We start from the raw sequence: 61,275 nt of genomic DNA on the forward strand, positions 1-61,275 counted from the left end.
TGAGAAATCACTTATCAAGCTTTTGAAATGTTCTCAATTCAAAAGCTTGTAGCTTGATTTAGTATGACAATATGATACAACTAATTTGAATATTTATCAAGTACCGCTTACAGAACCACAACCATAATTGAAAGATATTATTCAAATTTAAAGGGTTACTTCAGCGATTAGCATATGGCTTTGTATCAGTAGAAACCCTGGAGAATATTCAAATTATTGTGCTTTCCCCCCTCATATCTCCCTGAGACGAGAGATTTATGCATTTTATTTCTGGAAAAATTCCTCCTATGATGCAAAATGACGATTTTTGCATCAAGGAGGAATGTTTGGCCAAAGGCTAAAGACTACAGCCAGCAGAGGGAGCCATTTCCGCATGTTTTGAATCCGGCATTGGGGGATGGGAGATTACACTCAGCTTGCAGACAGGATCATTTAAACGGAGCTATGGTGAGCAATGTAAGTCTTTTAACTTCTCAAATACATTTCTATGAAAGTTAAGCTTGCAAAGGCATGAACTGAAACGCGCTAGACTGAACTCGCGTTGTGAATGTATGCCGCGAGTGTAGTCGCCATTACCTCAGCTCTCATCACGAGAGCTCATCAGCTCATTTATCTGACTCCTGCAGTTAGTCCTCAGTGCTGTGATACTCGCGCGGCCACTCACTCATTATATTGAACACACACGTTCAGTTTTTAATTGTAGTGTCTTCTCTAACTCAGTCACAGTAATCAAGTTGGTGGCGTTGGGAATGGCACAGGGCAGCAAAGCATTCTGGGAATTGTAGTCTTTCATCCCCATGGGACAAAATTACATTTTCTGTTTTTTCTCAGTCTAGAAGACACCAAATTCAAAAATAATTTCACATTTCTACTGCATTGATGACCCAGTTTAAATACAGATTCATCTCCCCAGCGCTGAAGTAACCTTTTCATAAAAAGTAGGCCCTTATAAGGCAACAAAAGAGGGCCAAAAAGATATTTGCCATTCAGATAAAGGACAAATTGTTGCAACAACCCTTTTGAACATTCTTAGATGTGCATGGTGTGTGACATCTAAGAATGTTGAGGGGGGAATTAAGATATTATATGATGAGGAAAGATTAATGGATATTTATAAGCAATGTAAGAACATTTTCAGTCTGAACTGTGAACATTTGTGCCAAAATAACGAACAAAAGTACTAAAAGAGAAAAGTGATTAGTGAACAAACACTTAAATTACACATGAGGGAGTTTTATAATTATATGTTTCTACTTCTAATCAAGTTTTAGAGTTTTGTTAGTAGTAAAAAGGAAGAAATGATACAATATAGTCACATTAAAGCAACGCTCTCCCACATATTTTGCTATTGTAACTGCGCTTATTTCCGTCGTTGGTATAAGTTGCAGTGGGTGGTTATAGACAAGAAATGTACAGTTTTTTACCATCTTGCTGATAACGTTTCTTTAGTCCTTCGGCAACCCTGCAGTCAGAACCACTGTAGGCGATCCACCCTTACATTAGCAGTCGTTCTAGTTTCCAGTCTGGTTATGTGTTTAAGTTGATACAGATTTATACTTCTGTTGACATGTAAAACTGTGACTAGTTCATTCTTCATACAGCTGATCAACACATTGGCCCTCATTTATCAATCTTGCGTAGAAACGGGCGTATATGTTGGTGTAAGATTATGCTTACACTCCTCTCACCGCCTGATTTATGAAGCTGTGCGCACCTCTGCAATCCAGGTGTACGCAATACTTGCCCTTGATAAATGCGGCGGCTGAAAACGATCGTCATTAGAATAACACACCCCTATATATTCAAGTCTCCGCCTCCCCCACGCCCTCATTTTACACCATGGACAAACAGAAGACGGCAAAGAAGCGAAACTTCTCCGACGTGGAGATCGGGCGCGCTCAATCATCTCACTAGTCCACTAGTCAGGGCACTGATTAGGACATAAGTCAATGGGCCGACTCCCTGATCAGTGCCCTGACTACTGAACTAGTGAGATGATTGAGATGCGCCCATCAAGACCATCACCAGGGAAGTGGAAAAAAACAAAATTGTTTTATTTGGGAGTTTAAAGAGTGGGACTAAGGCCACCCACAAAAACAAAATGTGGACCTAAATTATGAGTAGGCCTACTGTTAATAGTGTGGAGGTTGAGAAGCGCACTCCAGCAGTTTAAATAGCTGTTTGGGATTGGGTGTACGCAAGGTGCACGCTGGAAATTTGGTGTACGCACTTTTGATAAATGAGGGCCGTTGAGTCTAATTCTGACGCTGGCTTCTTTACTCCTCTCACAGTCACTGGACATTATTTAGGAATTCAGGCCTCTAAGGTGATTTAATACTGCACCAATAATCAGCACATATTCAGTCTCTCAAACATGCGGCAGGGTTGCCAACTTTTATGTTCAGGTTGGAGTGAGAGGTTTTGTTTTTTTTTGGAGGGGGGGGGGGGGGGGGTCTATTTCGAACTTAATTTAGAATCAATTCATATGTAGTAGTTTACTGTACATAATAAGGAAAAATTGTTTGTCTTAGCACTATTTTAAACATTTCATGGGTCAAATGAAATGTGCTCGCATTCATTAATATTCACTTGTGTGTGCTTATATAAGTATCACTATTCATTAAAAATAGTAGGATACTAAATCCTAATATGATGCATAAGTTATCAACGTTTTAAAATTTCACATTTAAAGAAATCTAGTGTTTGATCATATCTAAATATTTATTGAAATGGAAGATTGTTTTTGAGCAACTAGATTAGATATATGTAGATTTATTAAAGAGCCATAAAGCACCTACAGGGTAATGGCATTACAAATTAACATTATTATTTAATAAGCAACAAAATGACTCTGATTTACCTCTTTGAATTGGAATTCTCTATTTTAACCTTAATTACTACACTAATTGAAATATAAATAATAAAAATATTAGAAGAAATATATTTTAAATGGTCATTAATTGACAATAATTATTGCACAAATAGTATTTTAGTAGACTACCAAAAGATCTCTCCGCTTTTCAACGCCTCTGGCTTTAACATTAGCGCCAAAATACTATTGTTTGAATTTCGCATTAAAACTTAATAATAATAACAAAAAAAGATATAGGCCTAGCTTTGTTTAATATAAATAGCAGGTTTGCTAATTTGGCGTGAGATTAAGTTGGGCAGCGTGAGAGCGTGACACCTTTCTGTTAAATTCATTACACACTGATGACATATAAAAACAGTTCTCTCATTCATGAATGCTCATGTGGTACTGAAGGACTTTCTTATATCTAAAACCTTTCCCACAGTGACCACATGTAAACGGCTTCTCTCCGGTGTGAACGCTCATGTGGCTGTTAAGGTTTCTTTTTTGGTTAAAACTCTTTCCACACTGTTGGCAGGTGTAAGGCTTCTCTACAGTGTGAACTCTCACATGCTTGATAAGGTTTCCTTTTTGGTTAAAACTTTTTCCACACTGTTGGCAGGTGAACGGCTTCTCTCCAGTGTGAACTCGTATGTGGTTTTCAAAGTGTTGTTTTAGACTGAAACTCTTTCCACACTGAGGACATATGTAGGGTTTCTCTCCAGTGTGAACTCTCATGTGTCTGCTAAAGCTTAGTTTTTGAGTGAAACTCTTTCCACACTGTTGGCAGTTGTAAGGCTTCTCTCCAGTGTGAACTCTCATGTGCCTGTTAAGGTTTTCTTTTTGGTTGAAACTCTCTCCACACTGTTGGCAGGTGAACGGCTTATATGTCATACCTAAAACCTTTCCCACAGTGTGAATTCTCATGTGCTTGATAAGGTTTCCTTTTTGTTTAAAACTTTTTCCACACTGTTGGCAGGTGAACGGCTTTTCTCCAGTGTGAACTCGTATGTGGTTTTCAAAGTGTTGTTTTTGATTGAAACTCTTTCCACACTGAGGACATGTGTAGGGTTTCTCCCCAGTGTGAACTCTCATGTGTCTGTTAAGGCTTAGTTTTTGAGTGAAACTCTCTCCACACTGTTGGCAGGTGTAAGGCTTCTCTCCAGTGTGAACTATCATGTGCTTGATAAGGTTTCCTTTTTGGTTGAAACTCTTTCCACACTGAGGACATGTGTAGGGTTTCTCCCCAGTGTGAACTCTCATGTGTCTGTTAAGGCTTAGTTTTTGAGTGAAACTCTTTCCACACTGTTGGCAGTTGTAAGGTTTCTCTCCAGTGTGAACTCTCACGTGCTTGATAAGGTTTCCTTTTTGAGTAAAACTCTTTCCACACTGTCGGCAGGTAAACGGCTTCTCTCCAGTGTGAATCCTTATGTGGTTTTCAAAGTGTTGTTTTAGAATGAAGCTCTTTCCACACTGAGGGCACATGTGGAGTTTCTCTCCAGTGTGAACTCTCATGTGTCTCTTAAGCTTTCCTTTTCGGTTGAAACTTTTTCCACATTGTTGGCAGGTGAAATTACTTGTAGTTCCTTTATTTTTAGCCTTTTTTCGTGACACAGTCTTTTCGGCCAGTGAGCAACTAAAAGGTTTTTCCCTTGTTATGAAATAATTATTCTTAAATTGATATTTCTCTTTCATTTCATTCTGTTCTCCACTCTCCTCTTTCAGGATCGTCAGGTCTAAGGTGAAAAGAGACAAATGCAAATTAACTCCAGTTTAATGGCACAACAAAACATTTAGACATACAAAGTATCAAAACCAACATACAACTAGGTCCTATTCCCATGGGTATCACCACAGGAGGGAAAAGGGGACAGTGTGGAGGGCCCACATTTTCATCTCCCCCCTGAACTTTAGCCTATGTCTCATGAGCTAGCACACGTTTTCTGAAGATGATTATGGAGCTGAACTGAAAATCTAACACATTTATTTTCTTATAGTCCTCAATGCCGTTCATAGATAGACAATAAAAACAAAGGAACACATTCGTCCAACTCAGACCATGTCTCGATGCAGTATTTCCTAAGCATTGCTTTTAAGAAAATCAGCCCCCTGATCAGTCTGCCCATACGGACATGTAATATATATGTCATATGTCCCTATATCCCTATATCGCAAGTGACAGTCATATATGCTAAATATAAGACAATATATTGCTATCACATATATACACATTTCTTGATATAAGTTCATAACATATAAATTGTCCATATTGAATGAGTATATTGACATATATTAAAACTATGCATATGGTTATTGTTTATATAATATTGTGTTATGACTATATATGCCACCAATATGTTTAATTTATTTATGCCAATTTATTTAAACAACATACATACAAACATTTGACATGCTTATGGTTTCCTTATTTGAACAGCTTTAAAGGGGTGATGAATGGAGAAATCAACTTTCCCTTGAGCTTTTGATATATTACCATGACCTTTTATATAAGAATATCCTCGAAGTTTCAGAGCTGAAAACTTCCTTGTTAGTCAAAGAAAAGCTTTTATGAACACCAGGCCCAGAAAAAGGTCTTGTGCTTCATTCTTACATCATCGCACTACGAAACACCACCTCTAAAGAACGTCTAATCCAGTAGCCTCACCCACCGACTCATGGAGGGCTTGTGCTAGCTGGTCAACAACAATAAACATGCCGAGGAAGATAGCAAGATATTGCGCTATTCCTGGTTGTGAAAGAACAGTTGCTGCATACGCATTTAGGAATGAGGGGTTGAACTTTATTTTTAATGAAGTTCCAGCTCACGTGGGGAAGACATGTTCACTTAATTTCACTGTGGAATCATTTGTAAACAAATCTCCAGTCAATGCTGGATTCCGGCAGGAATGGTGCAACACACTTACGTGAGTAAAACGTGTTTTTATATGTAATAGTACTGCATTGTTATGGATCATGTTTTCGCGATACCAAAATTATGACTTCGATATGATACCATGCTAAAATACACTACTAAAGCGATACCACGGTAAAAAAAACACACACACACACACACAAAAACAGATAATATGAATAATATGACGACAGAACATATTCATTGTTTCATTTTTTTTAACTAAAAATTCACTTGGCCAGGAATTCCCTCCCTGGTTTTGACCATTCCCTCCTGTTATTGCTATAATAACTACATGCCAGTGTGAACATCCTTACAGAGATCACATTATCAATCATGTTATCATTCACTAACCTTTCACATCTCAACAGGTTGGGATGACCAAAATCTTATTTCATTATACAAGTAATTTAATATTTTTTAAATGTAATTATAATATACATTTTTAATTGTCTTTCTTTTTAAAAATAAGCACAAAAAAAATGCAAATTACAAACAATATAACAAAAACAGTGCTTTATTTTTTCAGCTTCATTAGGTCTATTTAACAGTAGCAAGTCAAGAAAGAAATTAAATAATCAAATATAAAACTGCTTACTTAGTCTTCACTCTATAATTTAACAATAAACTGATTCTTAATACATATATTTTAGTTATTTAGCCAAGAAAGGGGATAGTTTTCTATTTTTCATTGGTGTTTGATTAACATATACACACAGAATATTAGGTCTGGCTTTAAGACCTGGACGGATCTAATTACCTCAGCTGTATACGCTCACTAAAGACATATCCGACTGTGTTTACCTGAATACTCGCCAGACCGTGCATTTTTACATATGTTTGACCATTCAAACCCAAACAATAATCCGCAAAATAACTGAATGGCGATCGCATGTTGTCAGAAGGGCGTGTGCGCGCGCTTCAGGTCAGAGTCTGGCAGCGCATCCCGAGCCACGCTTTTTCTCCTCATGCGCGCATATTTCTGTTGCTTTCTTTGTCATGCGCTGTGCGTATATATTTATCTCTTCTACTTCCAGTGTTTAGTGAACGGCTGAAGCAGAGCTCACACACACGTCCTGACACAAATCGACGCAAATTAAGAAATACAGCTCATATTAGCACTGTCCTCCTTAAAGTACCGGTACTAATAAAAATCCATATCGTACCGTTTGTAATAGCAAGGTATCGCAATACTTTTCTAGTACCGGTATATCGTGCAACACTAGTTATAGATTGTTTTGCTAATGTGTACGTATATAACAGAATAAACCTTTAGCACGCTGGACTCAGACACGTATGGGCCATCGCTCGCAAAGCCCGGCAGGCCGATCAATCTTATAATGTTCCGTTCTTGATCTGTGCTGTTGTCTCTCTCGGCTTGACATTTGAAGGGTGGTGTGCGCACGTGTGTGCGCGTTTGTGTCTTATATCGACCGATCGTGCGGGCTATGTGTAATATAAAAATAATAGTCCAATCAATCGCAGGTGGATGAGAAATAAATCATTGTGTTTGTTTGCTAAAGACGTTTACGAGCCCTATGATAAAGAAAATCATTCAGGTTGTTGCTTTCAAAACAATCTCTCCTCCTCCTCGTGAACTGACAGGGGAGCTTAAGCTCATTAAATATGCAAATCTTCTCCAATCCTAGCCATGGGCGTTTACTTCCAAGTCTCCAGTGCGGCACGCCCCTTAAGAACCCAGCGTTTGGAGAGAACCTCAAAACCAGTGTAGAAAATAGCCTATTACTTATTAGTTATGATGTTTTTGAATGTAACAACCACACAAGCTTCATTAGTTGACCTCAGACAACAGTATAAAAATAAATTTTAAAAAAGCCAGTTCATGACACCTTTAACAAGTCTATCTCTATTTGTGTTTTGCGGTTGAATGTTGAATATTATTTGTTCTTTATCTTTGAATGCAAGGATGGTCATTGGGTCCTGAGCTCAAATGTATCTTGTAGTTTGCCTCTCTAAGTTGTTCCTAGGGAGACTGTTACAATATATTTCATTTTAATTGTAAAATATATGCTAAGACTATATAAAAACATATTATGGACATACATGTTATATGTATACAAGCAATATGCTGTGCATATATTTGTAATTTGTATAATGAGCATTTAAACAAAGAAATATATGCCATGTATATTGATAATTATATACACTATGTGACATATAAACACAGTATTATACATATATAAGCATACATTTATATGAGCTAGTTTTATATGTCAATATACGAAATTGTTTCATTTTCTAATAGGTTTTATATATGGGCAGATGTACATATATGTTTTCACTTTCTATGTGGATATATTTCATATTTGTATATTTCATATGTGTACATTAGTGTTGCATGATATATGAACGAACGTATACAGCTGAGGTAATTAGATCTGTGCAAGTCTTAAGCCAGACCGATCTAATTTATTAGTTAATTTATAGATTGAAGACGAAGCAGTTTTATATTTGATTATTTAATTTCTTTCTTGCTACTGTTAAATAGACCTAATGTAGCTGAAAAATAAAGCACTGTTTTTGTCATATAGTTTGTCATTTGCATTATTGCTTATTTTTAAAAACAAAGATACAATTAAAAATCTTTATTATAAAATAGAAAAAAATAGTAAAGTACTCGTATCATGAAATAAGATTTGATCATCCCATTAAAAGGTTAGTGAATGATAACATGATTGATGTTGTGATCTCTGTAAGGATGTTTACACTGGCATGCAGTTATTATTTGGCTCGATTTAGTATCAGCATCGAGGTATTTTAGTCTGGTATCCAAGTCATAATTGTGGTGACAACACTAGTGTACATATATTACATTTCCGTATGGGTGGACAATTCTCAGCTGACCAAAAGTGGTAAAGAACTTTGCTAAAGCTTTAACAACTTCTCAGGATGTGATTTTACGGAGTGGAATTGCTTCTGGGTGTCTGGTAGCTGTGCACATAAAACTGTGTCAATTAAAACTATTACCAAATAGTGTCATGAATTAATGAGACTTGACTAGAACTTGACACTGGACTATCTTTCACCAAAAATTAGACATTGTTAAGTGCGGGTTTGTCAGCCAATTTGAAGCAGTTTACAAGTGAAACGTCATTCTTTTGAGCTTCAACAAGTGTTTCACGAGTTATCGTCAATCTGATCTGCACACAAGAAAGAGTCAAATAAAGATGCATTACTATCTCTCCTTGAGCATGTGAGCACGCAAGCAGTAAACGCATTTGGATATTTTCAGTGCTTTGCTCTGTGGACAGGGAGTCAGCTACTTCTAACATAGGTATCACTATCTCTTCAGCCAAACTGTTACCTAAAATGACAGGTACACCTTTCACCAGTAAAACACGACATACTCCTACCTTCACAAAACCAGACACAAAGTCTGTCCGCTGATGAATACAGTGAACTGGGACTCTCATGACCTCAATGCTGAAACTCTGTACAAGTCTACCGATATTTCATCTGAAAAAGGCAAAACATCTGCACACACAAAAGACTGGACAGCACCCGTGTCCCTTAACACCTGAAACTCTACCTGATCTTCCTCCTTACCTAAAAGCGATACATATCCTTTAAAAAGAAATGGTAGGTAGACACTGTTGACTTTATCTTTAGTCAGTTCAAAATGCAGACTCTGATTAACCGCATTCACAAACTCAATCTGCTGTTTCAGGGACAAACACTCTGCTATAACATGTCCTTTCTTACAGCAGTACAAACATTCTCGCATTTCTTTGGGCTTTTCACAACTTAGTTTGGGCTGCTGAACCTGCCAGCGCCATCAAAGAACTCTTTTCAACACTTGCTGAGTGAAAAACATTTCAGTGCATGAATCTGTTCGCTAACACCGCTGTCTAAGATAATATCGTTACTTTTTGTTCATTTAAGCACAGAGTCATCCTCTCTGGAAGACGCTTTTAATCTTAAAGTAACACTGAGTGATGTAAAATTCCCCACTTTGCTAGATGTACACAATCTATCCAAAATGAGGAGACCCTCCCCCTCCCCCCTCATACAAAAATTGTTCAGGAATGATTTGAGGAGCACAACGAGTTTGAGGTGTTGACTTAGCCTCCAAACTCACCAGATCTCAAACCAAGCTTCTGTGGGATGTGCTGAACAAACAAGTCCAATCCATGGAGGCCCCACCTCAAAACTTACAGGACTTAAAGGATCTGCTGCAATCATCTTGGTGCCAGATACCACAGCACACCTTCAGGGGTTTAGTGGAGTCCATCCATGCCTCAACGGGTCAGGGCTGAGCAGTGCAGCAAAAGCGGGACTAATGCAATATTAGTCATAATTCAGCTTTGAGAATGAAACCAACCTGTTTGTTCCTCAGTTTCTTCATCTTTCACTCTCAGTGTTTCTTCAATCTTCATGTCTTCAATCTCCTCTTTAATAAACACCATCTTTTTTAATAGTGTGTCACGTGGATCTCAGTCAGTTCTCTAGAAGTTTTTCTGTGTGTTTGTCCTGTTAAAGATGAGAATAATTAATAGGAGAAGAAAATCCACACTAAATCTCTCCTAGTTCAGTGTTCAGTAAATTTCTCCTAGTTCAGTTTTTTATTATATTGAACTTTCAAAATGACAGAATTCAACAGGAATTTTCCCGACACAGTCTCACATTTTGTAAGTATAAATTGAAACATTACAATTAATTTCAAATCATTTTTAAAAATGTTTTAAATTACTCATATTTTACATTTTTTTAAAATTACTAAACAGTTTAGTTTGATGAGTATAATATTTTCATAATAACAAAAACAACTCGATAATATATATTTATCTTTTGATGCAGTTTTGATATTGACAAAACACTCTTTTGGTTATCTAATTTCCACAGGCCTTTGATGCTGTGTTTGAATTTTAAACATAGCTCCTCTTACTCCTTTTTTATTTGGAATAATATGCATATGCATCTCTCTCTCTCTCTCTCTCTCTCTCTCTCTCTCTCTCTCTCTCTCTCACACACACACACACACACACACACACACACACACACACACACACACACACACACACTTTAGACATTGGATTGAGTCTAATATATTATTAGTTGGTCAGTTGTTGAATTCTGATGGTCAGCTTTTGAGTATTACTGAACAGTCTTAAGTGTTACATTTCTGTTAAAGAATATTGTATTGTCATAAATTGTATTTCTGCCAAAATTGTATAAATTATACAAGATAGTTGATGGACATAAATTACGTGATTACACAAAAAACACTTAAACTAACACAACAAAATAAAATTCTTTAAACTTTTATTCTTCAAAATAAAAAATTTTACAGACCCTTAATATATTGCAATTGTAACAGTTGAGCTATTTAATTATTTGCAGAAACTGAGATTTGAGATCTACTCACACAAAGCTGATAAATGTTAGATAAACCAATGCAATGTTACAATTAATAATACATCATTCATTAGTCGTTTTAAACGCTTAAAACACAAACTTTTCTCCAGGCAAATCACAGATTCAGGAGCGCGGCGCGGCCTTATGACGTCACACTTGGATACCAAAATAAAAGTCCCATTCACACTGCTGAGTCTAAAATCACAGAAGTGCATAGAAATATACACAGTTCACATTGAGGGTACAAATAAATAAACAAATAAAGCAATAACACAATTAATTTATTTCTTTTTATATTTAATTTTATAAACATTTGAACAGTTATTTGATTTTTCCATTATTTATTCATCATTTTATGTTTTATATTGTTATATTACTTTTATTTTCTATTATTAAATCTTAGGATCTTGTCATCGCACATGACATGCAGGGAAAAAATAGTAGGCTAACTCGTTTTATTCATTTTAGTTTTTATCACAAATTATTCATTAGTTCCCTGGATTTATTGTGCGCACAATTCATTCCCTCGATTTTCTACAAACAAATTATTAAATTGTTTGTACAGATTAACAAGTCGAGGGAATGAAGTAGAAAATTGTCCGCACGATTTAGCAAATTGAGGTAACTCACGGGACGATGTTGTGAAGCAGTGATTTTCTATTGTTTTTCCATTGGTAAAGGAACACTTGTGGGAATTGTACTGGTCAGACCAAGTGTAACATCTAGATGCAATGGTGTATGGTATTAGTAGAAAATACATGATATTCATATACAAATCATATAAAGTTTTTATACTAAATCATATGCTAGTCAAATTAAAGTCATATAGCATTTATTTACATTTTATGTCATTTGTTTATATGCTTTTCATACAGATTTTTTTTTTTAAATAGTGAAATTGTGTGTTAGCGTTTATATAGCATACATATAAACTACAATGATCATACATGACTTCAGTCAATATTACAACATCTCTGCATATACTAACCATATATGATTTCAATCAATGACACACAAATTTGTGATGGAAACACTTTTATTTCAAAACAAAATGAAATACTCAAATTATACTCCACATGAGTAATTTACAATTCCAACTTGATAGCAAACTGAACTTTGCTCAGGAAAAAAAAAAACAACAACAACAAAATACACTGAACACACTGTAATGGCCATCAATCAAAGATTGATTAACAGATTAGTGCACCCCAAAATGAAAATTGACTGATCATTTACTCAGCCCCATCTCATCCAAGATGTTTTCTTTCTTCAGTGGAAAAGAAATTAAGTTTCTTGAAGAAAACATTCCAGGATTGTTCATCATATAATGCTTTTCAGTTGCAACCAAAATGTTGAAGGTCCAAAGATATGCAGTTTCAAAGGGCTTCATAGCCTCTGCGTGATCCCAGATGAGGAATATGGTCTTATCTAGTCAAACGATCAGTCGTTTAAAATAATGAATATACTTTTCAACCTTAATTGTTCAACTTACTCAGCTCTATGTGTTAGAATAGTAACCCCATAAGGGTTGCCCCATACTCTTTGTGTGTATCACCTTGTCTCTTGATTGTCATAAATGTCACCCTTTCATATCATAGGCTATCATAAATAACTATCACTTTAGTGTGAAAAATAAGTAAAAAAACAAACAAAAATATATAATATATCTTTAATTAAATACTACATTTGCATAAATCATGCATATTTGTCCATACCCATGTTGATTAGAGTATTAAAAACTTGAAACATATTAATTTAAGATACATTTAGAACTGAAAAAAATGTGCGATTAAATTGCAATTAATTGCGAGTTAACTCATGACAATATACGATAAATCACGATTAAATATTTTAATAATATATATATATATATATATATATATATATATATATATATATATATAATTTTTTTTGTGTATTGTTATTGGATAATTTGTTTATATCTATCTATCCATCCATCTGTCTGTCCATCCATCCACATATATAGCCTAACTTTACAAAGCTGCTGTTTTTCTTTACCTGATCACCTGCTCCTCCTCTCCCTTTGCTGACTTTTCTACCCTGCTGCTATATTTACCTAGCCTGACAAGCCAGACCCACATCAAGATGTTTGGTCTGGAAACTCACCATTGACAGCTCAATCTGAGGGGCGGGATAAACGGTTGTCTTTCAAACTCCCTCTGCACGTGATAGGATAGCGCTACACCAACCAGAGGAACGAAGGTGAAGCAGAGCTCGTTGACAGATCAAACATTCGCAATCCAGTCGGCAAAACTCCGAACACATCTTCCCTTTTTAAGAATGACTTCAGTGCCGTTCTTTTCTCAGAGAAAAGCTTAATTCCAAGTCTTCCAGAGTCGCAGTCAAAGCTGATTCGAAAGACCGCTGCCGTTTGCCAGTTTCTGTGTTTACTAGAAGCACGCAAACGCAACTCTGGCGTCATTATGTTAAGCCCCGCTCACTGACTCTATCCACAATGTGATTGGACCGTCAAGAGTTTGGCGATTACAGCTCAGATGGGTATTGAAGAGTTGCTAGACGACACTCGCGGGCAGATTAGATTTACTGCCGCTAGGGTGCGTCTAGATTTCTAGGCTTATATTTACCTCAAATCTGTTATAAAAACAGGTTAAGAGATTATACGTTATGAAATGTGTGTATAATCATTCATAACATTCTAACATACACTCACCTAAAGGATTATTAGAAACACAAAACTGAATGTCAGAATGGGAAAGAAAAGCGATTTAAGCAATTTTGAGCATGGCATGGTTGTTACCACACAATCTGCTCAGTTACTGGGATTTTCACGCACAACCATTTCTAGGGTTTACAAAGGAAAGTGTGAAAAGGGAAAAACATTCTTTTATACCAATTACTTTGTATTTATGTAGCCTTTAGATTTATATATTACATTGCTCATGCAACGCAAGTGGCAAAACATTTAAACATGTTATAGTCAATGTTAAAAAAAAATCATGTCTTTTATTTCGTTTTTTTTTTTTTTACAAAAAAATCCAGCAGGTCCTAAATAACTTTATTTTTCCACATCAAAGAAAGGAGGGCTGACGAGTGCTATCCATTATGTCTTCTTATTTAGCTAAATGCAGGTATGATGTTGTTTTCCTTGCTTTACCCAAGACAAAAAGCCTCATGATGACTTTGAAACAGTAGAATTTAAAAATTATATTCAAATTATATGCGTCTGTGGTGAAATTTTCTAGATTGTCGCGTCAATACATGTTTATTTTCATGCGAACATTGGGCTGTCACACAGCAAAAAATAGACTCGGCTGCAGAAACAATCGCCGCACTGCTCTATGCGCACCACTCCTGGAATGGATTGCCGGACCGCATCCACATGTAGTGTGAAAGCTGTAATCCGTTAACATGGGTACGGACAAAAATACGCACCACAAACGGAGTATGTGTGAAATGAGCGTCCATTGCAGCAGAGCTCCCGTCTGCAATCAATGCTCTGAAAGCTGCCACAGCTCACACCAATGCAACGAGACTGTGCGGTGCATCTTGATAGCACAACGCTCTTTGTACTTCTGTCCAACTTGAGACTTTTCGGCTATTTTCGGTAGCGGGATATACACTCACCTAAAGGATTATTAGGAACACCTGTTCAGTTTCTCATTAATGCAATTATCTAATCAACCAATCACATGGCAGTTGCTTCAGTGCATTTAGGGCTGTGGTCCTAGTCAAGACAATCTCCTAAACTCCAAACTGAATGTCAGAATGGGAAAGAAAGGTGATTTAAGCCATTTTGAGCGTGGCATTATTGTTGGTGCCAGACGGGCCGCTCTGAGTATTTCACAATCTACTCAGTTACTGGGATTTTCACGCACAGCCATTTCTAGGGTTTACAAAGAATGGTGTGAAAAGGGAAAAACATCCAGTATGCGGCAGTCCTGTGGGTGAAAATGCCTTGTTGATGCTAGAGGTCAGAGGAGATGGGCTACAACAGCAGAAAACCCCACCAGGTACCACTCATCTCCACTACAAATAGGAAAAAAGGGGTACAATTTGCACAAGCTTACCAAATTTGGACAGTTGAAGACTGGAAAAATGTTGTGTGGTCTGATGAGTCTCGATTTCTGTTGAGACATTCAGATGGTTGAGTCAGAATTTGGCGTAAACAGAATATGAACATGGATCCATCGTGCCTTGTTACCACTGTGTTACCACTGTGTAGGCTTCTGGTGGTGGTGTAATGGCGCGGGGGATGTTTTCTTGGCACACTTTAGGCCCCTTAGTACCAATTGGGCATCGTTTAAGTCCCACAGCCTACCTGAGCATTGTTTCTGACCAAGACCATCCCTTTATAACCAACATGCTCCCTTCCTCCGATGGCTCTTTTCAGCAGGATAATGCACCATGTCACAAAGCTTAAATCATTTTAAATTGGTTTCTTGAACATGACAATGAGTTCACTGTACTAAAATGGCCCCCACAGTCACCAGATCTCAACCCAATAGAGCATCATTGGGATGTGGTGGAACGGGAGCTTCGTGCCCTGGATGGGCATCTCACACATCTCCATCAGCTGCAAGATGCTATCCTATCAATATGGGCAAACATTTCTAAAGAATGCTCCCCTCTGCACTTGCCTGGTGTGCGTAACGTTGCGTGTCCTGTCACAAAATGAGGCGAAATCTCCGACATGACATAAATAAGATACTTAGATTAAGGTGTGTACATGTTTGCAATGCTCTCCAATAATCCTTAATCCGATTTGGGTTTAGTTCGATTATGACTTTAATCGGATTAAGGTCATTAGAAATCGATTACAGCGTTTACATGGACAACAATACTCCGATATTAATCTGATTAAGACAATACTCTGATTAAGAGGCTACCATGTAGACAGCGATTTCTAATTACCTTAATCTGATTAAAGTCATAATCTAACTACACATAAATCGGATTAAGACATGTGGAGTATGCCTATTTTAGTCGCATTATCAGAGACATGTACACACCTTAATCTAACTATTAATGTCATGTCGGAGATTTCACCGCATTTTGTGACAGGACACACAACGTTACGCACAACAGGGAAGTGCAGAGGGGAGGCTTTGTGGGTTGGCGCCTCTGCCCTTTTTGAAAATTAATCAAATGTGCCCCTTTCAACAATCATCGATAATATTGTGGCCAATAAAACAAAATTGGAATTATACTTAATATAACAACGTGTACAAAACAGTAACAAATGGCGGAAAAGTCGCGTTGATCTTTTACGGATCTGTCAGTCTGAAAAGTCGTTGCCATAAACCTCGTTGCTATGGGCGGTGTGTGTTTTACTTGACTGTTCATTGTGAACACTGCGTCCTCTCTCTCTATTTTTGTTGTAATTATTATGCTCATTGTAAAAGTAAAATACAATAAGTTTGTATCTGTAATCGCAAACCAGATGGGTCATTCAGTGAACGCCTGTGGTGGTCAGATCTCTGATGTTTGCTTTCTGCTCCGTAACTGTGGCGGTCAGATCTCTGAGATTGGCTTTCTGCTCCGTAACTGTGGCGGTCAGATCTCTGATGTTTGCTTTCTGCTCCGTAACTGTGGTGGTCAGATCTCTGATGTTTGCTTTCTGCTCCGTAACTGTGGTGGTCAGATCTCTGATGTTTGCTTTCTGCTCCGTAACTGTGGTGGTCAGATCTCTGATGTTTGCTTTCTGCTCCGTAACTGTGGCGGTCAGATCTCTGAGATTGGCTTTCTGCTCCGTAACTGTGGTGGTCAGATCTCTGATGTTTGCTTTCTGCTCCGTAACTGTGGTGGTCAGATCTCTGATGTTTGCTTTCTGCTCCGTAACTGTGGTGGTCAGATCTCTGATGTTTGCTTTCTGCTCCGTAACTGTGGCGGTCAGATCTCTGATGTTTGCTTTCTGCTCCGTAACTGTGGTGGTCAGATCTCTGATGTTTGCTTTCTGCTCCGTAACTGTGGTGGTCAGATCTCTGAGATTGGCTTTCTGCTCCGTAACTGTGGTGGTCAGATCTCTGATGTTTGCTTTCTGCTCCGTAACTGTGGCGGTCAGATCTCTGAGATTGGCTTTCTGCTCCGTAACTGTGGTGGTCAGATCTCTGATGTTTGCTTTCTGCTCCGTAACTGTGGTGGTCAGATCTCTGATGTTTGCTTTCTGCTCCGTAACTGTGGCGGTCAGATCTCTGATGTTTGCTTTCTGCTCCGTAACTGTGGTGGTCAGATCTCTGATGTTTGCTTTCTGCTCCGTAACTGTGGCGGTCAGATCTCTGAGATTGGCTTTCTGCTCCGTAACTGTGGCGGTCAGATCTCTGAGATTGGCTTTCTGCTCCGTAACTGTGGTGGTCAGATCTCTGATGTTTGCTTTCTGCTCCGTAACTGTGGCGGTCAGATCTCTGAGATTGGCTTTCTGCTCCGTAACTGTGGCGGTCAGATCTCTGATGTTTGCTTTCTGCTCCGTAACTGTGGCGGTCAGATCTCTGATGTTTGCTTTCTGCTCCGTAACTGTGGTGGTCAGATCTCTGATGTTTGCTTTCTGCTCCGTAACTGTGGTGGTCAGATCTCTGAGATTTGTTTTCTGCTCTGTGACCGTGGCGGTCAGTACCCTCACTGCCTCGTGGATGTTAGGGAAGCCCAGATGGATGTCAGCTGAAGCTTCAGCTCTTAAAGTGTCTGTTTGATTCTGTCTTCTGTCGTCAGAGCTGAGCTGTTGGCTGATGTTTCTCTCATTGAGTCCTCCATTGACTGTCTGTTGATCGACAAACACAAAGGTTTCCAACAGCAGCAGTAAACACACTAAACCCTTCATTCTTCACTGATGTTTGTCTCCAGCTCTTGCTCTGTCATCCCCACAGCCTCTCGTGTTGTTTTTATACCCCTGCTTTTTTCCGCTGAAGTTAGGTTCTAATCTTTTTTTTTATTAACTGTCCCAAAGTTTCCAAGTCCCTTTTCAAGGTCGCACAGATGCAATCTGTCTGCCTATTCATGTCCGTGAACTCCAGAAAGCTCAACCAAACCACGGTAGAATCACCTTGACCACCCCCCCCCCCACACACACACACACACACACACACTCTCTCTCTCTCTCTCTCTCTCTCTCTAACAATTACTGTTCATCACTGTCCATACATTATTAGACATTTCTTAGAAGTTAAGTAAAAATAAAACAAAAATAAAAACAATATTGTAAGCAATGCACTATATTCAATTCATTAAGTAAATATGTGTAGCAAGAAGACATCTACAATAGTCAAGGAGGCGGAGTAAATACATTTGAGTTTTTACCTTTGTTAATTATTATTTACTCAGGACAGGTTCTGTCAGAGTGCAAGGTTTACATTTACACATTTGGCCTTTTACAATGCATACTGTCGCTCAGCTTACAGAACACAGTTGTTGTCAAGCATTATCTATGTAAATAAATGTGTGTATGTATTATTTGGTGGAAATAGATTTGGTGCAGTGAGCTTAATATGGTTTGTGGTAAACATTTATATTGATAAAGATATGGGAATTTTTTTTATAGAGTGCTTCTATAAAAGTTCTCTGTTTCAGGTAAATATGCAGAGTAGTATGTCTAAAAGGACTTTGTAATACTCTGTTTGTGCACATAATTCCTATTCTTGTTTTACCCTTTGTTTGATATTGCTTTGTATTTAGATTCTAGTCATATAGTGCAAAATCACTAAGTTGTTTACATTTTTTTTTTTTTTTTTACAATACTTTATTTTGCTTTTCTGGCAAATGGATTTACCAGTATTGACAGTAACTCTGTTTTCAGTATTGATCCATTTATAGTAGGTAAATAATGCCAGATTTATCCTTTTTGGGTGAACTTTAAGTAGGTTGTCATGACATATCTGTATTATTTGCTTCTCAGGACACGTGCCTTCCACTACATACTATGTATCTACTAGTGAAGAGTTATCCGATAAATACCATGTTTAAAAAAAATGAACTGACTGCAGTGCGTTCCCTTACGAAAAAGAAGAATACTTCAAGTTCATTTTAAAGTATATTTTTAAGTATACTTTATTTAGTAAGTATACTAACATCAATGTGTACTAGTAGTAAACGTGTAAGAGTACTATTTCTACACTGATTGGGACTAAATTGGCCTGTATTTAGTAAACTCTAAGTCTATAAGTAAGTTTTGCTGTCTAGTAGTCTAATACTTTATTACAAGTAGTCATTTTTGTTTTTAAACATTTTCTTAAATTTACAAAATGAATTACACTGTTTTTATTCCATCTCTAAATTATGCCATAAGTTTACCCCTTAGACAGATACACATCTATTTTTTATATTAGTTTTTGACCTTACGTTTTAAACGTATGAATTCCTCTTAGTTTGTACTGACTTTCTCTTATTTCGAGCAGCCTCTGAATACAATTTGGAAGTAAATTATTATATACTTTTTACATTGTCTGTACAATATAAAAATGAACTAAATCATTTTATTTACAGCTTGTAAATTAATAAACAGTTTATTTTTGTTTCATAATAGTTAACCTGTTTTATTATTCTTATTGCTGTTTTTTGTAATAAATATATTGTATTTAAATTGGTTTTATACGTATGGCCCCACACCACACAATAAGTCATGTATGGAACTATGAGCGCACAATACACAATATGAAATGATCCTTCATTCAAAATATGTTTTGTTCTATTAAATATTGCAGTTGATTTTGATATTTAACTTTTTACATTATTTATGTGATTTCCAGCGTAATTTATGATCTATTAGAACACCCAGAAATTTATTTTCATGCATGGTTTCAATTTCTTCATTATCAATCCTAATTTTAGCTTTATTATTACTTAGGTATTATGAACTTTGTTTTAATTAAAATCATTAAAGGTCTATTTTCATCAAACACTTTTTGTAAGATCTTCAGTTCTCTTTCCACTGTTCAGAAGCTGCTCCAAATTTTTCCCTGAACAAGTTTTGTCATCATCAAACTAATTTTTAATATTTTAGACACGTTACAAATATAATTTATATATAGTACAATTTCAGGCCTAACACTAAACCTAGTGGAACACCACAAGTAACTTTCAAAAGATCTGATTTAACATTATTTATTTGTACAACCTGATATCTGTCATCAAGGTAACTTTTTAACCAAGAGTAAGCAATTCCTCTTATACCATATCTTTTGAATTTCATTAATGATAAACCATGATCTGTAGTGTCAAAGGCTTTTTTTTAAAATCTAGAAACACCTCTACAGTATATTTCTTCTTATCCAGTGAAGAGGAAATCTCCTTTACCAGTCCAATCGCTGCCATTGAGGTTGACCTATTTTCTCTAAACACATACTGATGTTCACTCAAGAGTTTATGTTTATCTAAAAAATAATAAAAAGTTTGCAGACTAATAATTTCTCTAAATTTTTTGAGAACTGGGAAAGCATAGATTGGTCTATAGTTAGAAAAAAGGTGTCTCTCTCCACTTTTTAAAATAGGAATAACTGTGTGAAATGGTACTATTGAGGAACTGATTCTATGATTTTTTTTTAATAATGACATGTCAATATCCTTAAAATCAGTAGACTTTTTACTCCTACAGTTATTAAAGGGACAAGAGGGATGGGCTTCATAGAAGAAGGAAGCAAACGAGCCGTTCAAAGGACAGTGGTGACAACGGTGTGGAGTAAAGGGAAAATATTTACTATTTAAATATTTGTATTTAAGAAAAATACAGCTTTAAAAAAAAAAAAAAAAGGAAAAAATTAAGACGTGTTATACTGCGCCCCATAAACACAACCAAGCCTAGAAAACCTCAAACCATGGAACCACCCCTTTAACAATGTCAAGTATGTCATTTTCATCAACTTTCCTTATAAATATTGAAGAAATATTGCTAGGAATTGCTAGCACTTCATCTACCTTATCCTCAGTTCCCTGCTCTACAATCTCTTTTGCTAAATGATATCCAATATTTACAAAATACTCATTAAATGTATTGACAATGTCATTCACTTTATTTATAATTATTGAATTGTCATTTACAAAATAATCTGGGTAATGTACTATTCCAGTATTTAAAAAAATAAAAATAAAAAACTATTAAATATTTTTCATATTCAGTATTTTCCTTATTTTTTATCAAATAATTTATAATAGTTGTCATTTTTACTAAATCTTATAGTACTTATTAATTTATATAACATTTATTTTCTGCTTGTTTTGTTCTAATTATTATACATTTCCTATATAATTGATTCTTCTTTTTACATGCCCTCTCCATTCCCTTAGTAATCCATGGTTTGTCACTTCTTTACAATCCTCTTAGACAAACTATTTTTATCATATTTTTTAATTAGTATGGTCAAAAAAGCATCATAGGCTTTATTAGGATCTTTATTTACATAAACCTCACTCCAAGTTAATTTTTTTAAATCCTCTCCAAGGGCAGCGATAGCTTCTGGATTTCTATATCGGATACATTAAAAATGATTTCTCCTACTCTCATTAGTTGTGTTTTTTAATAATCTTTGAAAGATCGGAAAAAACTGGAAGATGATCAGTCATATCATTTATAAATAATCCTCCTACAATTTCATTTGTTATAAAATCTGTTGTCCTCTTATGTCTATTTAGATCAACCAATCAATGTTAAAGTCTCTGTCTGTGATTTGTATCTTATTCTCATTTACTTTGTCTAATACACCAATGAATTTATTCATAAATGCATCAATACATGTTCCTGGTGTTCTATACACACAACTAATAATAATATTGTTATATCTTTCAATGTTAATTTCTATAGTTAAGCATTCCAAAATATTTTCTATAGTCATAATTGTAATCACACTGCATCTTAATGCGGTGTGGACGTATAAAGCGACTCCTCCTTTTTTATCAACTCTGTTAATCGTAAACAAATTATATACTTTTATATACTTATATACTTCATTTTACATCTTGAACTTTTGTGTTATCAAGTCTTCGACACAGCAATCACATACATTTTTTTTTCAACGGGTACAGAAAAAAATTCCTTAATTGTGCAAAGTTTTTATAAAGACTTTAACATCTATTATTGATAATGTGTGACTGAAAGGTTTAAGAGTCAAATTTTCATACTTACTACTTTGTAAATGTTCAGACACAGTCACAACAAACTCCTCATTGTCAACATCTCTAAATGGGAACAAAAAATCCTTATCAGTGTCCATCATTTTTATTGATGATCCATTTAAGTCCATTTAGGAGTAACATTCCTCCATATGATCATCACTTGTAATCCAAAGTTTCCATTTTCCATATTATTCCTCCACATAGTCCTCACTTCTGCATACTGGTCCGATTCTTTGAGTTCTCTTATTAGAAGTACTTTAGCTTCTTCAGGTGTTCCCTTTAGCCGTATCATCACTTTGCAGTTTCTTGTCCGTGTAGATTGTATCTTGTTTTGCTTCCTCATAAAGTGTGCACGTCTGGAAACGTCGGCGTTCTTTTTTGTGTTTAAGATGTTCATTCAGGTACACCCCTGTACCCTTCAGCTTTTTTGCCTGTCCCAGTAACTCGAGTTTGTGCTTCCGCTCCACTGTTTCTTCGAGGGAGGGTATGACAGGCCACAACATTATCCCTCTGAATTATCATATCCTTACTTTCATAGAATTTTGTAACTTGTATTTCCAGCGTTTGTAGCTCCTCTGGAAGAGTATCTTAACCGAAGATAAAGTTCCTGTTCTTCCACCTCCTCTCCTCTTTTGATATTGTAACCTCATGGGAGAGGTAGGTATCTGTTGATTTCCTGATAATCCTATTTAGTCTTTATCCTTATTATTGTGTTTACATCTAGATTTTTACTCAAACTTGTGTGTATAGTGTTATTTTACTTATCTGTGTGATGTGACGTCTGGACTGGATCAAGTTGATCGTTTCTTTAGAATATAGCTCCTTACATCGGCCTAGTACATGCCATACTCCCAGTAGGGGTAGTGGGACTGTATTCTCAGTATTTTTCGCTGGGTTAATGTGAAGGCTATCGAGGATGCTCATCTTTTGCCGCATCAGACTGTTATCCTGGATGCACTTGGTGGCAAACTTCTTTTTAGCTCTGTGGATTTAAAGGGGTACTTCAGCGCTGGGAAGATGAATCTGTATTTAAACTGGGTCATCAATGCAGTAGAAATGTGAAATTATTTTTGAATTTGGTGTCTTCTAGACTGAGAAAAGACAGAAAATGTATTTTTGTCCCATGGGGATGAAAGACTACAATTCCCAGAATGCTTCGCTGCCCCGTGAGGCCATTCCCAACGCTACCAACTTCTGTGACTGAGTTAGAGAAGACACTACAATTAAAACCTGAACGTGTCTGTTCAATATAATGAGTGAGTCACCGCGAGTATCACAGCACTGAGCACTAACTGCAGGAGTGAGAGAAATTAGCTCTCATGATGAGAGCTGAGGTAATCGCAACTACATTCGCGGCATACATTCACAACGCGAGTTCAGTCTGGCGCGTTTCAGTTCATGCCTTTGCAAGCTTAACTTTCATAGAAATGAATTTGAGAAGTTAAAAGACTTAGATTGCTCACCATAGCTCCGTTTAAATGATCCTGTCTGCAAGCTGAGCTCTCCCTGCAAGCTGAGTGTAATCTCCCATCCCCCAATGCCGGATTCAAAACATGCGGAAATGGCTCCCTCTGCTGGCTGTAGTCTTTAGCCTCTGGGCAAACATTCCTCCTATGATGCAAAAATCGTCATTTTGCATCATAGGAGGAATTTTTCCAGAAATAAAATGCATAAATCTCTCGTCTCAGGGAGATATGAGGGGGGAAAGCACAATAATTTGAATATTCTCCAGGGTTTCTACTGATACAAAGCCATATGCTAATCGCTGAAGTAACCCTTTAACATCAGGATCCCACTCCGTGTATCTAATCGGCATTCACCCATGGGCTGGTATGAATTTAACCGCCCCCCTTAGGGTCAATGTAACAGTCCAGCATCCTTTATCCACATGATGTTCGGCATATTTAGAAATCTCAACTTTTCCAGCCTCCTTTGCTATCTTGATGGTTTGTTGGTTTTCGGCCGCTCTTGGAAGTGGTGTTTTCACGGTTCAGAGCTAGTGATTTGAAGTTGGCTACAAAAAAGTTTCCATGGATGAAGACGATGGCAGAAATCATTTCTGCCTTTCAGAAGAAAGACCTGATGAAAGAGGATGGCTCCACGCCTTCACCAAAGAAAATTAGATTATTTCTGGGTATGGTTCTTTACTGCCAGAGCTTCATGATAGATAATAATGTATATGAGTTTTTTTATGTAATCTCCTCTTTGTACAACAATCTAGTTGGTCATCAGTTGAGTGTTTACTCGTGGTTATTTAATGATTGATAGAAGAAGTGTAACTCTTTACTAAGAGATTCAAGTACAATGACCATGAACTGACCATGGACCATGTGTTGTTTGTTTAACATTGAACTTTCAGACTAATCTGATGGTTTTCATTTGTATGGCCTCAATTCAATTGTTAACTTTGCATTCATTCTTCATTTCTTGACATCACCCTCATCTAGCAATGATATCAAATTCACTGAAACTTTATTAACATAAGAAATAGAGGATTTTGTGGATCAACAAACTTTTTACCCAAGAGTTTGATTACAAGCGATGATGCAACTTGTCTGCTCGCCAGATGTAGAGCCAGTCAGCCTCTATGACCCGCCTGCTCTAGATTTAGGGCATCAACCTACAGGCACATCGATTAACATACATCTACACACACTCGCTCACGTCTCTATCGGACTTTGAGCCCATGGTAATCAATCATTATTCAAACTGTCACAGAGATGGACAGAAAGACAAACAGAGAAACATTTTATTGAAAAGAAATGATAGACATCTTCATGTGGACATCTCAGAGTTTTAATAGCAGACTTTTCTCAGTTTGAGAGACATTGTCAAAAAGAACCTCAGGAGAATCCAGCTTAAGTCTCCATTTTTTCTTCATTTAATCTCACGGCTGCCTAGCAGAAATTTGACCAAGACGTTATGCTACTTAGCATCAGAAAAACTGCATGCTCATGAGTCAGCTACACACACAGTCAACATTAATGTGATGAAAGTCACGTCGACTAGTCGCTGATTAATGAACAAATAAGCCTGAACCTTGAGCTGAGACTGAATGTGGGCTGCCTTGTGCAGTTATGGCAAATGATCACAGCGCTGACCAAAAGGTTATTGCTCCAACATAACAGTTTATTTTTATTTGTCTTTGTTATATTTCTCACAGATTTCTGCCCATTCTAAATCAGTAGCCCAGTAAAGATTACATCTATATTAACATTAGTGAGAGAGCAATTGCGTATTAATTAAATCCACCTGCCAGCGTCTCTCTACTAGTAAAGTTGTGGTTTTAAGCCCTATTCGGACAGGACTAGCTTTACAAGGGTAGATAGAGTAAAGTAATTCTACCACTGGACGTCTGTAATATTAATGGCCAATTCGCACGGGATAAGAAATCTCAGTAAAACTATCAGAAGTGGGGGGAGTAACTTGATATACACTGCCATCACCTCCATGTTGTTATGTGCATATTAAACTGCTTCCTGATGTCATGTACGCAAGCAAATATAATCTATATATACGTTATATAAACATTTGGGTCTGGTCAAACTATTTATTTTGTGCCTCTGGCAAGTGCTTTTCACCTTCTTTTTTTTGCCGAAAATACGTGAGGTTTCCCAGACTTGTCCTAGTATAGAGCCAGAATAGTCTCATTACAGTTTTTCTCAATTGTTTACACAAATTCTGGTACTTGAGACACAATGACCACAACATGTAACAGGGTCACCAACCCCCTGAACCAATTCTGCTAAACTACAAGCACAGTTCCTGCTTTGCACTCAAACTGCAGTTCTAAAACACACTTTTTTCAAAACACTACACACAATTCTCTGCTTTTGGCACAACTTTCATGCAGAAAATATCAAGATCAAAGACCCGTCACACAGGTTTACAATCAGCAATCTGACCTTTAGCATAAAAGGGCAACATGGGGATGCAGCATAGGCATTTTTCTTTTTTTTTACTGTAACTGTATACAGTAAATTCTTCTGTTGTTTTCTATGTAGTGTATGTGCAAATTTGTGTTGGTTGGGAATGGGATGTACACTGTGTACATTGTTTTTGCAGGAAAAATAAAATAAATTTTACAGTGTATTTGTGTGTTTTGATAACTGATGATTGATTGTATAAAAACAATATTCTCAAATATTTTACAACACGCTTATGTTTGTACTGTCTGTAGTAAGTGTAACACTGAACGAAAGTCATAAGTCATTATGATGAATGGAGAAGTGTTTTACATTGAGCACATCAGTGTTCAGCTGGTTCTTATAAATGTCTATACTTAAGATGGTTTGTGTGTGTCATTTGAAAACAAAATCCCATTTTGAGAAGAAATAACATTGTTTTGAATGTAACTGTGTGTTGGGTGGGAATGGGATGTACACTGTGTACATTGTTTTTGCAGGAAACATAAAATAAAATTTTACAGTGTATTTGTGTGTTCTGATAACTGATGATTGATTGTCGCACAGCAATTCTCAATTCTCTTTCATTTTGAAGGAGAATTGAGGGGTTTTGGCCATTGTGTGTGTTTTTTTGGATTTGTTTGTAGAGTTCTGAGAATATGAGGCAGGCTTTCAGAAAACTCCAGTGGACAGAAAGTTGCATAGTGCACCTTAATCTTTACCTCATGAATTTTGTGAGAGGTTGAGATACACCGAGTGACAGAGGGCATGTCTTGACCATTCAAACCCTGAACCGAAATGGGTTGTGGAATGTTCTACCACAGGAATGTTCAAGCGTGCGGCCAGGGCCGCATTGATAAAACTCCCCTCCACTCCTGAGTCCACTAAAGCCTGGCACGTGTGGGAAAAGGTGGCCCATTGTAGTCTGACCGGTGCAATAACCTCAAGTCTACTGACGGCCTCAGGCTTTTACGGGACAGTTGGTAGCAAAGTGTCCACTCGCCCCACAGTAAAGGCATAACCTGTTGCTCCGACGCCGATCCTTCTCCTACCTGGTCAGCCGGATTCTGCCCACTTGTATGGGTTCAGGATTTTGAAGGGGACTGACCGTGTCTCTGGCGAACTCAACCTCAGAGTAGGAACTTAACTGTCTCTGCTGATAACGACATTGCATAACAGGGTTCATAGACAACTTTTCCAATTGTCAATGAACCCTATGTTATTTTGCAGACACCACTTAGACAACCAGCCATTGAGTGATGATAATCTGCTAACTATCTCATCACTCCTTTTAAAAGGGAGGGGACCAGAGCAAAAAAAAATCCACTAGATAAGTGGAATGACAATATATTTTTCTTGTTTTTTGAAAATAAAATTAAGTAATATTTAATTTTGGCTGTGGGACACAATGATGGCTGATCATTTTGCCTGTTTTAAGCAAAAAGTTGCTTCATTCATTAGCCTGAGTTATACCAGAGGGCAGGAGGGCTTCCTTACCCACTGCAACCAGAGATAGCTTGCATCGTCGTCATCACTGAAACCGGGCGGATCGTTGGGGATTGGGGGGTTACCCGCGAAGACCTCTTTAGGGACCTCAGGATTGGGCTGGTCAGCCCAGATGAGATAAGTCGCGCCCCGGGGGGTCCCTGGTGGTCATCATTGCCCCACATCCGAGTCATTTAAGCTCACCACACTGGGTCGCAGCAACTTTAAGTTTCTTAGGCAGTACCAGGCAGTGACTGCAGTTCTCTGGATTTTCCAAGGCCTTTTCCACGTGCTTGAGACCCAAGCAAACCACGCATAATCTGTGAAGGTCCTTAGCGGCGATTAGAACACCACACGCGGTCAGGAAGGCCTGTGATAAACTATTGCTGGAAGAAGTAGGATTAAGAGAGGAACATACTGGTGGAAAATTCTGTGGCAGGCAGCTATGGAACAGGAAAGACAAGAGTGACACAGAAAAACTGGAAGAATAGGACTATCATGCCTGGCGGAGGCTGATCTAATGATTTGTCCTCCTGCAGACAAATAAAGTGAGCTGCGCAAATTCAACCGAGCTGTGTCCTTGCAGAGATCGCGAGAAGCAGATGTCAAATAATGAACAGTAGCTCATACAGGCTATATATGCCCACAGGTATGGGGTGGGGCCTTGCCGGGCATTGGCTGAGCATTTCGGTCTGTCTTGCCAGACTTGGACATGGAAGCTTTTGCAGACTTCAGGTATGGATGCCCTTACCATTGGTGGATCTCAATCATGAGATGATGAAAGAGAACAGTAATTGTTGGTTGTGAGAGTGTGTGTGTGTGTGTGTGTGTGTGTGTGTGTGTGTGTGTGTGTGTGTGTGTGTGTGTGTGTTTGTGTGTGTGTGTGTGTGTGTGTGTGTGTGTGTGTGTGTGTGTGTGTGTGTGTGTGTGTGTGTGTGTGTGTGTGTGTGTTTCTGTGTACCCATGGGAAACTGGACTGCCAATACACAGAATTTCAAGGACATAATGATTCACAGGTGATTCGGTTGTGCTTGCTGGAGTTCACGAACATGAAAAGGCAGACAGATTGCATCTGTGCGACCTTGAAAAGGAACTTGGAAACTTTGGGACAGTTATGTCAATAAAAAAGAAAAGAAAAGATTAGAACCTAACTTCAGCGGAAAAAAGCAGGGGTATAAAAAGAACAAGAGAGGCTGTGGGGATGACAGAGCAAGAGCTGGAGACAAACATCAGTGAAGAATGAAGGGTTTAGTGTGTTTACTGCTGCTGTTGGAAACCTTTGTGTTTGTCAATGGAGGACTCAATGAGAAAGAGATCAGCCAACAGCTCAGCTCTGAGGACAGAAGACAGACTCCACCTCAAACAGACACTCTGGGAGATGAAGCTTCAACTGACAGCCAACAATACAGCCATCTGTGCTTACCTGACCCAGCCAACACGTGTATGTGGGGCCCACGTGGATTAAACATGGGCTACAGGGGTACAGAGTGGGCATGGGCCCAAAATGGGCATCTTATCCGGGGCCCACTTGGGTGAACCAAGTGTATGTGGGGCCACCAAGTAGGGTGGTGGTTCACTTGGGTGAACCAAGTAGGTCCCACACGGGCAAACCCAGCTGGGCTCCTCATGTGGGACCTAGTTGGTTCACTAATGGGAAATGAGAACATGGGTGGAAAATGGGCTATTCAGTGGTCTAATTCATTCACAGTCAAGACAAGTGCAAACACAGTCAATTCCAAAGGTTGATTACATGGGTAGATAGTACACAAATATGCACCCTTGAAAAAAATGTATTGTTATTTTGACACTTGAACACAATTAATGTGACTTTGATCTAATCAAAATTTAAAAATTCCAACACAATAGCAATTTTATTTGGTTTATTTTGTGATCACAGAGCAGTGCCATACAGGGACCATTTTAGCTTTTATTATAAAAGTGTACACATTAAGTGAAATAATTCCTTTCTTAAATGTTTAGTTTTGAATAAATCTTTAATAAATTTTATTTAGGCACAGAACCACTAGTTTCCGATTAGTAATGGCTTTAGAATAATGTTCCAAATAAGTTGGAATGTCTTCTGCAGGGTTAGGTAATACTGAGTCATTGTTAATAGGTTACACCAGATCTTTACTTTATACTTAACACATTTTGTATGTCTCCATCATCAATCAGACCTGATTCAACTCATGAGCTCATTAGTAGAGATTTCAAAACCTGGGTGTGTCAGCTACAGTGAGCCGTACAAAATCTGCAGGGCTGGTGGTACGCCAAGACAGGTTTGAAACCATAACCATGACCGAATTTATTTATTTTGATTTTTTAACAATACATCCACTTGTGATTCTTATTAAGTGGGCACTTAAATCTTCACCTTAATTCTTTTGCAGTTTGTGTCGTTTCGTTGCCATCTGTTTTTGTCTGACCCTACAGACCATGTCATCAAGATCAACTGGATGTGGGGCACCAAAAAGCTTTAAATGTGAAAAAGAGAATTTAAAAAAAGTGACACAATGGTTTGGACCAATGGACAAAATGGATTATTTTGAAAAATTTTCAAAGGGCTTTTGGGCGAGCGATTATGGTGTAGTGAGGAGCTGCACTGTTTTTATCTTTTTGTTTGTGAAATACATAAACTTTAAGTGTACAGATGTATATAAACAATACAAGTTTTGTCAAATTATGTCTGTCAGGAGCTCTACTTTTTTTTGTGGTACTTTTGTCAAATAAAGTTGTAACTGTAATTTAGTCGTTTTCAAATTATTCTAAATAACCCTTGCATGATAAAGTATAGCATGAGCTACGGGTTTCTGTTGATTAACTTAAACACTTTTGTGTAGTTTAGAGCAGTGTTTTTCAAACCTGTCCTGGAGGACCACCAGCCCTGTGTCTCCCTCATTTATCACACCTGATTCATCTCATCAGCTCATTAGTAGAGACTGCAAGAACTAAATTGGTGTGTCGAATAAGGGAGACATACAAAATTTGCAGGACTGGCGGTCCTGTAGGACAGGTTTGAAAACCACTGGTTTAGAGGATTACATGTAATGTTTACGGGGTTCACTATAAGATAACTCATACAGAAACTATGCTAGCCCATCTATGCCCGTTGTAACCCATAAGAGCCCTACATAAAACCTATCTGGGTCCAGTCATTAACCCATATGGGCGGGTCTAGTCATTAACCCATATGGGCAGACCCATGTAGGCCCCAAATGGGTGCGACCTGGGTTACCCATATGGGCTCAGTATCAACCCATATGGGCAGACCCCTGTAGGCCCCAAATGGGTGCGACCTGGGTAACCCATATCGGCTTGGTATGAGCCCATCAAGAGACCCATCATTAACCCTTATGGGTAGACCCATGCAGGCCCCAAATGAAGAGAGAACGAACAGACACTGTGCCTGACACAAGAGCTGCAACAGACGAGGTGTAACGCTAATCTGCTGCTCCAATCCAGATTACTTGCTTTGAAGTACAACAGAAACATTAACTCAACATTTATGAGTACTTCAGTTAATGATTGTCTTTTATGGTTTATTAAAGGGGCAGCTCCTAACCACCTGACCTCCAGCTGCTTCCTTCTTCTCCTTCATTCTGTGAAACCGTATCAGCAGTAACTCCTATGACTTCACACTTATATCAGCTCATCTCAGAAGAGTGACTGAACTATAGAGCAAAGTGCGCTGAACCAACCGAAGAGAAGACTTTTTACCGGTAAAACAACAAATTATACACTTACACTGACCTATATGACTACCTTTATACCGATGTCTATATTCGTGTTATGTCTGTAATTTATTTATATATTTAGTCATTTTAATAATGATTGAATTTCTTCTATATTGGTTGGTAAAGCGCTTTTGTAAGTGTCTTTGAAAAAGAGCATCTGCTAAATGTCTTAAAGGTGTCATGAACTGTTTTTTTTAAAAAAATGTATACCGTTGTCTGAGGTCAACTAAATGACGTGGTTTTTACATTCAAAAACATAATAACTAATAAGTAATAGGCTATTTTCTACACCGGTTTTGAGGCTCTCTCCTGAACGCTAGGTTTTGATGGGCATGCCGCACTGGAGACTTGGAAGTAAACGCCCACGGCTAGGATTGGAGAAGATTTGCATATTTAATGAGCTTCAGCTCCGCTGTCAGTTCACATGAGGGAAGGATTGATTTGAAAGCGGCAACTGGAATTATTCAAGTACGTTATTAGCAAACAAACACTGAATTATTTCTAATCCACCCACGATTGATTGAAACATTATTTTTGTATTACTTGGCCCGCCCAATCGATGGATATAAGTGCGAACACACACACACACACACACACACACAGATCAAGAAAGGAATATTATTTCACTATTTGAGATTCACCGGCCTGCCGACAGGCTTACATTTTGGTAGCCTGTCTGGAAAACACACAGCCCCGGGACTACTATTACATATAAAAAAGATGTTTTACTCACATAAGTGTGTAGCACCACTCCTGTCGGATCCATTATAGAAGGCACAGCCTTGTGTTTTAATCTCAATATGTCTGCAAATCCAGCATCGACCTGAGACTTGTTTACAAATGATTCCGCAGTGAAATGAAGCGAACACACATGAGCTGGAACTTCATTAAAAATAAATCCAGTATCACACATTCCTAATATTATGATCTAAAGGAAGCTTATGCAGCGACTGTGTTCTTCCACAATATCTTGCTATCTTCTTCAGGATGTTTGTTGCTGCTGGCTAGCGTGATCCAATGAGTCAGTGGGTGGGACTACTGAATTACACGTGCTTATTATTCTGTAAAGGCGTGTTTCGACACAAGATCGTTTTCTGGGCCTGGTGTCTATAAAAGCTTTTCTTTGACTAACAAGGACGTTGTCATCTCTGAAACTTACAGGATATTCTTATATTACCATGACCTTTCATATATCAAAAGCTCAAGGGAAAGTTGATTTCTCAATTCATCACCCCTTTAAATGTGAATGATGAGAGTCAGTTTGTTATTTAGCATATTCTCTGTTTTCAAGGTCTAATAGAGTTATTCTAGTTGATGACAATAACTTAACCACTGGTAATGACTACTATTGACTACTGCATTCATAGTGTTTTCAACCTGTGAAGACAACATTTATAATAATATATATAACGAATATTATATATTAAGTTTGTTTACATAGGAAATTTTGTTTATATTCATATCTAGTCTTGATTTACTATGATTTTGTACAGATCAATTTCAGATTCATAGTCAAGAATGTCCCACACTGTCATACCCGTGAACTCTTCAACGGTTGTCATCCAGTTTCAACCACCAACTCAAACAGCAGCTGGAACTGGGACAAATGATCCTGTTTATGGACAACAGCCAGCTGGAGTTTCACCTCTTCACGGACTTCAGCTGTTTCTGAAAGGACAACCAAAAGCACTTGGGGTGAGAAATTATGCATACACCCAAATCATTGATTTTTATGTGTCTATGTCAGTGTGAGGTTAGGAAACTACAATAATACATTCTATATATATATAAAAACAACTTAATGCCTTGGTGACAATGCTGGAAGATTATATAACATTCATCATTAGGTTTACCAATTACAGAGTAAAACTTTATAAAAAACTTTATAGCGTATCGGTCAGAGAAAAGAATGTGAAGTACAGGACAACTTTTGCTCATTCGCAAATCAGTGTGTGAATTCATACAATGAGAGTATCTAGATATTTTAGTAGTACAATAATAAATGCAAAACTACAGCTGTTATAAATCTATATTGTTCATGTTATACTGGTCACCAAAATAATTATAATTTTTACTTGTTTTATAAAACCCTCTCTTGTCCCTCACAGACTGTCCAGATAATGATTGGTCTGTTGATTCTCCTGTTGGGAATCGTGTCCACAGTTAATGCAGAATCCATCTTTGTCTTTAGCGGTATTCCTTACTGGGGATCTCTCATCGTAAGAAACAATTATACAATCAAGTGTTGTGTCTTTTATAACACAAGTTACATATTCCAGCAGAAGTCTTGATTTGTGTCTTTCTCTGTGTTCTCAGTACATTATCGCTGGCTCACTCTGCATTGCTGCAGAAAACAAACTCAATTCACCGTCCAGTTTGTGTTTGGTATGTACACAATACTTGTTATTTTAGGGGTCCAAGCACCATATTGTGTTCGTATTGATTTCTTCTTCTTCTTCTTCTTCTTCCTTTTGTTTTTCTGCCATAAAAGTGTAATAATAATTGATCTGAACTAAAACTTGAAAGTGTCACGATCCTGGTGGTGTGCCTTTTGTATGGTCTTTTATGTTTGTTTCTACGTTCAGTTCCTGTTTCCCTTTCTTGCTTACCATTAGTGATGTTCGGTTCTTGAACAAATCTTTCTTTTGAGCCGGTTCATAGGAAGTAACCAGTTGAACCGATTCATTAATCGAACTTTAGTTCCGGTTTGATTACGCAAGACACACGCTGAAGTAGCACGTCCGACTCATAAAGAACCGAATGAGCCGGTTCAACCAGCAGCTGAAGTTTGCGGAGGATTACTGGAGTTTGATGAGTGAGTTGGCGATGCAAGCCTGTGCCACGTACTGGAAATATGCTTATTATGACTTCTGTTATTAAATAACATTTGGTTAAAACCTGCAAAAACTGTCAAGAGCTGTAAATAAATATTACTATAGTTTGTGCATTCAGATGATTTTTTGTTGTTGTTATGCAAAACACAGGAGTTTAAATGACTGGTTAATTATATACTTTAGACATGTAGAACATGGTAGCCAATCCAATTTCAGCGACTACTAACGTGAATGGCCCACCTTTATGAAAATTGACATACTTGTACATACATAGTGTGAAAACGAGTATGTGTACCAAATTTTGAGGGGGAAAGAAGTGTAACCTTTTGAGCTGATATTGTATTTATTAATGTGTTGACATTACAGTTGAAGCCCAGTGGTTCCCACAAATACACTGTTTAAAAGGGTTAGAAGGCCACATATATTATACAATAAACAATACAAATAAAAAGGACTTACTTCTGGACACCGAAAAGTGATAACTCAATAACCACATATATTTTAGGATTGCATCTTAGGATAATAAAAAATTATTATTATTATTAAAAATTATAGATTTATTTATATAAATATGTTAAATAATATATTTGTTTTGGTGAGGATTTCTAGTTTAGCTGTAACCTAAACTATCAGTGAAGTGCTTTTTATTTTTTTGAAAAGATAAATTTCAATCATATCCCTTAATCATCCACATGAGCCATTAGTGCTTGGACCCTGAGGAATGCTGCATGCTGTAATATTTTATTTATTTATTGTGTCAAATAGTGTATTTTTTTATCACACTCCATATACCTTTCAATCTATGTTAACAAGCAAATGTTCTTCCTAATTTATTAATCTATTTTATGTTGTTTTTTCCACCTATAGGTGAAAGGTTCACTTGGAATGAACATTATCTGCGCTATAATTGCAGGCACTTCCATTATTATACTTTCAGTGGATCTGTTTGTAAGGCTATTAAACATGTACAGTTACTGCGACGATTATAATTGTTCACGAGTTTGTGTGCCCATATAATCTTAGTGAAAGTGGTAAACAGATTTGGCTTGCTGTCTGCTATAGAGGGGCTCGGAGAGGATATTCTACCCGAGCTCCGATTGCCCCCCTATAACAGGCAAATTGAATGAATAAAATAATGAATGAATGAGTCATTTATATAGCGCTTTCATATGTACTACTGTACACCCAAAGCGCTTTACACTCATGTCAGGGATATCTCCTCAACCACCACCAATGTGGTGTACAAAAGGAGGAGCAGGGGAGGAGGAGGGATGCTTCAGGAACCAAAAAGGGGAAGAGGTAAGCTGCTGGTTTTATACCTTGGTATTAATTGAAAGATTAGATGGGCGTACTCCTCCCGAAATTACGTTTATTAACTTCACTTCACGAGTTTGTGTGCCCATATAATCTTAGTGAAAGTGGTAAACAGATTTGGCTTGCTGTCTGCTATAGAGGGGCTCGGAGAGGATATTCTACCCGAGCTCCGATTGCCCCCCAAAAACATAATGCAGAAATAGACAGCAAGCAAGAATCATGGAAATTTGAACAGCTCATGATTACGGGAGGAGTCTGCATAATTATTCCAGAAGACCCCCCAAAATTGTTAAATAGACTGAATGGAAGATGGCACTGTAGCAGTACTGAGGTAGGTAACTGCTGTGGCAGTTTATGAAATAGGTGAGGGGTTGCAGCAGCATCAAGCAGAGCACTGCAGCAACATTCTCGAATTGGCGAGGCGCTGCAGCAGCATCAAGCAAAGCACTGCAGCAACGTTCTCGAATTGACGGGGCATTGCAGCAGCATCAAGCAAAGCGCTGCAACAACATTCTCTAATTGACGGGGCACTGCAGCAGCATCAAGCAAAGCGCTGCGGCAACATTCTCAAATTGGCGGGGCACTGCAGCAGTAGTCTCAAAAATGGTGGGGCACTGCAGCAGCTTTCCCAAATTGGCAGGGCACTGCAGCAGCATCGAGCAAAGCACTGTGACAGCATTCTCAAACTGGCGGGGCACTGCAGCAGCTTCAAGCAAAGCACTGCAGCAGCATTCTCAAACTGGCGGGGCACTGCAGCAGCTTCAAGCAAAGCACTGCAGCAGCATTCTCAAACTGGCGGGGCACTGCAGCAGCTTCAAGCAAAGCACTGCAGCAGCATTCTCAAACTGGCGGGGAACTGCAGCAGCCTCCAGCATTCTCAAATTGGTGGGGCACTGCAGCAGCTTCAAGCAAAGCACTGCAGCAGCATTCTCAAACTGCCGGAAACTGCAGCAGCCTCCAGCATTCTGAAATTGGCGGGGCACTGGGGCGGCAGTCTCAAAATGGTGTGGCACTGCAGCGGCAGTCTCAAAATGTCGGGGCAATGCAGCAGCATTGAGCAAAACACTGCAGCAGCAGTCTCAAGATGGCGGGGCACTGCAGCGGCAGTCTCAAGATGGCGGGGCACTGCAGCGGCAGTCTCAAAATGGCGGGGCAATGCAGCAGCATTGAGCAAAACACTGCAGCGGCAGTCTCAAGATGGCAGGGCACTGCAGCGGCAGTCTCAAGATGGCGGGGCACTGCAGCGGCAGTCTCAAGATGGCGGGGCACTGCAGCGGCAGTCTCAAGATGGCGGGGCACTGCAGCGGCAGTCTCAAGATGGTGTGGCACTGCAGCGGCAGTCTCAAAATGTCGGGGCAATGCAGCAGCATTGAGCAAAACACTGCAGCGGCAGTCTCAAGATGGCAGGGCACTGCAGCGGCAGTCTCAAGATGGCAGGGCACTGCAGCGGCAGTCTCGAATTGGCGGGGGACTGCAGCGGCAGTCTCGAATTGGCGGGGCACTGCAGTGGCAGTCTCGAATTGGCGGCTCACTGCAGCGGCAGTCTCGAATTGGCGGGGCACTGCAGCGGCAGTCTCAAAATGGCATGGCACTGCTGCGGCAGTCTCAAAATGGCAGGGCACTGTAGCAGCGGTCTCAAATTAGTGGGGCACTGCAGCGGCAGTATCAAGCAAAGCATGGCAATGGCAGTCACAAATAACGAAGCACTGCAGTGGCAGTATCAAATTGAGAAGCACTACAGCGGCTGCATCAAATTGGAGGAGCACTACAGTGGCAATATTAAATTGTGGAGCACTGGGCACTGCAGCGGCAGTATCAAGCAAAGGATTGCAGCGGAAGTCACGAATTAGCGAAGTACTGCAGTAGCAGCATCAAATAGGAGAAGCACGGCAGCATAAAATTGGCGCAGCACTGCAGTGGCAGAATCAAATTGCGGAGCACTGCGGCATCGAACTGCGAAGCACTGCAGCGGCTGCATCAAATGGTGGAGCACTGCAGTGGCAGTATCAAATTGTGGAGCACTGGAGGGGCAGCATCAAAAATGGAGGAGCAGTGCAGCGGCAGCATAAAATTGGAGGAGCATTGCAGCGGCGGTATCGAATTGCGGCTCACTGCAGTATCGAAAAAGGAGGAGCACTGCAGTGGCAGCATCAAATAGGAGTAGCACAGCAGAGGCAGCATTAAATAGGAGGAACACTGCAGCGGCAGTATTAAATAGGAGGTGCACTGCAGTGGCAGCATTAAACTGGAGGAGAACTGCAGCATCAAATTGGTGGAGCACTGCAGCAGCGTCAAATTGCGGAACATTGCAGCAGCAGCATTAAAAAGGAGGAGCCCTGGAGTGGCAGCATGAAACTAGAGGAGCACTGTAGCGGCAGCATCAAATAGAAGGAGCACAGCAGCGACAGTGTCAAAAAGGAGGAGCACTGTAGCATCAAAATAGGAGGAACACTGCAACACTGCAACGGCAGCATCAAATAGGAGGAGAACTGCAGTGGCAGAAACAAATAGCAGGAAAACTGCAGCATCAATATAAGAGGAGAACTGCATTGGCAGTGTAAAAATGGCGGAGCACTGCAGCGGCAGTATCAAAAATGGAGGAGCACTTTAGCGTCAAAATAGGAGGAACACTGCAGCGGCAGCATAAAATAGGAGGAGAACTGAAGTGGCAGAATCAAATAGGGGGAAAAAACTGCAGCATCAAATAGGAGGAGAACTGCAGTGGCAGTATTAAACTGGAGGAGCACTGCAGCAGCAGCATTAAAAGGGGGGAGCCCTGCAAGTGGCAGCATTAAACTGGAAGAGCACTATAGCGGCAGCATCAAATAAGAGGAGCACTGCAGCGGCAGTGTCAAAGTGGCGGAGCACTGTAGCATCGAAATAGGAGGAGCACTGCAGCGGCAGCCTCAAGCTGGAGGAGCAACGCAGCGGCAGCATCAAATAGGAGGAGCACTGCAGCAGCGGCAAAATGACAGATCACTGCAGTGGCAGCATTAAATAGTAGGGGCACTGCAGTGGCAGCATCAAAGTGGAGGAGCACTGCAGTGGCAGCATCAAAATTACGGAGCACTGCAGTGGCAGCATTAAATAGTAGGAGCACTGCAGTGGCAGCATTAAATAGTAAGGGCACTGCAGTGGCAGCATTAAACTGGAGGAGCACTGTAGCATCAAAATAGGAGGAGCACTGCAGAGGCAGCATCAAATAGGAGGAGAACTGCAGTGGCAGTATCAAATAGGAGGAGCACTGCAGCAGCAGCATTAAACTGGAGGAGCAATGCAGCGGCAGCATCAAATAGGAGGAGCACTGCAGCGGCAGCGTCAAAATAGACGGATCACTGCAGTGGCGGCATTAAATAATAAGGGCACTGCAGTGGCAGCATTAAACTGGAGGAGCACTGTAGTGGCAAGCGAAGCCCTGGAGCATCAAGTGAGGGACTGTGGCATTAAGTAAAGGACTACAATGGTGATATCTAGTAAATCCAAATACTGCAGCAGCAGTATCAAATTGGCAGAGCACTGCAGCGTCAAGCGAAGATGGCTTGTTTGATGAGGCTGAGGTCCGAACAAAGTAAAATCGAAAGGCCTCTGAGGACCACCAACCCAATAGTTTAATTGATGGTGTGGCAGTCTTTTTGGCCTGCGGTGGTGTCTGCTCCATTGCGGAAGAAGTGAGGTGAATATAAGTAAGCCTAATTACCAGAGTTGGTGGGGATCTGCTGAAGCTTTTTAATGAACTTCACTGCCTGGTGACAGGAAGGTTGTTCTCATCAGAAAACAGCGGGTCGAGAAGTGAGGAGATCAGCACCTCCCTGTGGCAAGGGAGAAGGAAAGATATTGATATTGCTGGATGGGTGTCGGGAGATTGAAGATAGGAATGAAAAGGCAGTTTTTAAATTGATCCGTTTATTGCTTTTGATGAGGAAACGGATGGTGTTCTTGTTTAAAACTTAGAGATCATAGATGGTCGGATGGATGGTTGTAGATTAGAAATTTAAGCAGCCGAGATAGACTTTGATGGTACTAGATTGGGTGGACATCTCGTATGACATCAAAATTGAAAAAGAGGGAGAATTTGGGAAAACAAGTTGGTTGTAGGAATTGTTTGAAAAAGCTCTCCAAGTTGTCCAGTAGGATTGCAATGCTGGGGTTGGAACGGTGTCCACCTTCGGGCTAATGCTCTTAATATTTATGGCAAAATCTGGGAAATATAGAAATTAAGATAAAAACTCTCTTAAAACACTCTTCTCCTGAAAAGTCTGCTGGTTCCTCAGTGACAACTTTTATAGCGTCAAACAACTAACTAAGCTAAACTTATTTAAAACAAATACTTGAAATAAAATCATAGTGATAAAACTGCCTTAAAAGACAGAAAACATCTTGGAAAATATAAAGTGTAATTTGATTGTTTAGTTCAACTCGTATCCATTAGAAACCACGGAGGGGCGGGGCTTATGAGCTATACTGGGACCAACCACCTGGGGTGATTGAGGCGCGGAGGCTTGGTGGAGACAGGTGATGGATCCATAGCAATGATGTAGTAGGAACTGTAAGAGCAATGCAGCTGAGAAGGAGGCAATAAACTGTAGAGGAAGCAGAAGCTGGATTGAATAAGGTTGGAGAAATTAGGGGGGGGGGCAGGACCGTTTGCGGAGGCAGCCTCACGCTTTGGGTCTGCACCTATAGCAGAGAAAAATTTTAAAGGGGGGGGGGGCAGGACCGTTTGCGGAGGCAGCCTCACGCTTTGGGTCTGCACCTATAGCAGAGAAGAAATTAAAGGGGGGGGGGAGGGCAGGACCGTTTGCGGAAGCAGCCTCACGCTTTGGGTCTGCACCTATAGCAGAGGAGAAATTAAGGGGGGGGAGGGCAGGACCGTTTGCGGAGGCAGCCTCACGCTTTGGGTCTGCACCTATAGCAGAGAAGAAATTAAAGGGGGGGGGGGCAGGACCGTTTGCGGAGGCAGCCTCACGCTTTGGGTCTGCACCTATAGCAGAGAAGAAATTAAAGGGGGGGGGGGGCAGGACCGTTTGCGGAGGCAGCCTCACGCTTTGGGTCTGCACCTATAGCAGAGAAGAAATTAAGGGAGGGGGGGGGGGGGGGCAGGACCGTTTGCGGAGGCAGCCTCACGCTTTGGGCCTGCTCCAATAGCAGAGGAGAAATGTATTATATAGCTTTTCTTGATTTAACAGAGAATAAAAGCCAGAAAGCACAGAAATATAGGAAGCGTGGAAAGAAGAACAGAAGAAGCTATACTTACCTGTGGGAGGGTGAAAGGTAACAGTCGAAGAGGCCGTGGAACTATTGCGAGCAGACGCGGAACTAATGTCTGCGGCCGCGATAGTGCCGGCCGAATTAAGGGGCGGACGTGAAAGCGTAGGCAGCTGCGGCTGCCGGCTGAAACTGAAACGGACCGTATAGATCGTGCAGTTGTTTGTGTTGATGTTTGCGTGTTGCTGCGAGAACGCTGAATGCGGCGTGAGAGAGAGTTTTGGTGAAAACACACGAGCAGATCGTGAAGTTGCGCTTTTGAATTCCTCTGGGTGAAATGGAAAACCCGCGCTGGATAACGCCTGAGCGCGTCGACGGACTCCTCAGCAGGAGGTACGAGGCTTAACGTTACTGCTGAAGAGGATGATGTTGATGATGATGAAGACCTCGATGCATCGCGATGAGGATCGACCGAGCCCCGTTATGATTCTAGATAGAAGAAGAGAGAGGTTTTCTTGAGCGAGGTGTTATGTGGAGCGGAGAGACCGGCGGTCTGGAGATCAACAGGTGAAATGAGCAGCGCAGCCAGTCAAGCACAGTTGGGCAGGCCAAATGCTTCAGGAACCAAAAAGGGGAAGAGGTAAGCTGCTGGTTTTATACCTTGGTATTAATTGAAAGATTAGATGGGCGTACTCCTCCCGAAATTACGTTTATTAACTTCACTTATTATATTGAGGAAAAGTATACGGTATGTCACCAATTTTTATATTACTTTTTTTTTAGTAATTACATTAAGTTCATTGTGTGGTCAGTACACTTGTCAAAAAACAAGCCTTAATCTGCATTCATCTCAACATTTCAGAAGATCTCTTACTATTACTGATCCTTCACAGTTCTAGAAGGCATTATACATCGTAAACTCAGTCCAGTTTGACCTATAGATATGTTGTATTCCAATATGAACCTCAGTGATGGTAGATTCTGAATTGATGAGCAGCAAGTGTACCAGTGTGAATGCTAATTATCAATTATTTTCTCATTGTTATTTGTGCTCATGTTGAATTCTCTCTCAGACTCTCTTCTGGGGAATCAGTAGTGTATCACTGGTATTCACCATCCTTGAGTTCATCATCTCCATCTGTCTGTCAGCATTTACCTGTAAAGCCGCCTGCTGCTGTTATCCTCAGGTGAGTGATGTGTCAAATCAGGAGTTCCCAAACTTTGTGTGTATGAATTACCCGAGTCTCTCAACAGTGTTCAGCAGCAGCAGCGCCTGTATTAATAGCAATTACAAAAAGCTACATGTTTAACTGCTTCAAAAACAACATTAACATTTACTGTAGTTTTTTAAAGTTGTGAAATTATTTGAAGAAATCCAAATGAAAGCATCCACACTAGAACATTTCTTTAATTTCTTTAGCTTTTTTCTACTCTACTTGAAGTACATTGATTATAAACCTGTAATACTGAAACTATCTGCCAGTGTCATTGCATGTGTGACATAAAACTCTACATGTGTATATTTCCACAGGTGCCGTTTGTTCCACAAGTTATAACCCCACAGGCCTGTTGTTTTAGGCCAAATCATGTTCACAATCTTGACAACTCAGAGGTAAGAGAAGCGTGTAACCCCAGTTAAATTGGACTTTGAATGGTACTCAAAAAACATTCCACAAAACAATGTATTTCAGTTTAGTGTCACTATGAACTGTAAGCGTGTAAAGCACTAAGTAAGGGTTGCATTAATTGTTTAATATTATCAAGAAATAAGCAAGAAAGCTGATCATATAGCTTTTTCTCTTGCAGATATCTGTGGTCAGCAACCATGCTGCAGAAATTCCTCCACAATATAGTGAATTTAAATAAATATGAATATTCAAACAAGAGTTGACAGAGTTGAGCTGGGACACATGGGTTTCCAAGTGATTTCCTGTCCATTATCTCTAACGTCCTTTCATTAAAAAGAGAACATGACAGCTAAGGAAAAAACTCTTGATTATTAATTAATAATAATTACACATTCTTTAAGTCACAATTTTGTCAAAAACTGTTAAAGATTAGATACTGTTTCATGATTTTGATTGTTGAGTCAAGTTGCCTAACCATTCATGAAACTGGATAGCTTGTTTTGCACAACTAATTGCTTAATACAGTATAATCTGTAAGAATAAAGTATACAAAAACAAAGTGTTTGTTTGTCACCTTTCACTTTTATTTGAAGTATATGATATTGCATTGTCTTCAGTTTTGTGGGTCTCGAAATAGCAGAACATATAAAACAGGCAATCGAGGAGATGCTGAACACGGGAGATAGACGAGCGACGAGTCCATGTCATTTTGCAGAACAATGCAAGAAATATGAAAAAGCAATGGATGGTAAGGGGTACTGAACATGGGCTTCATGGTGGACACTTCAGCTCGATGTACAGTCTTGTTCAAAATAATAGCAGTACAATGTGACTAACCAGAATAATCAAGGTTTTTCGTATATTTTTTATTGCTACGTGGCAAACAAGTTACCAGTAGGTTCAGTAGATTCTCAGGCAACAAATGAGACCCAGCATTCATGATATGCACGCTCTTAAGGCTGTGCAATTGGGCAATTAGTTGAATTAGTTGAAAGGGGTGTGTTCAAAAAAATAGCAGTGTGGCATTCAATCACTGAGGTCATCAATTTTGTGAAGAAACAGGTGTGAATCAGGTGGCCCCTATTTAAGGATGAAGCCAACACTTGTTGAACATGCATTTGATAGCTGAGGAAAATGGGTCGTTCAAGACATTGTTCAGAAGAACAGCGTACTTTGATTAAAAAGTTGATTAGAGAGGGGAAAACCTATAAAGAGGTGCAAAAAATGATAGGCTGTTCAGCTAAAATGATCTCCAATGCCTTAAAATGGAGAGCAAACCCAGAGAGACGTGGAAGAAAACGGAACACAACCATCAAAATGGATAGAAGAATAACCAGAATGGCAAAGGCTCAGCCAATGATCACCTCCAGGATGATCAAAGACAGTCTGGAGTTACCTGTAAGTAATGTGAAAGTTAGAAGACGTCTGTGTGAAGCTAATCTATTTTCAAGAATCCCCCGCAAAGTCCCTCTGTTAAAAAAAAGGCATGTGCAGAAGAGGTTACAATTTGCCAAAGAACACATCAACTGGCCTAAAGAGAAATGGAGGAACATTTTGTGGACTGATGAGAGTAAAATTGTTCTTTTTGGGTCCAAGGGCCACAGGCAGTTTGTGAGACGACCCCCAAACTCTGAATTCAAGCCACAGTACACAGTGAAGACAGTGAAGCATGGAGGTGCAAGCATCATGATATGGGCATGTTTCTCCTACTATGGTGTTGGGCCTATTTATCGCATACCAGGGATCATGGATCAGTTTGCATATGTTAAAATACTTGAAGAGGTCATGTTGCCCTATGCTGAAGAGGACATGCCCTTGAAACGGTTGTTTCAACAAGACAATGACCCAAAACACACTAGTAAACGGGCAAAGTCTTGGTTCCAAACCAACAAAATTAATGTTATGGAGTGGCCAGCCCAATCTCCAGACCTTAATCCAATTGAGAACTTGTGGGGTGATATCAAAAATGCTGTTTCTGAAGCAAAACCAAGAAATGTGAATGAATTGTGGAATGTTGTTAAAGAATCATGGAGTGGAATAACAGCTGAGAGGTGCCACAAGTTGGTTGACTCCATGCCACACAGATGTCAAGCAGTTTTAAAAAACTGTGGTCATACAACTAAATATTAGTTTAGTGATTCACAGGATTGCTAAATCCCAGAAAAAAAAAATGTTTGTACAAAATAGTTTTGAGTTTGTACAGTCAAAGGTAGACACTGCTATTTTTTTGAACACACCCCTTTCAACTAATTGCCCAATTGCAAATTCTTAAGAGCGTGCATATCATGAATGCTGGGTCTCATTTGTTTCCTGAGAATCTACTGAACCTACTGGTAACTTGTTTGCCACGTAGCAATAAAAAATATACTAAAAACCTTGATTATTCTGGTTAGTCACATTGTACTGCTATTATTTTGAACAAGACTTACATTGCTGAATAATAAACTTGTAAAAGTGCATGTACCATTATATGACCCCTTTAACTTAACTAATTCATTTTTTTTTTACTGTTCCTGTGGTATTTAGCAACTACAATTTCTGTTAATCCTATAATTTTATATTATAATGTATTTAAAGTGAATACATTGTAATGAAAAATGAGTAAAGTAAAATAGCTAAAGTAAATCGTAAGTGGAAATGCATCTGTCAATTCAATGAATGTTAAAAATATGATGTTAAAAATACACATTGATTGGCCTATTCATGAGCATACATCAGCAATTACACATGTTTAGGGGAATAGGGCATTATTAATATACCACAAAAGGAGCTATGTGCTAGAAACGGGTAAACCACTATCTGCCCGTAGGGTGGGGCACCGCTGCACCAGGCCGTGTCCCACATTGACCCTCAGAAACACACCCTTTGTCCCCCCTTGGGCTTATTAGCAGGTGGTCCCCCTAGACATGACATTGTCACAGTCACATTAGTTTGGACTTGTTCATCACTCATTTGTTGTCAAAGATACTCATTACGTTCAGCTGTGCACTTGTAACCGGTCCTCTGCTGACCGCCATTACGCTCTCGCTCTCTCTCTGCGTTGTGTTTAACAGAAGACCAGGACACACACACTGCTGTTCATCAAAGGGGAGTTTTATTGACATCCATACCGCCTCAGGAGCAGATCTCGTCTGTGGATTAATACGCACTGAGATCATATCTCTTCACGGATGTTTCACAAGATATCCCTCTCTCCAGCATATGCAATGTGAACTCATTATGTTTAACATTTGAAAGAATTAATACTAACATTGAGACCTTATAGCATTATTCACAGAGCAAGAACATAAAAAGTAAAAAAAAGTAAAATACCTGTGGATTAATATGCACTAAGATCATATCTCTTCAAGGATGTTTCACAAGATATCCCTATATGACATAATAACTGTTAATAAAAGACCCAAAGCCATGCCAACAACATAGCATGCGATCCACTCGATATAACTACATATTCTCAATCCACATGCATATAAAACACACATCAGAACACTGCTGACAGTCTCAGTATAGTTTACAATAAGATATTAGACCAATTTATACACTTTACAAACTTAATTCGTAACTTAAATACATGCTGGTGTGATTGGTAAACCGGTTTCATTCCCACATCAGTAGAACAGGTCATAATAATGACCACAGGGCTTGTTCCTCTGGTGTGGGAGATGCTCATACAGATCTTTTGATGAACATTTGCTGTCAGGACCCGAGGATAGGTGGGAGCATTAGGGCACGAGAAGGTCAACCAGAAGCTGCATGAATATTTGGGTGCTGAATGTTTCTTATTCTTTGTTCTGGTTGAGTATTTAAAGGGAATTGGCAAACCACTCAGGGAAGCATCTGTATCCAGAACACACACACGGTTACGGTGTGTCTCTACTGCCGAGTAAATGAGGACTCTTTGAAACTAGGTTTATATTATTTGGTGATTGTGGTTAATATTGTTTGCTGATCAGTTGTGGTTGATGAAGTCATTTTTAATTCTTTTATTTGATATTTGTACCTGGCTAAATAAACATTAATCTGGATTTATCTTGTTTTAGTCCAAATCATTGATTCTAGTGTCGCATGAGGAGGGCAGATGAAGCACACACACACACACACACACACACACACACACACACACACACACACACACACACACACTTAAGAATATTATACACACAGCATCAGATCTGGATCAGTCCTGTCTGACCGATACCTGACTGCTAGGGCGGTCCTTTGCGGTTGCTAGGGTACTCAGGGTGGTTGCTATGGTCTTTCTATGCGGTTGTTAGTGTACTTGGTTGGTGGCTATGTGGTGGCTATGGTACTTGGTTGCTAGGGCAGTTGGGGTGGTTTCTTGGCTACTCGGGCGGTTGCTGTGGTGTTCTGGGTGATTGCTATGAGATAGACAGACAGACAGACAGACAGACAGACAGATAGATAGATAGATAGATAGATAGATAGATAGATAGATAGATAGATAGATAGATAGATAGATAGATAGATAGATAGATAGATAGATAGATAGATAGATAGATAGATTATATTATATTTTTTCTTGTTTTCTTGAAAATAAAATCTAAATGAAGTTCTTCTCTCTCTCTCTCTCTCTCTCTCTCTCTCTCTCTCTCACTCACACACACACACACACACACACACACACACACGTTTGTGATGAAGAGAGAGTAAGAGCCTCTATATCATCTCTCAGTCAGTGGTTTATCGTGAGCTCAAAGCATTATGGGTAGAATCTCTCATCAGTCTGCTCTGACTCCTCAACACAGTTTCACTGATGATCCAGCATAAACCCTAAACCCAGGATAGAGTGTGTGTGTGAATGTGGTCTGGACTGAGTGGATGAGGCTCATTGTGTCTCCAGAGACGCTGTAGAAGGACAGAGTTCCTGCTCTGGGATCCACATACACTCCTGTTCTATAGATACCAGGGTACTTTATTCTACCGGGATCTGTTCTAATGCTGATGGGCCGTACAGGGAGATTAGTGTCTGTGTTATTGTGACTGAATGAGTAACTGGAGGAGGAAGAGCAGATCAAACTCCAGGACTGATCATTACATCCAAACACACACTCTTTACCCCATCCCTTCCTGCCGATGCTCTTATATGACACTGATATAAACACACCAACACCCCTCCACTCAATTTCCCAGTAGCAGCGTCCACACACACTCTCTCCACACACACTCTCTCCACACACACTCTCTTTACACAACACCTGAGGACACACATCAAATCTGTCTGGATGATCAGAATACGGCTGCTCTGTACCAGTGTTAGTAATCTCTGTGTTCCCCTCAGACAGACGGAGGAGTTTATGTGCTGTGTTCAGATCCAGAGTGAACTTCTGATAATCTGAGGAAGAGAAAACATCACAGTCAGGAATTATGAATCTCATCTTATAATGAACACTGGAAAACATTAACATTATTCTTACAGAAACTCTCTTGAGTTGAGATCTGACAGTTTCCCCAAACTCATCTCCAGCAGCAGGTCTGAGCCTGATTTATGATTCTTATCCTGTCTATAAATCTCATCTCATCTGTAGCTCAGCGCTCGACTCTCAGGTCTGAGCCTGATTTATGATTCTTATCCTGTCTATAAATCTCATCTCATCTACAGCTCAGCGCTCGACTCTCAGGTCTGAACCTGATTTATGATTCTTATCCTGTCTATAAATCTCATCTCATCTGCAGCTCAGCGCTCGACTCTCAGGTCTGAGCCTGATTTATGATTCTTATCCTGTCTATAAATCTCATCTCATCTGTAGCTCAGTGCTCAACTCTCAGGTCTGTTGCCTGATTTATGATTCTTATCCTGTCTATAAATCTCATCTCATCTGCAGCTCAGCACTCAACTCTCAGGTCTGAGCCTGATTTATGATTCTTATCCTGTCTATAAATCTCATCTGTAGCTCAGTGCTCAACTCTCAGGTCTGTTGCCTGATTTATGATTCTTATCCTGTCTATAAATCTCATCTCATCTACAGCTTAGCACTCAACTCTCAGGTCTGAGCCTGATTTATGATTCTTATCCTGTCTATAAATCTCATCTGTAGCTCAGTGCTCAACTCTCAGGTCTGTTGCCTGATTTATGATTCTTATCCTGTCTATAAATCTCATCTGTAGCTCAGCGCTCGACTCTCAGGTCTGAGCCTGATTTATGATTCTTATCCTGTCTATAAATCTCATCTCATCTGTAGCTCAGCGCTCGACTCTCAGGTCTGAGCCTGATTTATGATTCTTATCCTGTCTATAAATCTCATCTCATCTGTAGCTCTGCGCTCAACTCTCAGGTCTGTTGCCTGATTTATGATTCTTATCCTGTCTATAAATCTCATCTCATCTGCAGCTCAGCGCTCGACTCTCAGGTCTGAGCCTGATTTATGATTCTTATCCTGTCTATAAATCTCATCTCATCTGTAGCTCAGCGCTCGACTCTCAGGTCTGAGCCTGATTTATGATTCTTATCCTGTCTATAAATCTCATCTCATCTGTAGCTCAGCGCTCAACTCTCAGGTCTGTTGCCTGACTTATGATTCTTATCCTGTCTATAAATCTCATCTCATCTGCAGCTCAGCGCTCGACTCTCAGGTCTGAGCCTGATTTATGATTCTTATCCTGTCTATAAATCTCATCTCATCTGTAGCTCAGCGCTCGACTCTCAGGTCTGAGCCTGATTTATGATTCTTATCCTGTCTATAAATCTCATCTCATCTGTAGCTCAGCGCTCGACTCTCAGGTCTGAGCCTGATTTATGATTCTTATCCTGTCTATAAATCTCATCTCATCTGCAGCTCAGTGCTCAACTCTCAGGTCTGAGCCTGATTTATGATTCTTATCCTGTCTATAAATCTCATCTCATCTTTAGCTCAGTGCTCGACTCTCAGGTCTGAGCTTGATTTATGATTCTTATCCTGTCTATAGCTGTGTCCCAAAGTGAAGGGTGCGCACTTCCAAGGCCATGCACTTCCAAGGCCAGACCAGGCCACGCCTTCAAAGTGCACGAAGGGCGAACCGAGGGACAGGGTTGCCAGGTCGGAATAATAAAACCCCTCCAATTGTTATTCAAAAGTATCGGAATCACGGCCAGAATGGGCCAAAATATCCCAAAATGCGGGGCGCGGGCAGTAGAAATATTGCTTAAGTAAAGACAACTTAACCTGTGGACTATAGGCTACAAACACCCCAAAGCAACAGTAGCCTAAATGCAGCCCCATTCCAGACTTGGCAACAATAAACCAAGCGTCGTTAATGGACTAGCAGGTTCTGACAACTGACAGCGGACGTTCGTGAGGAGATTTTAAAAAGAGAAATGGAGCATATACTACTACTTATATATATATATATATATATATATATATATATATATATATATATATATATATATATATATATATATATACTTTTTTTGAGCTTTCTATTGGGTTTTGACATGCTTCAAAGCCTGCGACGATGGGCTGGACCATAAGCATGTAAATATGTAGCCGGTTAAATATTGTCAAATTGCAAATATTCTTTAACAGATTATTTCTTATGTTAAATGTAACTGTTACAATATATTTTAAACATTTAGCCTATACAGGCCTACGTCCAAGTTTTTTTTTTTTTAAGTAGGCCTACTTATTTTTATTCAACTCATCATCTCAGATGCATTTTTATGGCATGCCATGCAGCCGTCGACTGATTCGGCCCCGCAAAGCTGCGGACAGTGGAAATATGCACTCATCCCAGAAGATGATGTCCCGCTCAGGCCTTACCAGAGTCTCTATTGGGCATTATTCCCCATCCCGGTCCAGCTCCAGCTTCTCCCGCTCAGCGCAATGAAAGTGTAGAAAAGTGTTTTCTTCTGGTTTGGCTGATAATAAAAATGTGTTGTTTCTAATGTTAAACTTAAGTTATTTTATTGGTCTATAAAGAGGCTATAGTTGTAAAAAGCCTACGTAGGCTAATAGACCAGTTTATTTTCATTTACACATTTTAAATTACATGACAAGAAAATATATGTATAAACATAAATGTGTTTAATGCATAAATGTGTTTAATTGCATAACAAATAATAATCTAGCCATTTAAATTGTTCTGTGTCGGCCACGCATTCAGCCTTTGGAGGATCGATGTTTCGTTGACCGTCGTCAGTGAACATTCATTCATTCATTCATATATATATATATATATATATATATAGGCATATATATATATGTCTATATATATATATATATATATATATATATATATATATATATATATATATATATATATATATATATATAAATAAACTTTATTTTAGCATCTAAGTCAGCAGTTTTCGTTTGTTTGTATTTTTTCTTATAATTCTGAGTGACAGATGTCACATTTGATTTAGCCTATTTTTCTGTGATATTTGTTTTAGTTACGGTGTTGACATAGGCTACAGCCTAGGCTGTAAGAAAAATAAATGATTGCACGGACAATTCCTATCCCCAGTGTCTCTCTTTCTGTAAGGGGAATTTAGAAGATAGATTCTGGAAACAAAATCTAAATTTAGCTGGATCAGTCGGGTCGGGAATAAAATCATTTATAGCGGGTGAGCACGGAGTGAATTTTGCGCGAACGGATCGTGCGGTGCGGTGCGGAACAGCGGGAGCAGGACGAAAATACAGGGCCGCGCAGATTATATTTTGAAGGCTATTTAAAGAAAGTGTATGGGAAAAAAAGAAACAGCGAAAAGGGTGATAATGGACTGATTCATCTTCTTGAGATAATGGTTGAGAAATAAATAGCATTTAAAAATTGGGAAATTAAAGTTTATCTTGCTCAGGGCAGGGAACTGGGAACTGTGTGAATGCACTAACGTTGGACGTTTTATTTACTTCTAGCGCTTGCGCTGTTGTGTTCAATAGTACCCAGGCTACACTTGAGTTACCGACCGCTACCGTCTTGATCGAGTGCCGCGGGAATGCGGACCAGTCAAATCCTGTAGTCACCAGTGTGCTATGAATTCTGGGATAGGGAAGGCTGCGAAGTTATGGGAAGGTCCCATCTGCTGTACCCTTCCTTTGCCTGAGAACCGAAGGGCGCATTTTGAAGTCGCTCATGAATTGCGGCAGCCTTCGTCGCACCGCTGTGACGCAATCGCACTTCAAATGCAGCCTTCAGAGGTGCAGCTCTCCCTTTGGGACAGCCTACGTAGTGCCGCTGTGACGTAATCGCACTTCAAATGCGGCCTTCAGAGGGTGCAGCCTTCACATTGGGACAGTCTTCGTAGTGCAGGTATGACGTAATCGCACTTCAAATGCGGCCTTCGAAGTGTGCGCACTTCACTTTGGGACACAGCTTATAAATCTCATCTCATCTGCAGCTCAGCGCTTGATTCTCAGGTCTGAGCCTGATTTATGATTCTTATCCTGTCTATAAATCTCATCTCATCTGTAGCTCAGTGCTCAACTCTCAGGTCTGAGCCTGATTTACGATTCTTATCCTGTCTATAAATCTCATCTCATCTGTAGCTCAGCGCTCGACTCTCAGGTCTGAGCCTGATTTATGATTCTTATCCTGTCTATAAATCTCATCTCATCTGCAGCTCAGCGCTCGACTCTCAGGTCTGAGCCTGATTTATGATTCTTATCCTGTCTATAAATCTCATCTCATCTGTAGCTCAGCGCTCGACTCTCAAGTCTGAGCCTGATTTATGATTCTTATCCTGTCTATAAATCTCATCTCATCTGCAGCTCAGCGCTCGACTCTCAGGTCTGAGCCTGATTTATGATTCTTATCCTGTCTATAAATCTCATCTCATCTGTAGCTCTGCGCTCAACTCTCAGGTCTGTTGCCTGATTTATGATTCTTATCCTGTCTATAAATCTCATCTCATCTGCAGCTCAGCGCTCGACTCTCAGGTCTGAGCCTGATTTATGATTCTTATCCTGTCTATAAATCTCATCTCATCTGTAGCTCAGCGCTCGACTCTCAGGTCTGAGCCTGATTTATGATTCTTATCCTGTCTATAAATCTCATCTCATCTGTAGCTCAGCGCTCAACTCTCAGGTCTGTTGCCTGACTTATGATTCTTATCCTGTCTATAAATCTCATCTCATCTGCAGCTCAGCGCTCGACTCTCAGGTCTGAGCCTGATTTATGATTCTTATCCTGTCTATAAATCTCATCTCATCTGTAGCTCAGCGCTCGACTCTCAGGTCTGAGCCTGATTTATGATTCTTATCCTGTCTATAAATCTCATCTCATCTGTAGCTCAGCGCTCGACTCTCAGGTCTGAGCCTGATTTATGATTCTTATCCTGTCTATAAATCTCATCTCATCTGCAGCTCAGTGCTCAACTCTCAGGTCTGAGCCTGATTTATGATTCTTATCCTGTCTATAAATCTCATCTCATCTTTAGCTCAGTGCTCGACTCTCAGGTCTGAGCTTGATTTATGATTCTTATCCTGTCTATAGCTGTGTCCCAAAGTGAAGGGTGCGCACTTCCAAGGCCATGCACTTCCAAGGCCAGACCAGGCCACGCCTTCAAAGTGCACGAAGGGCGAACCGAGGGACAGGGTTGCCAGGTCGGAATAATAAAACCCCTCCAATTGTTATTCAAAAGTATCGGAATCACGGCCAGAATGGGCCAAAATATCCCAAAATGCGGGGCGCGGGCAGTAGAAATATTGCTTAAGTAAAGACAACTTAACCTGTGGACTATAGGCTACAAACACCCCAAAGCAACAGTAGCCTAAATGCAGCCCCATTCCAGACTTGGCAACAATAAACCAAGCGTCGTTAATGGACTAGCAGGTTCTGACAACTGACAGCGGACGTTCGTGAGGAGATTTTAAAAAGAGAAATGGAGCATATACTACTACTTATATATATATATATATATATATATATATATATATATATATATATATATATATATATATATATATATATATACTTTTTTTGAGCTTTCTATTGGGTTTTGACATGCTTCAAAGCCTGCGACGATGGGCTGGACCATAAGCATGTAAATATGTAGCCGGTTAAATATTGTCAAATTGCAAATATTCTTTAACAGATTATTTCTTATGTTAAATGTAACTGTTACAATATATTTTAAACATTTAGCCTATACAGGCCTACGTCCAAGTTTTTTTTTTTTTAAGTAGGCCTACTTATTTTTATTCAACTCATCATCTCAGATGCATTTTTATGGCATGCCATGCAGCCGTCGACTGATTCGGCCCCGCAAAGCTGCGGACAGTGGAAATATGCACTCATCCCAGAAGATGATGTCCCGCTCAGGCCTTACCAGAGTCTCTATTGGGCATTATTCCCCATCCCGGTCCAGCTCCAGCTTCTCCCGCTCAGCGCAATGAAAGTGTAGAAAAGTGTTTTCTTCTGGTTTGGCTGATAATAAAAATGTGTTGTTTCTAATGTTAAACTTAAGTTATTTTATTGGTCTATAAAGAGGCTATAGTTGTAAAAAGCCTACGTAGGCTAATAGACCAGTTTATTTTCATTTACACATTTTAAATTACATGACAAGAAAATATATGTATAAACATAAATGTGTTTAATGCATAAATGTGTTTAATTGCATAACAAATAATAATCTAGCCATTTAAATTGTTCTGTGTCGGCCACGCATTCAGCCTTTGGAGGATCGATGTTTCGTTGACCGTCGTCAGTGAACATTCATTCATTCATTCATATATATATATATATATATATATATAGGCATATATATATATGTCTATATATATATATATATATATATATATATATATATATATATATATATATATATATATATATATATATATATATATATATAAATAAACTTTATTTTAGCATCTAAGTCAGCAGTTTTCGTTTGTTTGTATTTTTTCTTATAATTCTGAGTGACAGATGTCACATTTGATTTAGCCTATTTTTCTGTGATATTTGTTTTAGTTACGGTGTTGACATAGGCTACAGCCTAGGCTGTAAGAAAAATAAATGATTGCACGGACAATTCCTATCCCCAGTGTCTCTCTTTCTGTAAGGGGAATTTAGAAGATAGATTCTGGAAACAAAATCTAAATTTAGCTGGATCAGTCGGGTCGGGAATAAAATCATTTATAGCGGGTGAGCACGGAGTGAATTTTGCGCGAACGGATCGTGCGGTGCGGTGCGGAACAGCGGGAGCAGGACGAAAATACAGGGCCGCGCAGATTATATTTTGAAGGCTATTTAAAGAAAGTGTATGGGAAAAAAAGAAACAGCGAAAAGGGTGATAATGGACTGATTCATCTTCTTGAGATAATGGTTGAGAAATAAATAGCATTTAAAAATTGGGAAATTAAAGTTTATCTTGCTCAGGGCAGGGAACTGGGAACTGTGTGAATGCACTAACGTTGGACGTTTTATTTACTTCTAGCGCTTGCGCTGTTGTGTTCAATAGTACCCAGGCTACACTTGAGTTACCGACCGCTACCGTCTTTAACTGGAATCTGATCGAGTGCCGCGGGAATGCGGACCAGTCAAATCCTGTAGTCACCAGTGTGCTATGAATTCTGGGATAGGGAAGGCTGCGAAGTTATGGGAAGGTCCCATCTGCTGTACCCTTCCTTTGCCTGAGAACCGAAGGGCGCATTTTGAAGTCGCTCATGAATTGCGGCAGCCTTCGTCGCACCGCTGTGACGCAATCGCACTTCAAATGCAGCCTTCAGAGGTGCAGCTCTCCCTTTGGGACAGCCTACGTAGTGCCGCTGTGACGTAATCGCACTTCAAATGCGGCCTTCAGAGGGTGCAGCCTTCACATTGGGACAGTCTTCGTAGTGCAGGTATGACGTAATCGCACTTCAAATGCGGCCTTCGAAGTGTGCGCACTTCACTTTGGGACACAGCTTATAAATCTCATCTCATCTGCAGCTCAGCGCTTGATTCTCAGGTCTGAGCCTGATTTATGATTCTTATCCTGTCTATAAATCTCATCTCATCTGTAGCTCAGTGCTCAACTCTCAGGTCTGAGCCTGATTTACGATTCTTATCCTGTCTATAAATCTCATCTCATCTGTAGCTCAGCGCTCGACTCTCAGGTCTGAGCCTGATTTATGATTCTTATCCTGTCTATAAATCTCATCTCATCTGCAGCTCAGCGCTCGACTCTCAGGTCTGAGCCTGATTTATGATTCTTATCCTGTCTATAAATCTCATCTCATCTGTAGCTCAGCGCTCGACTCTCAAGTCTGAGCCTGATTTATGATTCTTATCCTGTCTATAAATCTCATCTCATCTGCAGCTCAGCGCTCGACTCTCAGGTCTGAGCCTGATTTATGATTCTTATCCTGTCTATAAATCTCATCTCATCTGCAGCTCAGCGCTCGACTCTCAGGTCTGAGCCTGATTTATGATTCTTATCCTGTCTATAAATCTCATCTCATCTGTAGCTCAGCGGTTGACTCTCAGGTCTGTATGGAGGGATTTTTTAGTCAGATTAAAAAGTAAAAGTCTTAAACCAAAACTAAAAATCTAAATTTGAAACTTAAAGTCCAAGTCGAAAATGAATTTGGTATTTAGGATTGGGCATTTGGTATTTAGGATAGGGCATTTTCTATTTAGGATTGGGCATTTTCTATTTAGGGTTGGGCATTTGGTCATTTAGCCATTTAGGATTGAGGATTTGGGGATTTAGGATTGGGAATTTGGTATTTAGGATAGGGCATTTTCTATTTAGGATTGGGCATTTTCTATTTAGGGTTGGGCATTTGGTCATTTAGCCATTTAGGATTGAGGATTTGGGGATTTAGGATTGGGAATTTGGTATTTAGGATTGGGCATTTAATCATTTAGCCATTTAGGATTGAGGATTGGGGATTTAGGATTGGGCATTTGAGGATTGAGGATTGGGAAATGTATGCAAATTAGGAGGCGTGGCCCAAATACTGGAGGCTGGGTTTGAAATGGCTGGTGCGCAGATGCACCTTTTGGACAGCAGAGGGAGCTCCCAGTGCTAAGGAGCACACTGGCAGAGCGTCCTCTTCAGAGTTAAAGTTGTGGTTCTCTGCGTGCTCTGCCATATTAACAATGGCAAAGCCAGAGCTAGCATCTTTGTTGAGACAGGCGCTGGACGTTTGGGACAAAGAAAAAGCTTCCAGTAATGTTGGAGAGGCTTCTTCCTCGACCACCACCTCGTCCATTTTACCAACACCGAAAGTGTTCGGTCTAAACGCAACCCCGACTCGCGCCCACCATGCTGTTCTAGGTAAGTTTCATTAATGCTAGAAAAACATTAAGTGCAATGTGTATTTTTCCTGTCAAAGTCAAGATAACGTTAAAGTTAAATATGATGAGCGGATCCGCGTGCGAGTCACACAATGGCGAGCGCTAATGGAGCCGATGGCCTTAACGAGGTGGTTGTTATAGCGAATACATCCCCGATAGGCTGCATCGGGACCCCTGTATTCGCTATACCGCCTCGCTATACATTATCCCGCTTATTACATGACCTATAAGGTAACCAGAATAATTATCATACACTGTGTGTTAATAGACCAGAGGAGAACTGGCACCCCGACTGAGTATGGTTTCTCCCAAGGTTTATTTTTCTCCATTATGCCCTGATGGAGTTTTGGTTCCTCGCCACTGTCGCCTCTGGCTTGGCTTGCTCAGTTGGGGACACTACATTTTCAACCACAATTATAAACTAAAAGTCCAAATGGAATGAATTACTAAACTAAATGAACTATGTCAATTAAATTACTGATCAGCCCACACTGTTGGCAAACCATGTAATATTCAAATTTAAAATCATATAATAGACATATATATTCAAAACACGTAACGTTAGCCTATCTAATAAACAAAAGTCAAAACTTGTTTTATTAAACTACTAATGAGTAGTCCTAAGCGTACACTCTTAGAAGAAAAGGTTCTATATAGAACCTTAAAAGGTGGCATGTGTTCAGGAACAGTGAAGATCTCATGCAGGTAGTGATTTTAACGGGGAAAAGCTTCTGCTACACATTCACTCACTCCACAGGGTAACTGCTGTGTGGCAGCTGGGCCTATTCTTGCAAGAATACTTCTCGTTTTATAAATTTGACTGTCTCTTACGCAGTGATGTTTAATGTGATGATTTTTTTTTTGTAACAATGTCAACAATAATGTTGTCCCTGTTAAAAAAAAATTACATTAAAGAATTTTCCTGTAGTAGTTCAATGATTCTTAAGTTGCTTGTATTTACGCTCTGATTTTTGGCTTTTATTTGGATTTTGTACTGTTTACTTTTTAAAATAGCCATTTTGCTCTTCAACAGGTCAGTGAAGAATATGGGACTGACTGGAGTGGACCAAGTGTAGCAGGGGTGGACACTTATCTTGACATTCCAGAGATTGAGCTTCCAAGGCAGCTTACTGAAGCAGACTTTGCCCTTTTACCAGGGGTGGTAAGTAATCAAGTAAAAATACTTTGATACTTTACTTAAGTATTTTTTTCGGGGATCTGTACTTTACTTGAGTATATTTTATTTGCATCAACTTTTACTCTTACTCCACTACAATATTAAAGGCAAAGTTTACTTCTTACTCCAATACATTTCCCTATGCCCGCTCCAAGTATTAAGTATTTATTACACTTGATTTCCAAACCAGTCTGGTCATTCATGGATGATCCAGTCGGGTATAGACTTGGAAAAGCTGACAAGTCAGGTTTGCAACACTAACGTTAGCTCAGTGTTTCCCCAACTTTTTTATTTTGCGGCACACAATTTACTATGAAAACATTGGTAACATTTTACAATACAGGTGCACTATTATAATTCATGCCTAACTAATGCACAGATAATCATGAGTTAATGTATTACTAATGAAGAACTAAACCATTTATTAATGATTACTGCATCAGCAACTAATGAACATTCTCTATGATTAATAGATTAAGTAATATATGAATTGCTATTGACATCATTAATTCCCTAAAAACACATTACATTAACTAATAATGTAAATTCATGTATTCAAAGCCATGCATTCCGACTCTCAGTTGTCTGTTTAATTAATCATTAATCATAACAATTAGCAAAATTATAGTATGACTTTACTTGTTGAGGCACATGACTATTAACTAATTGTTACGTAATATGTCATTGTGGTTATGGCTTTTGAATTAATTTTGAATTAGTTAATAGTATCTTGCTCCTCATCTGTTTTATGGAGCTAATGTTATGGAACATGTCTATTTTAAGTTTAACCCCTATACTGCGTTAAGGTGCTTCATTGTCTCCTATTAATTGCAAATCTAACAAATTCTTAATTGCAGTATCTAATCTTATCATTTGTTCAATTAAAGCATTGCATATCAGTCCCAAAAGATTTTATCTGCTTATTGACATTTACAGTTAATTTGAATATTTACTTTTTACTTTCGGTACTTGAGTACGTTTTAAATCTGATACTTTTGTACTTTTACTCAAGTGATGTTTGAATGGAGGACTTTCTACTTTTACTGGAGTATTTTTTTATTTAGGTATATATACTTTCACTCGAGTATAACTTTTGAGTACTTTTACCACCTCTGCCTTTTACCTCAACCAAGCACAGAGCAACGTGACTACGGTGTTCAACTTTATTGTGAAACTGTGGAAGTATTGTCTAGATTATTGCAAGGAGAACCAGCACAACTACAGTAATTCAGCCCCCCTTACAGACCGGAAGACTTTGTCTTTGACAAACTACCCTTCTCCTTGTAGTCCGCTCCTGACAATGCAGAGGACAAGACACAGAACATTATTGATACAAAAGGGAAGTCCTTGATTGAGATTAATTTACTGTAACATGCCTGTATTTTGCTTTACTACACTACTTGTATTATGCAACAACAACAAAAAATGATAATAAAGTGTTAGTTACTAGTCAAGATAAGATTTTTATGGGGGAAAATCAGGCACAAAAAACAATTACAGGGAGAATAGAAAAGTACAGAAGGTATTTTAAAGATATAACAAACAAAATAAATTAATGTAATTATAGGTCATATATATAAAGAACTAAGAGGAGAAAATAAACTACAATACTTGAGAATAAAGTACAAATGTGTCTGAGTGAGTGAAAAAGTCTGGAGTCTAGTGGTGTCTATTGATCCAGTTTTTACAGAATGAGCCGTAGCTTGGCTGTGACCTAGTGGGCACTTCTGGAAACACTGCAGCAAATCTCTGACCCAAAGTGGTCCTTCATGTCCAGGTGAAACATCTGCAAGAATCATGAGAAGTCAGTGGGTGGGTTATATATTGTTATAAGAAAAGTTACTGAAACATGGCGTTAACGGTTCAACAGCCCCCTCTAGTTCTTTGGTCCTGTTTGAATTCAGGTTAGTAGCACAACACTGAACTACAGTGTTAGCTGTGATGGTTAAACCTTTCCACACAAGACAATATGTTAGTGACCCAATGGCGCAGACTGCTGAAAGCAGCAAAGTCACCACATAAACACGTTAAGACGATGTCAGTCAGAGCATAATATAGCAATATATTGCAGTCCTTTTTACACTGCACAAAAACCCTGCTGTTACATCGTCACTGGCCTTCATGATTGCTTTCCTAACCTTGTTTATTATATATATATATATATATATATATATATATATATATATATATATATATATATATATATATATATATATATACACACATACATATACATACATACACACACAACATATGACATCAAAGAGAGTAGACGCTCCTTATGCTTTTGAATCGCAGTACTTTGATGTCATAAACCGATAGGTCTTGCAGTGTGCAGCGTTCATGTCGAACAAGCCTAATTTCTTTTCTCTCACAATCTTAATAAAATGTATATAGGCTATTTAGCAAAAAAGAAAAAAACATAAACAAGACCATCTAGTGGCAATGGGAAAGGAGTGTATCTACTAATGTCAGAGGGGTTAACCGCAGTTTAAAAAACAAGGCAGCATGTCCTAATATAATAATTCCCTACTAAAGCATATTAGCAATATCAGCTTATATAACTAGTAGCTAATGTTAGCATCTTACCTGCTGCACTGTCTGCTGCTTTCTCGTCGTCAGACCGATAGCACTTCTTTCACTGGTGACTTTGTGTTTGAGGCCACAAATGTTACAAAGCTGTCATTAAGTTGAAGTTATCGCACAGTCCTCGCTCAAGCCGCTCACTCGCTCCGTTTGGTTTCATTAAAGTGTGCTCCTTAGCACTGGGAGCTCCCTCTGCTGTCCATAAGGTGCATCTGCGCACCAGCCATTTCAAACCCAGCCTCCAGTATTTGGGCCACGCCTCCTAATTTGCATACACTCCCCAATCCTCAATCCTCAAATGCCCAATCCTAAATCCCCAATCCTCAATCCTCAATCCTAAATGGCTAAATGATTAAATGCCCAATCCTAAATACCAAATTCCCAATCCTAAATCCCCAAATCCTCAATCCTAAATGGCTAAATGACCAAATGCCCAACCCTAAATAGAAAATGCCCTATCCTAAATACCAAATGCCCAATCCTAAATACCAAATTCATTTTCGACTTGGACTTTAAGTTTCAAATTTAGATTTTTAGTTTTGGTTTAAGACTTTTAGTTTTAGACTTTTAGTTTATAATCTGACTGAAAAATCCCTCCATAGGTCTGTTGCCTGATTTATAATTCTTATCCTGTCTATCCACAACTTTCCTGAACTCTGACCTTTCCCATGATCGCTATGGCAACGTAGAACACGCTAGTAACAAACTTCCGGTTTACGTTAGTCTGTACTGTTATCAGCTAAACGTTTGGTTGTATTATGAGGATTCAGGAGTAGACTTTTACAACACCGCTTCAGGCAAAAGGATCACATGTCCCAGATGGTCGCATGGATCTGACTATCTTACAATAACTTACTAATATCTGTAGCACTAAGCGATTCACCTGAGTTATGCGGTGCACACATTTTGCCACTGTGTGGTAGGCTTGGCTGTTCCTATGAACCATGTGAGAGTTACCTTTCATCCATGC

General features: G+C 39.3%; 3 protein-coding genes across 3 annotated transcripts; 1 reads left to right on the forward strand and 2 right to left on the reverse strand.

The window, feature by feature from the left end:
- Window positions 1-2,441: 2,441 nt before the first annotated feature.
- Window positions 2,442-11,273, reverse strand: LOC137049266 (zinc finger protein 568-like). Its single transcript, XM_067427763.1, has 3 exons — window positions 11,149-11,273; window positions 10,105-10,253; window positions 2,442-4,587 (listed from the first exon to the last, which is right to left on the reverse strand). Exons 2-3 carry the CDS (start codon window positions 10,187-10,189, stop codon window positions 3,236-3,238), a joined length of 1,437 nt encoding a protein of 478 aa, XP_067283864.1. The 5' UTR covers window positions 10,190-10,253; window positions 11,149-11,273; the 3' UTR covers window positions 2,442-3,235.
- A 5,296-nt stretch (window positions 11,274-16,569) lies between these two features.
- LOC137049976 (autotransporter adhesin BpaC-like) lies at window positions 16,570-17,934 on the reverse strand. Its single transcript, XM_067428724.1, has one exon. It carries the CDS (start codon window positions 17,932-17,934, stop codon window positions 16,570-16,572), a length of 1,365 nt encoding a protein of 454 aa, XP_067284825.1.
- A 13,230-nt stretch (window positions 17,935-31,164) lies between these two features.
- Window positions 31,165-42,868, forward strand: LOC137049417 (membrane-spanning 4-domains subfamily A member 4A-like). Its single transcript, XM_067427967.1, has 9 exons — window positions 31,165-31,323; window positions 32,832-33,033; window positions 33,447-33,557; window positions 33,655-33,723; window positions 35,040-35,164; window positions 41,415-41,439; window positions 41,765-41,878; window positions 42,223-42,303; window positions 42,498-42,868. The coding sequence occupies exons 2-9, from the start codon at window positions 32,857-32,859 to the stop codon at window positions 42,555-42,557; spliced, it is 762 nt and encodes a 253-aa protein (XP_067284068.1). The 5' UTR covers window positions 31,165-31,323; window positions 32,832-32,856; the 3' UTR covers window positions 42,558-42,868.
- Window positions 42,869-61,275: the final 18,407 nt, after the last annotated feature.

The sequence above is a fragment of the Pseudorasbora parva genome, chromosome 20 (assembly GCF_024679245.1).
Source record: "Pseudorasbora parva isolate DD20220531a chromosome 20, ASM2467924v1, whole genome shotgun sequence".
NCBI classification, from domain to species: Eukaryota; Metazoa; Chordata; class Actinopteri; order Cypriniformes; family Gobionidae; genus Pseudorasbora; species Pseudorasbora parva.

Bases quoted from the DNA above. Each gene is read 5' to 3' on its own strand.
- LOC137049266 (XM_067427763.1), bottom strand. From the start codon at position 10,189: ATGGTGTTTATTAAAGAGGAGATTGAAGACATGAAGATTGAAGAAACA. The intron at 4,588-10,104 runs GTTGGTTTCATT...TTTTCACCTTAG, and splicing joins AGAAACTGAGGAACAAACAG to ACCTGACGATCCTGAAAGAG.
- LOC137049976 (XM_067428724.1), bottom strand. From the start codon at position 17,934: ATGAAGGGTTTAGTGTGTTTACTGCTGCTGTTGGAAACCTTTGTGTTT.
- LOC137049417 (XM_067427967.1), top strand. From the start codon at position 32,857: ATGTCCCACACTGTCATACCCGTGAACTCTTCAACGGTTGTCATCCAG. The intron at 35,165-41,414 runs TTCACGAGTTTG...TATTAACTTCAC, and splicing joins TACTGCGACGATTATAATTG to TTATTATATTGAGGAAAAGT. The intron at 42,304-42,497 runs GTAAGAGAAGCG...TTTCTCTTGCAG, and splicing joins ACAATCTTGACAACTCAGAG to ATATCTGTGGTCAGCAACCA.